Consider the following 72,089-nt stretch of genomic DNA (forward strand, 5'->3'; position numbering starts at 1 on the left):
CAGAAGTAGATGTTTTTCTGGAATTCCCTTGCTTTTTCTATGATCCAAAGGATGTTGGCATGTGCCTATATTATAAAGTATGCACCTATATATTTTTTCTAATTGCATGAATTCATACATTCTTTGGATCTAATATTGACATTTTACTCCAAAGATGACTACGTTTTTGACTCTCAGCTCATATTCATAAGTCAGAAATCATGGACTGAATACACACACACACAAGGTTTACAGGAAATAAGTTTTCTAAGTGACATGGAGGTAAATGGCTTTATTTTGGGATTTCTTAGGTCATTTAAATATGCTCATTTGCTTCATGACTCTTGAATAAGAGATGTGGTATGCAGTGTTTCTAAACATATCTGAGAGGAGCTTCTTATATGCCAAATGGTCAAAAATAAATTTGAGAAAAGCAAACAAGGATAGGGAGACCAACTGTCCCAAAATTGGATGATTACAGAATTCTCTCATTTCTATGCCTCACAGAAACTGCACTTGTAAGGCTATATGTTATGTTCTCATTTTTAAATCCAATGACTATTACTCAGTTTCTATTTTTCGTCTTGTAGCATTTCACTCTATTGATCACTCCTTCTTCAAACTATTTGGCAACCAGGTCACAACAGTCTTATTTTATCCTACTTCCTCATTTGTTGCTGTTTCTGTTAACTCGATTGGAATTCTTTAACCTCTAAATTAAGTTGAAAAGGTTTGGAGCTCAAGTCTCAGATCTGTTCTTTTCTCTATATTTTTGTTTACTCTCTAGGCAATCTCACTTAATCTAACTTGAAATGCTCATCTATATCTAAGGATCCTCTAAGATGCATGTGATTGCATCTTCACCATGCAACAAGAATAGGATAAGGATTAAGAAATGTCAAGCTTTACATTTCAAAATGTTGTATCTTTTGAAATGAATGTGGCAAATTGTATTTCTTATTACATACTATTTGTGCATACTATCTGTGATGGATAATTTTGTGTGTCAATTTCAAGGGTGGTTTTGGATGAGATTAAACTTTGAGCAAACAGATTGCCTTCTGAAATGTAAATGAGTCTCATCCATTTGGTTGAAGGCCTGAATAGAGGGAAAGACTGGCCTCCCTGAGCAAGAGAGAGTTCTTCAGCTGACTTCAGACTTCACCTGCACCACTGGCTCTGCTGAATTTCATTCCTTCTGACCCTGGTACAGATGTGGACTTACCATATTCACATGAGCCAGTTTCCTACAACTAATCTCTTTCTATACATATACATATCCAATAGATTGTTTCCCTGGAGAACCCTTACGAATACACCATCCAAAGATTCAAAACAGAGTGAACAAACATAAAAGAAGGAAGCTTAAATTTACTTAATATTTTCTACTTAATTTTCAAAGCTCTGATGATGTGCTTTGAAGTAAGCTGTCTTCTATGCAGCTGTGAGATCCCAGACAAACATCAAGGACAAAACATGAGCTCTTTTCTTTTACTAAAAACAGGCCTCACTTAGGGGTAAAAATATATTTTCTACCATGAAAAGGAAAAAAAGAAGATGCAAAACATCAACAGTGGAAGTGCTTATTCTGAAGAACAAAGCCCTTTGAGTTCTATAATACATAAGTGAGGAAAGAGTAATTTTAATCCATTTTGAGAATTTTGAACCTGATAAGGAAGTCTATTACTGCCTTGGAATCTCTAATTTCTAGCCTTGACTGACAGCAAGTATAGAAACAAGAACACATAGGTATATTATCTTGGGGGAAAAAAAAAAAAACAGTTACTGCTGCTGCTTCTTCGGAGAAGTGAAGTGAAGTGAAGTGAAGTCACTCAGTCGTGTCCGACTCTTTGTGACCCATGGACTGTAGCCCACCAAGCTCCTCCGTCCATGGGATTCTCCAGGCAAGAATACTGGAGTGGGTTGTCATTTCCTTCTCCAGGGGATCTTCCCGACCCAGGAATCGAACCCAGGTCTCCCACATTGCAGGCAGATGCTTTAACCTCTGTGTCACCAGGGCCAGTTTTAGTATGTAATATTTACTCCTGGGCATATTTGAGATATTAAGTATCTTTTGCAGAACTATAATATAAATAACAGACAACAAGAAAACATAGTTATTTGACTCTTACTATGTGAGATGCTCCTTGTTAAACACAATTGCTCATTATTTCACCCGTAACTCATACCACTGTGAGACAAGTACCATTAATTCTCCCATTAATAAATGATCATAGTTAGAAAATTTATTAATGGCCACTTGTTAATTTCACTGATATTTCACTTGCAGAAATAGGTTAAAAGTGGTTAGATTGAGTTGTCTAATGATATAAGGACAGCTAATAGTTGGTTAGATTGAGTTGTCTAATGATATAAGGACAGCTAATAGTAAAGCTGAGGTCAAAATGCTGGCCAGTAACTACTGTTAGGTTAAATTATGGTAAATCATTAGTGTGCCATTTATTTTGCATTAAAGCAGCCTTCTCAACCAGGGTTTTGTAAAAGAATTAAGCCATATAGTCCTAAGACATCCAGTGTATTTAATGGATAAAATTATCTTCTCTATACCTAGAATCCATCCATTAACATTTAGCTAACTCCCATTTGTCTTTTATATCTGTTTCAGTGTCACTTCCTTAAGGAAATCCTCCCATCCCCCAAAACATGCTAGATTCCCCTGATATTCCTTCTCACAGCCCATACTTTTTGTTCCTAGCTCTTATGACATTTAGGCTACTATGACCTGTGCCAGTCTCTCCCTCCACCACCATCCATAAACTACACTGAAAGCTTTGGGAGGACAGTGGCTAAGTTTGTTCACCACTAAGTCCCAGCACCTATTCCCTGGCACCCAAGTATACAGAGTGTTGGATTCATGAATGAAATAATGAATGGACTGACAGAATCAGGACAGCACAATGCAGGCAAACAGCAGCCCATTCTCATTTTGCCTCATTTGGCTAATCTGTCCCGGGTATGCTGGGAGACTGACATTCCATTTCCTGTACTCTGAGAGGGAGTCCAGTGGTTTCCCAAAGATCCATGTTGTCGTTGTTCTAGCCTCATCATGAACAACAGTTCTTTCTTCTCAAGAATAAAGTCATCTCGTTGGAATCAACATAAAACCCAAAAGAACGGCAACTAACATTACATATCTACTATTTGCCAATCAATTTGTATCTTACTTGATTTTCACATCAGATCTCAAAAATGAATATAATTCCTATTTTTAAAGGTCATGCAACTGAGACTCAGAGAACTTAAATGCCTTCTCATGATCACAAAAAAGGCTAATCTGACAGAAATCTAAAAAACAGTGGCTATGTGTATACGTATAACTGATTCACTTTGCTGTATAGTAGAAACCAACACAACATTAAAAAGCAACTATATTCCAGTAATGGAGAAGGCAATGGCACCCCACTCAAGTACTCTTGCCTGGAAAATCCCATGGGCAGAGGAGCCTGGTAGGCTGCAGTCCATGGGATCGCTAAGAGTCAGACACAACTGAGCGACTTCACTTTCACTTTTCACTTTCATGCATTGGAGAAGGAAATGGCAACCCACTCCAGTGTTCTTGCCTGGAGAATCCCAGGGACGGGGGAGCCTGGTGGGCTGCTGTCTGTGGGGTCGCACAGAGTCGGACATGACTGAAGAGACTTAGCAGCAGCAGCATACTCCAATAAAATTTTTTTAAAAAGGTTAATCTGAAATATGGACCCATGTATGTGCGGTTCTAAAGCACATGCTATTTCTAATATACCAAACTTCGGCAGAGAAGGGTGTCATGTTGAGACATCCTTAGTTTGAGTGCTACTGGGAGTCCATGACCACCTTTCTGTTTGCTGCAAAAAGCTAATTAGGGGTATAGGAAGGGAGAACCTCTTATAAAGAGAGGAAAGAGAAGAGTATATATAAACAAATGGGACCAGGGGTACTTCTATCTATTCTCCAAATCTTTATTAAGTACCTCTATCAGGCACCATGGGCTGGGGACAAGATATGACTGTTCTTTTTTTCTTTTTTATGCATAACTTTAAATTTACAGAAAAGTTGTAAAGATAGTCCACTGTCCCCTGTATAACTTTCACCCAGTTATTCTGAATGTAAGTACCTTATATAACTATGATACATTTATTAAAAACTAGAAAGTTAACATTAGTGCAAGTGCAACTGCAAGTTGCTCAGTCATGTCTGACTCTTTGCAACCCCATGGACTATACAGTCCGTGGAATTCTCCAGGCCAGAATACTGGAGTGGGTAGCCTTTCCCTTCTCCAGGGGATCAAACCCAGGTCTCCCTCATTGCAGGTGGATTCTTTACCAGCTGAGCCACAAGGGAAGCCCAAGAATACTGGAGTAGGTAGCCTATCCCTTCTCCAGGGGATCTTCCTGACCCAGGGATTGAACCGGGGTCTTTTGCATTGCAGGCGGATTCTTTATCAACTGAGGTATCAGGAAAGTTAACATTGGTATATCACTACTAACTAAGCTATAAAATTTTGATATTTTTTCCCACTAATTCTCACAAAGCAATTAATAACTTCAATACTCTTTCAACTCGAAGATATAAACCATATGTGATCTCATGTATTACTTTTTTCATTCCAAATTGCTCTACTAAGATTCATTAATATTCTTGCATGTAGCTGTTGTCTAGACATTTTAATCACTATATAACATTCATTTTATGAGTATTTTATTTATTTACTCTCCTTTTGAAATTATTTCTAGAATGTTCTTACTTATAGAAAATGTTATTTCTAATAGACTTTAGTTATATCTCTTTATTTTTTTAATTTAATTTTATTTTTAAACTTTACAATATTGTATTGGTTTTGCCAAATATCGAAATGAATCCGCCACAGGTATACACATGTTCCCCATCCTGAACCCTCCTCCCTCCTCCCTCCCCATACCATCCCTCTGGGTCGTCCCAGTGCACCAACCCCAAGCATCCAGTATCGTGCATCGAACCTAGACTGGCGACTCGTTCCATATATGATATTATACGTATTTCAATGCCATTCTCCCAAATCATCCCACCCTCTCCCTCTCCCACAGAGTCCAAAAGACTATCCTATACATCAGTGTCTCTTTTGCTGTCTCGTACTGTTTATAATAGCCAGGACATGGAAGCAACCTAGATGTCCATCAACAGATGAATGAATAAGAAAGCTGTGGTACATATACACAATGGAGTATTACTCAGCCATTAAAAAGAATACATTTGAATCAGTTCTAATGAGGTAGTTACATCTCTTTAAAAAGACCTTTGTTTCATGACTGAGCAAATGGAAACATCTTTTGTTTCAGTGAGAGATAAATAAAGGTTAATTACATATACAAGTGTCATGGGATATGACTCTACTGAGTTGTGAAATTGACACTATGTAGTATCACTGATTTATATAATGCATTTAAAAAAAGGTGAGATTCACAAAGGCAAAGGAGAAAAGGAAAGATATACCCATTTGAATGCAAAGACCAAAAGAATAGCAAGGAGAGATAAGAAAGCTTTCCTCAGTGATCAATGCAAAGAAATAGAGGAAAACAATAGAATGGGAAAGACTAGAGATATCTTCAAGAAAATTAGAGATACCAAGGGAACTTTTCATGTAAAGATGGGCACAATAAAGGACAGAAATGGTAGGGACATAACAGAAGCAGAAGATATTAAGAAGAGGTGGCAAGAATACACAGAAGAACTGTACAAAAAAGATCTTCATGACCCAGATAACCACGGTGGTGTGATCACTCACATAGAGCCAGGCATCCTGGAATGTGAAGTCAAGTGGGCCTTAGAAAGCATCACTACAAACAAAGCTAGTGGAGGTCATGGAATTCCAGTTGAGCTATTTTAAACCCTAAAAGATGATACTGTGAAAGTGCTGCACTCAATATGCCAGCAAATTTGGAAAATTATGCAGTGGCCACAGGATTGGAAAAGGTCAGTTTTCATTCCAATCCCCAATAAAGGTAATGCCAAGAATGTTCAAACTATTGCACAATTGCACTCATCTCACACGCTAGCAAAGTAATGCTCAAAATTCTTCAAGCCAGCCTTCAACAGTACGTGACAGTGAAATTCCAGATGTTAAAAATGGATTTAGAAAAGGCAGAGGAACCAGAGGTCAAATTGCCAACATCTGCTGGATCATCGAAAAAGCAAGGTGTTTCAGAGAAACATCTACTTCTGCTTTACTGACTATGCCATTGACTGTGTGGATCACAACAAAGTGTGGAAAATTCTTCAAAGATGGAAATACCAGGCCATCTGACCTGCCTCCTGAGAAATCTGTATGCAGGTCAAGAAGCAACATTTAGAACCGGACATGGAACAAAAGATTGGTTTCCAAATTGGGAAAGGAGTACCTCAAGGCTGTATATTGTCACCCTGCTTATTTAACTTTTATGCAGCATACAACATGAGAAATGCCAGGCTGGATGAAGCACAAGCTGGAATCAAGACTGCTGGAAGAAATATCAATAACCTTAGATACGCAGATGACACCACCCTTATGGCAGAAAGTGAAGAAGAACTAAAGAGCCTCTTGGTGAAAATGAAAGAGGAGAGTGAAAAAGTTGGCTTAAAGCTCAACATTCAGAAAACTAAGATCATGGCATCTGGTCCCATCAGTTCAGTTCAGTTTAGTTTAGTCGCTCAGTCGTGTCCGACTCTTTGCGACCCCATGAATCACAGCATGCCAGGCCTCCCTGTTCATCACCAAATCCCGGAGTTCACTCAGACTTACGTCCATCGAGTCAGTGATGCCATCCAGCCATCTCATCCTCTGTTGTCCCCTTCTCCTCCTGCCCCCAATCCCTCTCAGCATCAGAGTCTTTTCCAATGAGTCAACTCTTCACATGAGGTGGCCAAAGTATTGGAGTTTCAGCTTCAGCATCATTCCCTCCAAAGAAATCCCAAGGCTGATCTCCTTCAGAATGGACTGGTTGGATCTCCTTGCAGTCCAAGGGACTCTCAAGAGTCTTCTCCAACACCACAGTTCAAAAGCATCAATTCTTCGGTGCTCAGCTTTCTTCACGGTCCAACTCTCACATCCATACATGACCACTGGAAAAACCATAGCCTTGACTAGATGGACCTTTGTTGGCAAAGTAATGTCTCTACTTTTCAATATGCTATCTAGGTTGGTCATAACTTTTCTTCCAAGGAGTAAGCGTCTTTTAATTTCATGGCTGCAATCACCATCTGCAGTGATTTTGGAGCCCCCCAAAATTAAGTCTGACACTTTTCCCACTGTTTCCCCATCTATTTCCCATGAAGTGATGGGACCAGAGGCCATGATCTTTGTTTTCTGAATGTTGAGCTTTAAGCCAACTTTTTCACTCTCCACTTTCACTTTCAGCAAGAGGCTTTTTAGTTCCTTTTCACTTTCTGCCATAATGGCAAATAGATGGGGAAACAATGGAAACAGTGAAAGACTTTATTTTCTTGGGCTCCAAAATCACTGCAGATGGTGATTGCAGCCATGAAATTAAAAGATGCTCGGTCCTTGGAAGAAAAGCTATGACCAACCTAGACAGCGTATTAAAAAGCAGAGGCATTACTTTGCTAACAAATGTCCATCTAGTCAAAGCTATGGTTTTTTCAGTAGTCATGTATGGATGTGAGAGTTGGACTCTAAAGAAAGCTGAGCACAGAAGAATTGATGCTTTTGAACTGTGGTGTTGGAGAAGACTCTAGAGAGTTCCTTGGACTGCAAGGAGATTCAACCAGTTCATCCTAAAGAAAATTAGTCCTGAATATTCATTGGAAGGACTGATGCTGAAGCTGAAACTCCAATACTTTGGCCACCTGATGTGAAGAATGGGCTCATTTGAAAAGACCCTGATGCTGGGAAAGATTGAAGGCACGAGAAGAAGGGGATGACAGAGGATGAGATTGTTGGATGGCATCACTGACTTGATGGACATGAGTTTGAGCAAGCTCTGGGAGTTGATGATATACAGGGAAGCCTGGTGTGCTGCAGTCCTTGGGGTCGCAAAGAGTTGGACACGACTAAGTGACTGAACTGAACTGATGCTGTGAAATAATTATCACACTCAAGTTCATTATGATCTTATGATTTGTAACAAGATATATGTATTTGGTCTTAAATGCCTTTCCTGGCACAGAGATAAAACCCTTGGAATTTTCTGTAATAAGAGCAATAAAGGTGTCATTTGTTACGTTAATGAAGTGACTTTTAGAAAGCCTTTGAATAACCTAGGAGTTGGGGCTGGTCGCCAGAGTGAAAATCAAAGTGTTAGTCACTCAGTCCTGTCTGACTCTTTGTGACCGCATGGTTGTAGCCCACCAGGTTCCTCTGTTCATGGGATTCTCCAGGTAAGAATACAGGAATGGGTGACCATTCCCTTCTCCAGGGGATCCTCCCGACCCAGGGACGGAACCTGGTCTCCTGCATTGCAGCCAGATTCTTTACTTTCTAAGCCAGTAGGGAAGCCCAGTTGCCAGGGAACCAACCCAAAACAGAAGGTTAGAACTTTTAGTCCCACCCTCCATGACCTCCGGGAAGGGGTGGCTGGATGTAGAATCAACTGTCAGTGGCTAATGATTTCATCAAGCATGCCCTTGTAACAAAGCCTCCCTAAAACCCTAAAAGGGCAAGTTTTGGCCAGCTTCCCGAAGGGTCAGAAAATCATCACTTAGTCCACACACAATGACAGTAAAATCATTAACTTGAGATATGGTGGCATGGTCCCAGAGAGCTATGGAAGCTCCACGCCCCTCCACACATACCTTGCCTTAAGAATGTTTTCTGTCCAGATGATCATTGTCCTGTATTGTATCTTTTTTAGGTAAAGCAGTAAACAGCAAAGTTTTCCTTAATTCTGTGAGCCTCTCTAGGTAGATAGTGACAGAACTGAGCTAAACTGTAGGGCACACAGCTAGCCTGTGAGAATTCCTTGGGGTGGGGAAAATAACCCACATTTAGTGACCAAAAGTGCCATAAGAAGTAGTCTGTGTGAGTGCGGTAGAAGTATAAATTAAAGGAGAGAGACATAGGAGGGAAGAACTGGAGTTTCTGCTAATATTCAATTGGTGATAGTGGTGTGTTTTTCCATTTCACAAATTAAACATATCTATCACCTGACAGTTACTATTTGTGTGTGTGTGGTGAAAACACTTAAGATTTGCTCTCTTAGCAAACTTTAAAGTATATAATATTGTTATAAATAAAGGAATACGAAGAGTTTCGCTCAGGACCCAGTTCTATAAGGACTTAAGTCATAACCCACTACAGTTGCCCACTGACAGCACACTCTGAGAGGAATTCAGGATGTAAAACAGGATGAGGCACTCTGTGCTTTGAAAAAAAAAAACAAGCTCCCTAGACAGTTCAAGGTGTTTCTCAAAAAGAATTTTAATAAACCTAGACTCTTACACCTTCCCATACATAGAAAAGCACTAAAATCATTATGTTATCTTGGCTTTTTGTGTGTGTGTGTGAATACTAGTAATCTTTTACCAAGATGGATGCTTAACTGTATAGATTTCCTACCCCAAAATCATAGATTAGCTGTTTTCTCTCTTACCTCGTACAAGCAATTGCCTCAGAGCTACTGAGAGGATGTCTCCCAAGATATAGTCCTCAGTAAGACTCTGAATAAAACTTAAAGCTCTTATGTCATACATTTTTCTTGCAATTTACACATAACTATAATAATCATGCTGTTCATTAGGTCACCAAAATTTATTCATCTTATAAAAGAAACCTTATACACTTTGACCAACATCTCCCCATTTCCCCCATATTCCAACCCATGGCAATCAACATTCCACTCTCTGGTTCTATGCTGCCGCTAAGTCACTTCAGTCGTGTCCGACTCTGTGCAACCCCATAGACGGCAGCCCACCAGGCTCCCCCGTCTCTGGGATTCTCCAGGCAAGAACACTGGAGTGGGTTGCCATTTCCTTCTCCAATGCGTGAAAGTGAAAAGTGAAAGTGAAGACACTCAGTCATATCCGACTTTGAGCGACCCCATGGACTGCAGCCTACCAGGCTCCTCCGTCCATGAGATTCTCTAGGCAAAAGTACTGGAGTGGGGTTCCATTGCCTTCTCTGTCTGGTTCTATGATTTCAACTATTTTACACTGTGGAATCTAAAGTGAGATCATATAGTCTTTATCTTCCTGTGTCCATCTTATTTTGTCACCTACTGTTCTAAGTGTTTTATGTCTTAATTTATCTCAAAACATCTATCTATACAAATTAACATTAATATTGAAAATAAACTGAAGTGTTTAAAAAATGTTGAAAATATTCAAAAGGAAATGGCAACTGCTGAGTTGAAGGCAAGATAAATATTTTGCTGTGTTCAATGAGTTATGATGTCAGTTAGAATGAGAGAGAAGGGAACTATTCAAGAAACATCTTTGTCTCCTAATATACAGGTTAGTGAACTGATGCCTAGAGGTAATAGGTAAATCACATGGTAACATAACAATTCTGAAACATAGGGTTCAATTCTGGTATGTTGCTAACTTTTACATAATTCATAGTTTGTCTCATCTCATCTATACAATAAAAAAAAAAAAATTAGTTAGTCATGTCTGACTCTTCCAACTTCATGGTCTGAAGCCACCAGGCTCCTCTGTCCATGGGATTTCCCAGGCAAGAATACTGGAGTGGGCTGCCATTCCCTTCTCCAGGGGTTCTTCCTGATCCAGGGATCGAACCCAGATCTCCTACATTGCAGGCAGATTTTTTACCATCCGAGCCATCAGGGAAGTTCTATACAACCAAAAGTCAAGAAATAAATAGACCAATGGAATAGAAAGGAAAGCTTAGAACCAGACCTGTGTGTCAAAATGTAAGATATGCTAAGTGGAGATAGAATTGATTGCTTAGCTCAGTGACTCTTAAGGTTGGTCCCTAGAAAAATGGGGTTGTCTGATACTTCTTCAGAAGGTCTGAAAAGTCAGAAACATTTCTAAATGAATAATTTTCAGTTTTAAAGTATAACTGCTATAACTCATGTGGAAAAACATAGCTTTTAGTTACCTCAATTAAAAAGTATAGAGGCTTGCTATGACCAAAGATTTTGGTCTGGCTTAGTGATGGACTACGTAGTAGTCTACTCTACTCTATGTAGAGTAGAACTGGTTCAGTCTTTAGGGAGATACAAAGCTAAAGTGAAAGTAAAGTCGCTCAGTCATGTCTGACTCTTTGCGACCCCATGGACTGTAGCCTACCAGGCTTCTCGGTCCATGGGATTTTCCAGGCAAGAATACTGGAGTGGGTTGCCATTTCCTTCTCCAGGGGTTCTTCCTGATCCAGGGATCGAACCTGGGTCTCCCTCATTATAGGTAGTTGCTTTACCGTCTGAGCCACCAGGAAGTCCGATATAAAGCTAGACTTTATATAAAAAAGAAAAGTCATACAAACATAAATCACCACTATGTATTTTATAAGCATATTCAGGATGTCAAAGTGATTATTTGTTTAATGGAAGAAAACAGGAAATATATTTTGGAGTTTAAGATAGAAAAACAAGAGGAAAATGCTGCTAAAGTGGACAAATGAGAGTGTAGTGCACCAAAACTTATATTATTAAATCTACCTTCTTCAACTGAAGTTATGAAAAAAAATCAAAGAAGTCAAGTTTTTATTGTATTGAATAATAAGCAAATGTAAGAGATTAGAAGATAAAAATCTAGTATAAAAATTGTTAGGATTTTATCTATGAAAATGTCCAATATATCAAGTGCTTAAACATTTAGAGGTAAATATTTATGACTTAAAGGTTAGTAATTCACTCAAACTTGAAAAACCTCATTCAGCCCTCTCAATTTAACCCCAAGCTGATGATAAGTTCCTATTCAAGAACTTTTATTTTACTTTTGTACATGATATTATTGTCAAAACTCTCTTATCTTTCAATAAAAATATCATTTTATCAAGATCAAACAAATGTTATTTTGTATTCACACTATTAAATATTAATCAAGAATAATACAAAGCAGTTAAAAATGGAAGTGTAGAGGTAAAACAAGACTAGGTCATGGTAAGTATTAGAAGTAAAAAAAGTTTGTCTTGTATGTATTTTTAATATCCTTGGAATACCAATAAAATGGTTTCCTTAAAATTTATACATGTATTTTTCTTTACAAAGAAAGGAGTTAGCCTTGTTCAGGTCTTTCCATCTGTGTCTAACCACTGTGCTCTCAGAAACAGACCACCTTAGAGTAATGGTATCCAAATTAGAGACTGCAAGAGAAGATCTATTGGAGTATGTACAGAAGTAGAACAATAAAACTTCAGTTTTTACCTCATTCTTTTACAATGCTATTAGGTTGGCCAAAAAATTAGTTTAGAAAAAACCCAAACATACTTTTTGGCCAACACAATATATGAATTTTTTTTTAATGCTTTCTATGCTTTTACGTGTGTGTGTGTGTGTGTGTGTGTGTGTGTGTGTGTAAATGTATATATAACTAAAATACATTACAGGGAATGGTCAAACGTTTTTAACTAATGAGATAAATTATCTTTAAAGTTTTCAGGGCACTTAGCAGTATACTTAGATTCTTATTATTGTCAAATTTCATTTAGGAGATGGCTGGGTATGATTGGATCAGCAATTTCAATTCCCCTGCCTAGTGACCTTAGCTATGCTTCAGCATATGAGAATATATCAGAACAGTAGTCCCAGGTGAAAAAATTTGTCCTAATCCTTGAAGCAAATATAATAAGTGTAGTTTCAAGGTCTGATAGCACTCAGTTTTCCTTATTGCCTTAAAGTGGTTCTGTAGAAATCTATTTCCATCATCTCATCTATGTTATACCTCTGTTTCTACCCCATCTGAGATTCATTTTTTCTGATATTTCCATTGGCATCACTGCCTTTATGTATCATTTTTATCATCTTCTATTGTGTTTGCTTCTTTTTAACACTGATATACAAAAGAACTCCACATTTAATGTGTACAGTTTGATGGATTTGGATACATGCAAACACCTGCGACATACCACAATCAAGGTCTTAGAAATGTCTTCTGTTTTTAATTTCAAATAAATTCTGTATTTGTGGCAAGTATGGAAATTGAGAGAAGAGAGGGCAAAAATTAGTAAACAATAAAATTAGAAAGCACTGATTATGGAAAAAACACAGTTGTCCATTTATGACCTAAATAAATAATCTCAACATTTAAATAATTATGGAATATAGCCTCAGTAAAAATCCAAGGCTAATTTCTTTTTAATAGAACATGACAAATGTACAATTTCTGACTAAGAGGAGTCTACATCTACTCATGAAAATCTTGAGATACCACTAAATTCTTTCTTAAAACCACAATACAGAGTCCCAAGCTTTCCTTTTGTTATAGTTGAAAATTTTTCTTCTTTGTCAAGAATTAACATGAATTCAGGTTAAAAATAAGAGAATGACAATCAAGATATAATACAAATAAGAAACAGAGTACAAAAGCTTAGTTATCCTGACAAAATGTTAGTAGCAGATTTGTTGTTTTTGATGGTATGCTTCAATATTTATAGTGACTTAAGATAAAACTTTGAACCATATCTGTTCATTTCTAAGAACTTTAGATGGTGAGCACATCAGGGACAAAGAGTAGGGCTTGTTCAGATTTCATTTCCCCAAATGCCTAGCACAGTGACTGGCATAAACAACAGCAGCAAAACACATAATAAATATTCATTGAAAGAAAAAAAGGAACGGTAGGAGAGAACAAATACCATTACTATTGGAGAAAAAGGACGCACAGCCTCAAAGCATGCAGCAAAAGGTCAGCACTCAAATTAGTACTAATTGCCCATAGGTGCTTTCTGTCAGAACCACAGGGATACTGAACTGACTGCTCAGTGGTTCTTAAAGCTGGTGGAATTTTCGGGTCATTCAAGGAGGTAATACTGACACCTGGGCCCTAAAGTAACCACTCATATCAGGATTCTGGGATTGGAGATCAGACACTGGTAGTTTTCAAATGTCCTTGAGTGACTCTATGGTGCAGCCTGGGTTGTACCTCCTAGAAACGTTTTGCTGCATTCCACTCTTCCTTTCTCATCTGATGCAACTCCCCTCTCAGCAATCAGCAGTGCTGGTGTTATTTTACTCAATTTTTTGATATATCATTTCAGAAGATCTTGTTCATCTCCATGTTCATGTTTCAATGCTGTCTGATTTTTCTTAATCATCTGTTTCAGAACAAGAATTTCCTATGCTCCATCCTGTGGCGGAGGTACGTGTTGGCACTACAAAGCACTGATCTGAAGTGTAATAAATATGCACAAAGAAAGAAACCAAGTCGTTTCCATCAGGACTTGAAAACATTAAGTAAATCCTCCTTTTGCTTCTGATGCTGGGGAAGAGGGTATTCTGACAAGGCCCATCAGACAATTATACCCAAGTCACAGTTTCAGGATTTGAAGATCTAAAGGGTGGAGTTCTCCTACACACATTATAATTTGTCTTTCACCATACAAGGATTACTTTGATTTCACTTTGCTAAATGGAGGCCTGCAGAAAAATGGAAACCTCTATGTTTTGGAAGCATGCACATGGTAATTCTGAGAATGTAAATTGATATGTTTCATGTAAAGCTCTTAGTCTGAGGTACTGGTGGGTTGCCAGATGAAAATTTTCTTTGATTATCAACAAAATATCCATGGACTGAATCTGAAATATAGGAAAAATAATTTTAATCCTCACAAATATTAACTTCAATTATAAAGTGAACTTTTGACCAACATATATTAGATTGTCTAACTTTATATCATTATATAGACATATCTTTTTCTTCTTTAAGAGTTGCTTTTTTCCTTTTAAATATTATGTGTTTAAAGTTATGATTGAACAATCACAATTATGTAAAGATGTTTGCTAGATGTTATGATTTTTACTAGAGTATCTTGGAGAGAAATTTTCAATCCCATCACAACTAATTCCTCAATTTTAAAACACGCATTTTATCACTGTAAAATAAAATTCTTAGGTAATATAATCTAGCTGCAACATAGCTGTATATGTATGTTAATACTATAATGTAATATAAAAAAATTAATTCGTAGTATTTTTTTTTCCTCAGCACAACCAGACTGGGGAGCCTAATGACTGCAGCCAGATGCTTATTCATGAACTGAGAATCACTGTGTATACACTGTCTGAAAACGTTGTGGGGTTGGGTGAGTTAATTATGATTGGTATATTCATAGATAATATATTCAAAAATGGTGAACCACTGCACACATTCTTCCTTTGAAGAAGGCTACATTAGATTCTAGGCTCAGATAGTCAAAGATTGGATTTTTACCTGCAAGAATGTCCAGAAAGATCACTAAAATTTGTGTAGAGAATGTGGGAAGGTTTTGGTGTGTGAGGCTGTCCAGTGTACAACACTGTTGATTCCTCCGACTAATTGCCAACTCTGCCGTTTGATCTTTCTAGCAACAAAAATGTCATTTAACACATCCCAGGCACCTCCTCGAGGTCACACCAGTACAGTTGGAAATCATTGATAGAATCTTCCTGATTTTTTCAAATGAACAAACTTTAGCCAACTCAAGAGCAAATCAAGTTTAAAAACTGAACAAGAAAATATTTTATCTTGATATGGTCCACTTTAAATATATTAGGTTGGCCAAAAAGTTCATTTGGGTTTTTCCATAAGAGGTAACAGAAAAACCTGAAAGAAGTTTTTGGCCAACCAACAGCAACTCTTCAATATGCAGGCTCCTCTTGCTTTCATGTTGTCTTTAATTGCTTTAAGTTCCTATCACACCTTCCTTAATCCATTGGCATTTCTAACCTAGTATTCCTTCTTGCTACTTACATTTCCACTTCATTCATGAACCCCATTCCCTTCTAGGCTCATGTTCAAGTCCAGGGTCTCCAACTTATCTGCTTTGTACCTAGGTTATATTACTTCTTTGATTCCCAGTTTCTTCATATACAGAGATAATAGTAATACTTATAAGATTGTTATGAAGATGAACATGATACAAAGGCTTCTAAGAGTACAACTCAAAAGAATAGTGAGAACAAACTTCCATTTGCCCAATCTAGGCAAAGGAAACTGACACCTGAGAGATGGTTCCTCCAGTACATAAACATGCATGAGAAGATAAATAAAAAATTAGCAGAACAGAAGATTATCAGAACCCCAAAAGACAGGTATACACTATGAATAGTTGATGGTATGCATTGGTTGGAGAAAGTCCACAAAAGTAATAGACTTGCCAATGGGACTTTAATGGTTCAAGTTCACTGGCCAAAATGGTACCTTCCCTAAATAGAGTTTTGATAATCATTGCCAAGTTTCTCTCTCCTCCTTTACACTGTTGACCTTCTCCACCTTTAATTGCTACATATTGTCTTTGTTGTATGTCTTTGAATAACACTGTTTATTATGCGTCTTTTAAAAACAGAGGACCGTTATTATTTCTCTTATGTCCTAGGAGTACTCTCTCTGCTTCTTCCCATATACTGGCTACAGCCCAGTTATGTACTGGAGTAAAGAGGGACTTAATATTCTAATATTGAACCTCATTCCTTTATTCATTCAACTAAACTGTATTACTCTTCTAACAATAGTTCATCTCTTCAGGTGATGCTGTTGTTATTGGTCTGGGGACCACACTTCAAAAACCATTGCATTGGGTTGACCAATAAGTTTGTTTGGGTTTTTCCATAAGATGTAATGGAAAATACTGAACAAACTTTCTGGCAAACACCTGACTGGTGGGGAGGACACTACCAGAGACCTAAGTAGTGGATGTGAAGTTGGGGAAGGGTAAAAAGCTTAAGAATGACATAACCTGACACATAATGCAATGTGTATAATAAAGGCACTCCTTTGGGAACAACTAACTTATATGAGAAATTAAACCAAGTGCAGCAGAAATTAGGTCTGAGCAGGTGGGAAGCAAAAACTAGAGTTTGAGGATAAAATAAAATGAGTTGCCAGAAATTTAAAAGGAAGAAAAGTAACCAAATAACAAGCCAATAATGTGGATCCAGGTGAGTTTATGTGAATGTTATTTGCTAAGGCATATTTAGGTATTTGCTTGACACATTCTAAGCTTTTAACATGTGATAACTTCAATTGGGAATGTTTGCCTTATGGAATCTCTGGGGTGGATAAAAAACAAGATAAAAATGCAAACATTATGCCGAGCTTTGACATTTTGTTACTTGGTCTTTTGAATGCCTGACAAATGTAAGATTCTAACCTGTTTTGGCAAACACAAGCAACTTTGTATTTCTGTTTAGATTCTTTGGATTAATCATGAGGCTAGTCAGAAAGAAAAAAGAAAAAAAGGTCTCATATGTTATCGATTAGAAAGTACTCCAAACCAAGATAACAAAAATAAATCATAAATCATTCTCTACAATATACCACCACCGCTGGGTATTAAACGGGAACTATAATTGTACTGAAACATGAGTCAAAAACTGAAATGTACCACAATAATTTGCTGAACTTTGGAAATTTTTTGGAACTGTGGAATAAACCTGCTAATTTAAAAATCCAAGGCCAACCACTTAGATGACCCTGTTTGAACTAAATTTGAACCTATATTTTGTCTATACTTGTACAAACAGAATATTCTAATATTTTCCAAACTATTGATGAACCTAAAAGGAGCTGACCTATATTGTGTTTGAGTCCCTAGTTTTAGAGTCGCCAGTCCAGGTTCAATTCACGATACTGGATGCTTGGGGCTGGTGCACTGGGACGACCCAGAGGGATGGTATGGGGAGGGAAGAGGGAGGAGGGTTCAGGATGGGGAACATGTGTATACCTGTGGCGGATTCATGTTGATATATAGCAAAACCAATACAATATTGTAAAGTTAAAAAATAAAATAAAATTTTTAAAAAAAGAATATTTTAAACTAAAAAAAAAAAACTTTCAGGAAAACCCCCCCAAAATAAATAAATAAATAAATGGATCTTGTCTAGATGAGGCAATCTTCGGTAGATTTAAGTTCACTCAGGTAGCAACTACTGACATTTTAACATCCTTGCTGGAAAATGACTTCTGGTTTCTGAATGGCCCACTACAAGGCACTGTCTTCAAAAGGAATACGCCGGGGAAGGTTCAGTGTTCATGATAATGAATAGCCCATCTCTGATCAACTGATGGGCTTTGAATAAATGACCACACAGAAACAGATAATCAGATGGCTAACTCGGTCTCTCTGTATAGGACTTCTTTTTCTTTTATACATAGCTGGAATCAGTTTTCATTCTGCTGTATCTGAGGAGGTTCCCATCTCCTTTCTCACAGGTCCAGCTTTTTATTATACCCCAGGATTGGCCCAGGGTGATAGCTACAGGGTGACATCTAATAATAGTGAAGCGAAATGGAAGCAATGAGAGAAACGGGCAATTCTATTTTGCAGGTACCTCCTTACTTCCCACACCCATTTCTTATTCCAAATACTCTTCTCCAAATGTTTTCTGTGCCGTTAGTTTTATAACTAAATGCCAGGAACTAATTAATCCAGCTGTTCTTCTAAATGTAAGTAAATTATATTTCCGTATTTTCATTCACAGAATCCTACCTATAACATCCAAGTATTTACACTGTCCTTTTCAAATTTAACTTTGGGAGGGAGGAAGGCAAGGAGGGAAAGATGGAGAGAAGGAGAAAGACAGAAAGGAAAAGGGAATGGAAGATGAAAAGTGAAGAAGAAAGAAAAGGGCAGTTGAAGTAACTTATTTATTATATTTTTGCATTAGAGCTAATACTATAGCCTTTCAGAAAAACTTCCAAGTGCTAAATGATTTCTTTAGGGACAAGAAGAAGGGAAACAATTTATAAAATAATATTATATTCATAGAGGTCCAAGGAGAAAAAAAATGTAGTAATCTGCAACTACTGGTGGCTGAGGGACTTGGAAAAACACATCATTAACTGGAAATGGTTGACAGAACGAAAGAAACCAGATATTTAGGAAGCCAGTTAGAAAAGAGGGGAAGTAGGTTTAAGTGGATTGGGCTCTACTTCTATACTAGTGTTTCCCAAACTTTAATCTTGTTAAAGTACAGATTCAGATTCAGTAAATCTGGGGTAGGGACTGAGATTCTTCATTTCTTTCCTTTCTTTTTTTTTTAAATGACCATATAACTTTTTAATAAGAGAGCAATCCAAAGTCATTTCTGATGTTTAGTTCAGGGCTCTGGAGAATTTTCCCCCCACTGAATAAATTTAACAGGGAGACAAAACCTCCAATTTGTTTAGTATCATCCATTTCAGCACAAATTGTTTCATTATTATTATATAAGTTTCAGGTGCAGAACATTATAACATGATATCTGTATACACTACAAGGTGATCACCACCACAAGCTTAGTTATCATCCATCACCATACATCTGACTCCCTCATGTACTTCACCTTCCCCCCAACCCCCCTCCCTTCTGATAACCACTAATTTGTTCTCTGTTTTATTTTTGCTTTCTCATTTATTTTTTTTAAAAATCCACATATAAGTAAAATCATACTGTATATGTCTATCTCCATTTGACATATCACTTAGAATAATAACTTCAGATCAGATCAGTCGCTCAGTCGTGTCCGACTCTTGGCGACCCCATGAATCGCAGCACGCCAGGCCTCCTTGTCCGTCACCAACTCCCAGAGTTCACCCAGACTCACGTCCATTGAGTCAGTGCTGCCATCCAGCCATCTCATCCTCTGTCGTCCCCTTCTCCTCCTGCCCCCAATCCCTCCCAGCATCAGGGTCTTTTCCAATGAGTCAACTCTTCACATGAGGTGGCCAAAGTACTGGAGTTTCAGCTTTAGCATCATTTCTTCCAAAGAACACCCAGGGCTGATCTCCTTCAGAATGGACTGGTTGGATCTTCTTGCAGTCCAAGGGACTCTCAAGAGTCTTCTCCAACACCACAGTTGAAAAGCATCAATTCTTCGGTGCTCAGCCTTCTTCACAGTCCAACTCTCACATCCATACATGACCACAGGAAAAACCATAGCCTTGACTAGACAAACCTTTGTTGGCAAAGTAATGTCTCTGCTTTTGAATATGCTATCTAGGTTGGTCATAACTTTCCTTCCAAGGAGTAAGCATCTTTTAATTTCGTGGCTGCAGTCACCATCTGCAGTGATTTTGGAGCCCAGAAAAATAAAGTCTGACACTGTTTCCACTGTTTCCCCATCTATTTCCCATGAAGTGATGGGACCGGATGCCATGGTCTTCGTTTTCTGAATGTTGAGCTTTAAGCCAACTTTTTCACTCTCCACTTTCACTTTCATCAAGAGGCTTTTGAGTTCCTCTTCACTTTCTGCCATAAGGGTGGTGTCATCTGCATATCTGAGGTTATTGATATTTCTCCAGGCAATCTTGATTCCAGTTTGTGCTTCTTCCAGTCCAGCGTTTCTCATGATGTACTCTGCACATAAGGTAAATAAACAGGGTGACAATATACAGCCTTGACGAACTCCTTTTCCTATTTGGAACCAGTCTGTTGTTCCATGTCCAGTTCTAACTGTTGCTTCCTGACCTGCATACAAATTTCTCAAGAGGCAGATCAGGTGGTCTGGTATTCCCATCTCTTTCAGAATTTTCCACAAGGTCCACATATATTGTCACAATGTATAATGTTACCTATAGGTTTCTTGTAAATGTTCTTTTTAAAAAAACTTACTAGATTACCAGTGTATTATGAAATTCTATATATAAAACTCAGAAATAGCTAGATTAAAAAGATATATAGGGCAAAGTCTGGGAAAAGGGTGATCACATTCCATGATCTCTCTAGGCATGCCACTATTCCAGGACCTGTTCACTAACCCAGAAGTCCTAATTTTGTTTCTTAAGTTGACATAATTTCTTTCTATTCTTAATGTTCCAGGAGCTTTTAGAATCAAAGATAAAAATGCTTTATTTATTCATACTTTTTTTTTTTACTGTTGAATACTTCATCAACTGATAGGATATCATAATTATAATTATTATTATTTTTTAGTCTGTATGTTCAAATGATGAACTAACCTTGCATACTCAAAATAAGCCACATTAGGCCTTGGTGTATGATTATTTTTATACATTTTGGTTCAATTTAATAGTACTTTGTTGAGGATTTTTTGGCATCCATGATCATCAGAGAGATTAGTCTGTAGTTTTCTTTTCATGTACTCTCTTTTTTTTCAGGTTTTGGTATGAGAATGATACTGTTCTGTGTTGAGAAGCATCTCCCATTGTTCTATAATCTGGAACAGATAATATAAAGTTTGTGTTTATCATACTTTGAATGTCTGGAAAAATTCTTCAGTGAAGGCTTCTGGACATAGAAACTTCCTTTTTCAGAAGCTTTTATATTAAAAATTCAAATCCTTTAGTGGTTATGAGATTGGCTGATTTTCTGTCTAGTCCTAGCAGGTGTTGATAGGCAGGTGTTGAATTCTTAACTATAAAGGTAGATTTATTTCTTCTTTTACAACTATCATCTTTGCTTTTTTGAGGGTCTCTGGCAATACTTAGGATTGTTATGTTTCATTTTCTGGTAGGTTACTTGCATATTTTTTAGGATTTCATCTTGATGATTTAATTGTGGTTTTGAATACATTTCTTTATAAGTTTTTCATAGTTGTTTTGGGTGTTACAATATCTCTGACTTATAACAGTCTATTAGTATCAACATTTTACCATTTTGTGTGAAGTGTGCAAACCTTACTTCCATTTGGATCGTATTACCTTCTCTACTTTCAATTATCATTGTTTTGAGTATCATATCTTTGTTATAATTCTTTTTCAGTCATCAAATATGATTTATAAATCCCATGAGGAGGATAATCAATTGGATATAGTCATATTTCTCCTCTTTTCATTTTTTTAATCCTGTCCAATGCTAAGGTTCCTTATTTTATTATTTCCATTTTGTTAAAAATCTTTCCTTTAGACATTAGAATAGGTCTGATAGAAATATTTTCTTTTAGTTTTTCTTAGCCTGAGAAAGTCCTTCCTTCTCCTTCATTCTTAAAAGAGAGTTTCATCTGCTCTAAAATTTAGGGTTGACAGTTATTTTCTTAAAAGATGATACAATGTTAGAGGAGACTATTGAGAGGCTGGGACCACTGGTAGACCCATGACCTGGACCCAGGGAATCACAGGCTCCTCACCCTCTTCCCCTGTCCTTGGATTGTGGCTTCACCTTGCCTTCCCCACACTAGAACCTGCCCCAAGAACCACCTTGAGAAACTAATGTGTTGTTGCCACCATCTGGATAGTAGATGTGACTGAAGCCTGTGAAGGCCTCTGTATAGACTTTTTTTAAGATTCTGGCGATCAGGGATGGAGAGCTGCTCATTTTGTGGCCACTCAAAATAAGCATCATAAGTAAGCTCCCTTCCTTATTAAAGAAAGAAAGAAAAGAAAGTGAAGTCGTTCAATCATGTCTGACTCTTTGCTACCCCATGGACTCTAGCCTACCAGGCTCCTTCATCCATGGAATTCTCCAGGCAAGAGTACTGGAGTGGGTTGCCATTTCCTTCCCCAGGGGATCTTCCTGACCCAGGGATAGAACCCAGGTTTCCTGCATTGCAGGTAGACGCTTTACCGTCTGAGCCACCAGGGAAGCCCTTGCTTATTAAACCTGACACCTAATCTGGAGGCAGCTGCCTCTTTCTTCAGTCTCTCTTTGCCCTCCGTGCATGGAGGCCAGTTTGTGAATCAGCAATTGGCAAGCCAACCAGGAATCTTAACAAATGGCTCTTGGGAAAGACGTATCTGCAGATAAAGTCCTGAGTTGCTCATCTATCTCTATGTGTGTGTGTGTGTGGGGGGGGGTCTGAATGCCAGATGCTTGTAGACTGTCACGTGAATACAGGACATGCTGAAAACACCAGCTGGTCTGATACGCTTGTTTGAGCAAATGCACACTGCGTATTGTGGCACTGAAGGGAAATGAATGGTTGCCGTGGTGGACTGGCCACTCCTGAGGGCAGTTTGCCTGAACACTGATGCCTGTCTAGAGGCTGAAGTTTGAGTTAGAAAATCAGAAGAAGAGCTAAAATTAGAGAAGGACATGCAGTTGTCTACTCTTCTGCTAGCTTCAGGGCTAGGAGACAAGGTAGGAAAGCAGCCTATTAAGTTGGAGACCTTAATGTGCCATTTTGCAAAGCCAGGAGGCCACAAACTGCCAGGAATTAAGGTTCAAATGCTCATGACAACACCTGACTGGGACTCTGAGAGGCGGAACCCTGGGAAAGTGAGGAGAGTGAAGGGGATGAGGGGTGGGGGGGTTGTGGTGATTGACCTTGAAACAGATGGGAAGAACCCTAACATAAAAGAAAGCGAAAACACAGCAACAACTCCCCAGCCAGCAAGGCAGCCCCCAGCTCAGGAAATTTTCATGATGAGACAGTATCTTCCCATTAGGCTTATAGATATAGTTGCCAAGTTCCAGCAAAAGGCCAGGGAAAGTATTGAGGTGTGGTTAGTGGTGGAGGAAGGGGTGGCATTTCTCTGACTGGGCAGGAGGCAGAGAAAATGAGCAATACCACCACACACCCTGCCCTTCAGCAGTACCTACGTAGTGCTCAGGAGGATTCATAGGACACACTTCCTTACAGATCAGATTATTGCAGCCTGCAGGAAGGTTTAGTCCAATGAGGGAGTTCTCCCTGAGCATGTGGAACCCAGGAATCTATAAAGGAAGTACAGCAAATTCTTGGAGAGTGTGCATTAAGACAGGCCATTTCTGCCTCTGTCTCTGAAGGCCCCAAGAATGAAAGCCAAGATATTTCAGTCTGCCTCAGCACCTGGTATGAACACTGATTATCTATGTTGAACCCAGTCATGGCACAAAACATGGATGATGTTGGGCAATCCTTGCTGATATGGAGGGGAGGGAGTGACAAATCTCAATAAAGGTATCGACTGTGGGGAAGACTCAAGATAGAGTGGGGAGCTGGGGAAATTCCCACTGATGCCCTGCAATACAGATGGATCCATTTGGGGCAATCTGTCCACATGGACGGCAGTCACTCCCCAGCCCAACACTGACACTATCTGGATGTAAACATGAAGGAACCACAGCAGCCAGTGGGCTGAACTCAGAGTGGTTTGGCTGGTGATCACTTGTAAGCCTTGGGGGTTAACTCTTTACACTGACAGCTGGGCTGTTCTAAAGGAATTAACCCTGTGGCTTGGATCAGGGGAAGCCAATGGGTGGATGATCATGAATAAGCCCTTGTGCCCTCCAGTCAACCTCCTGATGTTTCTGAGTGGGGGAGGAAAATGTTAGGCCTAAGGGAATGGGAAGGCTTCTCGATCTGTTCTGCCCCTTTGCTAGTACATCGTCACTATGCAGTATCTCACCTTGGAAGAGAACAATCATAGGTCAAATAATGAAGGAGAAGCCTTTTGGTAGCCAACTGCTGTTAGTGGGGGCCTTCCACTAAACCCCTTGCCAGGGCTGCCATTTTCCCATGGTGTTTTTGGTGGCACTTGGGTTCATTGAAGAATATTTGGGCATTGTGTTAACCTGGGATGCTTTCAGTTATTAGTTTAATTTAGGCGGTCAGGATACACTAGGCCTCAGTAAGGTCTTTCTTCTGGATAGGAGGGTCATAAGATTGTGACAGTTGTGCTTTTCCTCCATTTCTGGAGTCCCAAATGAGTTTGACTTTTTTCACATTTTAGAGTTATGTTTTGATTTTCTCTGCATTAGTATCAAAAGTTATAGTTACCTACTGTAGAGGAACAGGGAGATACAAATTTAAGGCATTTTCTTTGGACCAGAAATCTGGTTAATCAAAACAGTCACTTTGTAAGGCCACTCAGTTTTGACGCAGTTTGTCACAGAGCAATTTATAACTTCAATACTCTTTCAATTTGAAGATATAAACCATATGTGATCTCATGTATTACTTTTTTCATTCCAAATTGCTCTACTAAGATTCGTTAATATTCTTGCATGTAGCTGTTGTCTAGGCATTTCAATCACTATGTAACATTCCATTTTATGAGCATTTTATTTATTTACTCTCCTTTTGATGGTTGTTTTTAGATTTTCACTGTTATAAAAGAGCTACAATGAAAATTCCTGTGTATTTCTCACTGTGCAAGAGTTTCTGCTGGGTATATAATTGGTAGGCAAATTGCCAGGTGTGTAAAAGGTCATCTTCACAAGATACTGTCAACTTTTTCAAAGTGGCTATACCCTCCCACAATCTAAGTAATGACGGCAATTCAGATCTTTTCCAAGACTTGGTATTATCCATTTGGTATGATCAGATTTCTTTCTTTCACCAATAAAATGGGTGCAAAATGACATCATGCCCTGGCATCGATTTGCATTTCACTGGTTACCAATGCAGCTGAACCACCATTTCACACGATTTTCCCCTACATATGTTTCCTCTACCATGAAAGGCCTATCTATGTCTTTATATTTTCTATTTGTCCTTTTCCTCACATAAGAAAAATTGGGATTGAAAAGTCAAAGGCACTTCAGAGAAAGAGGACAGCTGTTAAGGTCAAGTAAAGAGACCTCCATTTCAAAGAACAAACAGCCTCCTTAGTGTTAGGAGCTAATGGCCAGTTGGTGTTAAGCTGAACTGCTGTGTGAGAAATATCTGGTTTAGAGTGATCTTTTTTGTTTTCTGTAAGAATTTCCCGTTACCTATTTGTTTCTATCTAGGTCCAAATCAGAGACTTCTGCTTGGTGTTAAGAAAAGAGAGACAGAAATGACTAGAAATTAATTTTGCATTGAGATGGAGAGTAAGGGCCAGGGGCTGGACAAAACTGGATGGCAGGCTACATGCTAAACGTTTAAATGTTCCCTAGTGATCTCTACTTTACAGTTCTCTTATTTTCAGTTATCCAGCGTACCTAGGGCTTCTCAAGCCTTCCCAAGGGTTGTACAATGATATTCTACCAAGACCTCTCCTCAGTGGGCACTGGCTTAGGCTCTAGTAACTCCTCTGTCCCTTTCCTTTGTTATTCACTTTCCCTTCTCCAGCCCCGTAATCATCAGAAGCTTTTCTTACTCAAGAGGTAATAAGAAGAACGCACATGTCTTGAGGACGACCTCTTTACCAAACGCTATTCTAGAAATTTCACCTAAACTCATGTATTTTATCCTCAAACCAGTTCTTTGAAGTCTCAGTTTGCCTTTATCATTGCAAATCATGGTCTTTTTTGGAGAAAGAAGGAAGTTGGTTAAGTAACTAGCTCAAAGTTGCACAACAAATAAGTAGCAGACTTTAGATTCAACAAATACACATGATCTTAATTATACACTAAAAAGAAAACTAAGATCCATCTCCAGGCTAATCTAACCACTTTACTAAAACAATGTGTTCTTACAAAGAAATCTGCATATCAAAATACTTCTTAATATAAAAGCAATTTTCAACGATGAATATTATCACAGATATTGCAGGCCAGGTAGTGGCTTCCTGAGGCATCACAATTTCAGAGTAACTATTTCCCAATGGGCAAGACTAGCTGAGAGAGAATCTTAGGGGACCGAATGGCTTAAAGAAGATGATAGAAAATCAGGCTAAAGGTGAGACTTTCAACATCTGAGTTGTTATGGCACACATATTAGTGCATTCATTTGCAAAGTGGGGACAATTCAGTATTTATCTTATATAGTTACTGGATGAACTAAATGATCTAATAAAAAAAGTCATTTAACACAGTCACTAAAACAATTGACTTACACAATAAACAGTAGGTGTCATTATTATAATTTTGCAAGAAGTGTCTACATACATGTTTATTTAGACTTCCCAGTTCCAAACAAATGAGGATGAGATAGAGATGGAGAGAACAGCTTTTTCCTGTTATCTGTCTAAGGCAAACCTTCTAAGTTACCATTCCCTCTCCAAGCACGTATGTAATAATAAGATGTCTGACCCCTTGATGAAGACCCTGCCATATTCTCAAAGAGGTGTGACTTACCTTCTGGCCTCCACACTAAAATACATCATAAGCCAAACATCCTTGAGAAAGACATGGGGGAGTGTGTTTCACAGAAGAAAGTCCACTGTTAAATTTCCTTTATGACCAGACTTAACTCACAAAGCAAGGCTTTATACATCCCATAGAAAAGTTCTTATTATATTACACAGTGATATACACGGTGATATGAGTCTATACAAAATAGACTGATCTACTAGATTTATTTCACTAAAACTCATACAGACTATAAGATGTTCTCACATTGAACATGTATAGAAGAAAAAAAGATGCTATCACAATGAAGACACATAGAAGAAACCCACTACTGTGTATAACTTTAAAGGAACTGTGCATGTCAATCTAAAATGTTCATCCATGGCAATCTCCTGACATCTTTCACTGGCACAAATGTGCCTCCTTATTCCTTTTCTTGCTCTATCATTACCACAGAGCCTTAATGCTGAGATCAGGGGCTCTGGCACATCAGTAAGTAGGGGAAAGTCAATATGTACCTTTTTTTGTGACTACATGTCATTTTTCTTTACTGTATCTAATTTCATTATTAGAAACTCAGATAAAGTATCTAAAACAAATAGCCACAAAATTATCATTACTTTTTCTTTTTTTTTACTATATTACACTGTTACCTCTGTGAATCACATGCATGTGTGGGTGCTAAGTTGCTTCAGTCGTGTTCAACTCTGTGCGATCCCATGAACGGTAGCCCACCATGCTCCTCTGTCCATGGGATTCTCCAGGAAAGAACACTGAAGTGGGTTGCCAGGCCCTCCTCCAGGGGATCTTTCCGACCCAGGGACTGAACCCATGTCTGTTATGTCTCCTGTATTGGCAGATGGAACCCATCTTTCCACTAGCGCCACCTGGGAAGCCCCTGTGAATCACACGTGTTTCCAATTCAAATTTAGTTAATAATTAGAGAACGTCCTTGGGGAGAATTAAAAATCTAAACTGAATGGGGAGCAAAGTCTGCATCCTAATGTTCAGAGGATTTTCTATTTAAACATAATTATTTATTTTTTAAAATTGAGATATAATCCACATACTATAAAATTCAATATTTTAAACTGCACAGTTTAGTGTTTTTTGGCATATTTTTAAGGCTATAGAGCCGTTATCATTTTTTTATTACCATTATTTAATTCCAGAATATTTTAATCTCCCCCAAATAGCAATCACTTCCTATTCAATCCTCCTCCTGCCCTTTGCAATCTGACCTACAGTTCGTCTGTCTGGCAAGTTCTTAGCCATTATTTCTTTAAATAAGATTGCTGCTTTCTCCCTCTCTTTTCCTATTGGGCCTCCAACAATACATTTCTTGGTTTCCTTAATGGTGTCTCATAATTCCTATACGCTTTATTTCTTTTCATTGTTATTTTGCTCCTCTGATCAGATAATTTCAGTAGTTCCTTCTTCGAGCTCACTGATTCTCTACTATTTTTTCAAATCTGTTACTGAAGCTGTCTATTAAAGTCTTCAATTGAGTCATTATATTCTTCACCTCCAAATTTCTTCTTCGTTCTTATGTTTTCTATCTTATTGTTGAACTTATTCTTTTACTGTTTTTCTAACATTGTTAATTTGTCTACCTTTGCCCTCTTTTAGCCCTCTCTGAGCATCTTATTTATTTTGAATTCTTTGTCAGGCAGTTTTTGATCTCCATTTCTTTGGGGTCAGTTACTGAAGCTTTCCAGGGTTCATCTGGTAGATTACTGTTCCCCTGATTCTTCATGTTCCCTGTAGCCTTGCATAGGTGTCTGCATAACTGAAGAGGCAACCACCTCTTCCACACTCCATGGATTGACTTTAGTAAAGGAAGAATTTCACCTTTGGGTTGAGCCAAGCTGGAATATGCTGTGACCCTGGTTGTAGCGGTACAGGGCACAGAGTCCAGTGTTGTATGGCAGCACCAGTTCTTGGGAGGGGTATGGGGTAGTCTGTGTCCTTTTGTCTCTGGCTGTGGGGTCCACACACAGTATTGACAACTGTGTGGCCCTTGGCAAATATCTGAAGTTGCCTGAAGTAGCTTCAAGGACTATTGTCATCCTCAGCAACACCTCCAGATTTAGTGGCTAGGGACCAGGGAAGGCAGCAGCAGTGGCCGGAACTGGTGGTGTCCCCACACTTGGTGTGGGGACCAGCAGCAGATGCTGTGTAGTGACAAGGGCTAAGGCCAACTACAGGTACCCTGTCAGCATACTCTTATGTGGGCTACACAGTCTCCCCATGGGCACATGCTCTAGTGGCTGGTGTCAAGCTGGTGGTGTGCAACTGCACAACTGGAGAGGCTAGCGCTGAGTGTGTACATGGCAGTGGGGGTCAGACGTAGAGGTCTAGGCTGGCATTTTTCACACATGCAGCTGCAGAGGCCTGGGGTGGCTGCCAGTACTGTTCTGGGCTGAGGAGTGAGGTGTGGGGAGGAATTCAGGTGGCTGGCATCATCAAAGATGAATGCTTGATGGGGGAAACACTGGTGAAATTCGTAGAGGGCTGGCTGTGCTGGCTGTGAATTTCTTCACTGGCAAAACCTGCTTGGTTTGTCCACAGAGCGGGTCACAATCAACCGCAATCACTGCTGCTATGTGGCTGCTCCCTGTAGACTCTGCTTTACTTCCTTGTTCTTTTCCATCTCTACATGTCTCAGTTTTGCTAATGTGGGTGGAGTAAAACCAAATTGGGACCCTCATGCAGTGTCCTAAAGGCTGGGGGAGCTGGTTGCTCACCCCACTCTTCCCTTCTTGATGAAGGGCTCTATTTCTATTTGGGAAGTTTCCTTCTTGTGCTTAGCAATGCCAGCTTGGGGGACTGGATGATGCAGGAAAAATGAAGCTTTCTTCTCTTTTTGTGCTGTTATTCTCAGGATTGTTTGAACTACTGTATTGCTGAAGTTTCTTAACAGGACTTTAGAGCTGTTTTGATTTGTGTATAGCTATCTAACTGTTTATCTTTTCAGGGGAGGTGGGGAGAAATGGAGGCTGGGGTCTTCTATGTGGCTATCTTGGTGATGTCCTTAGACTGTTCTTACTTATTTTTGCCCACTTGATGTATCTTGTGCTGAGAATGGTATGTTAATGACTCTATTATTTTTTTTCTTTTTCTGTTTCCTTGTATCTTTTAATGTTTTGCTTACCATGCTTAACTTGCTTAGTATTTTGTTTCTCTACTAACTGGTGAAAGACATTTTTGATTATCTCATCTTAATCATGATTTCTGCCTTTTAGCTATAAAATTACTTATTTTGAATTCTACTTTGACTGATACCAGTATCACTATGCCCATTTTCTTATATTCTATTTTCCTGGAATATTTTCTTTACCTATCCTTTATAGCGTTCTAAAACATTTCCATTTTTGCATGTCCCTTTATACAACATAAAGGTTTTTCTTGCTTTGTAAGCCAAATTAAAAATCTTTTCCATTTAATTAGTAGGGTGAAGCTCATTTATCTCATTTACATTCATTGATAAGACTTCTATTTGCTCTCAACTATGTTATTTATGTTATTATTATTTGTGTTATATAACATTTACTGTGGCTATTACTCTACATTATGTGTCTCTTTGTCCCTTTAGTTTTTAAATTTCTTTTGGTATTTAAATGTTTTGTGGTTACATTTGCATTTATACCTTTTTAATGCCTTTGTTCTCTTGTTTGGAGAAGGCAATGGCACACCACTCCAGTACTCCTGCCTGGAAAATCCCATGGATGGAGGAGCCTGGTAGGCTGCAGTCCATGGGGTCGCTAAGAGTCGGACAAGACTCAGCGACTTCCCTTTCACTTTTCACTTTCCTGCATTGGAGAAGGAAATGGCAACCCACTCCAGTGTTCTTGCCTGGAGAATCCCAGGGACGGGGGAGCCTGGTGGACTGCCGTCTATGGGGTCACACAGAGTCGGACACGACTGAAGTGACTTAGTAGTAGTAGTAGTAGTTCTCTTGTTCCTTATTCAGTCCTTACTATATCATTGGCTACTTTTAAATCATATCCCTTAACCTCCCAGTTAAAACATTAAATAAGCAATGAGCTTATTCTATTTTTTTATTTCCTCTCTGAAATCTCCCATTTTATTTGTATTCTTTTTACTTTGTCAGATCACACAACACACAATATGTATACTGGTAGAATAATAATATTTTGTATATTGTCTTTTATTTTTATATCAAGTCTATTATAAAATATACTTAGAATATTTCTTAAGTATACTTAGAAGTATACTTAGAAAACTAAGATCATGGTATCCAGTCCCATCACTTCATGGCAAACAGATGGGGAAACAATGGAAACAGTGACAGATTTTATTTGGGGGGGCTCCAAAATCACTGCAGATGGTGACTGCAGCCATGAAATTAAAAGACTCTTGCTCCTTGGAAGAAAAGCTATGAACAACCCAGAAAGCATATTAAAAAGCAGAGATGTTACTTTGCCAAAAACGGTCTGTCTAGTCAAAGCTATAGTTTTTCCAGTAGTCGTGTATGGATGTGAGAGTTGGCCTATAAAGAAAGCTGAGTGCTGAAGAATTGATGCTTTTGAACTGTGGTATTGGAGAAGACTCTTGAGAGTCCCTTGGATTGCAAGGTTGGATCTCAATTCCTTTCCATCCCAAAGGACATCAGTCCTGAATATTCATTGGAAGGACTGATGCTGAAGCTGAAACTCCAATATTTTGGCCACCTGATGCAAAGAACTGACTTATTTGAAAAGACCCTGATGTTGACAAAGATTGAAGGTGGGAGGAGAAGGGGACAACAGAGGATGAGATGGTTGGATGCCATCACCGACTCAATGGACATGAGTTTGAGTAAGCCCCGGGAGTCGGTGATAGACAAGGAAGCCTGGGGTGCTGCAGTCCATGGGGTTGCCAAGAGTTGGACATGACTGAGCGACTGAACCGAACTGATATTATGAAATGCTCTACATTAAGTATTTGGCCCTAATTATCTCTGGTTTGGATCAATTTTACCTTGCACAATCATAGGGTTTTCATGAAAGGATGATAAATACATAAGCCTCTGAACCCTTCAATGTTTAAAAATATTTTCTTGTAGCTTTGATACTGAGGAGCACTCAACTGGATAGAAAACCCTTGATTCATACTTTCTACCCAGGACTATTTTGAAAGTGGTGCTCTATTGTCAGTCTGTATGTGTTTCCTAAGAAGTATGATTCCACTCTGTCTTGCTTTGGAAAGTTATTGGATCTGTTTCACTGGATATTCTGAGGATCTTTGTTTTAAAAGTCTAATAGTTTAATGGAAAACAGCATTGTTCTTAAAAAACTAAAAATATGACTAAAAAATGATCAAGGAATCCTACTCCTGAGCATATATCTGAAAAAGACAAAAACTGTTTCAAAAAGATACATTCACTCCAAGTTTCATAGTGGCACTATTTACAACAGCTAAGCGAAGCAAAGTCGCTCAGTGGTGTCCGACTCTTTGCGACCCCATGGACTGTAACCTACCAGGCTCCTCTGTCCATGGGATTCTTCAGTTTTGACTAGAGGAAGAATGTTAATCCATATTTCCATGAACCACGTTGGTGATTTAATACGTTTTATAAAATTCACAGTTCGAATAGACCATTTTCTGTAGTATAGAAAAGGACAGTTTCCTTACTGAGTCATGTATTATTTTAAGGGTGAGAAAGGTGAACATGGGATTTGAGTGTCCTTAATTTCTTCTTTTTTTTTTTTCCTGGTCTTAAGAGATCATACATTTCTCGCTTTGCTTTTCCCTTTTACTATGCAATTTTCATAGGGCAACTCCCCCATTGAATCATCTTCTCTTCTTCCCCTATTAAAACATTGCCTTTCCAGGACTGCCTGCTTGACTCATACATTTTTAAATCTCTATCCTTTAGTTAGTATTCTAATCTAACATGTGTTTTTCTTTTCCTTTTTTGTTTTTCACATTAGTAGAAACTCTTTCTGGAAGCTGTTTTACTTTCCTCTTTATTTTTTCACATGGTTTTCCCAAATTGTTCCTGTTCTCTGACAAGGCTTACAGTAAATGTAAGCTCACTGGAATTTGTGGTTTTGTTTTCTTTTTACAGGTAGGTTAAAGTTTGACCATTTATTTATAATCATTTCAAGTACAACAGATGTATGTGATTTTACTTGTTGCTCTAGTTTCTCTTCAGAGTTTTAGTCGTGTCCAACTCTGCGACCCCATGGACTGTAGCGTACCAGGCTCCTCCGTCCCTGGGATTCTTCAGGCAGGAATACTGGAGTGGGTTGCCATTTCCTTTTCCAGGAGATCTTCCCAACCCAGGGATCGAACCTGGGTCTCCTGTATTGCAGGCAGACACTTTACCATCTGAGCCACCAGGGAAGTCCTTTAGAGGATATACTGGGAGTCTTATAGTTATGCTGATGCTATAGTTTTATAGTTACACAAAACTACCCATATTACCTTCTAAATTACATCTTATTGAAATAAAAATTTACAGAAAAAAGTAAACAAAGCATAATTTAAGAGTTCAGTTGTTTTTAAAGTCACCACAGAGACCAAGGAATAGAACAGTGCCAGAATCCTAGAAGCCTCACTTCGCTCCTCTCCCAATCCCTATTCCCTTCCACCCAAAGGTGAACACTATTACCATTTACATAAGCATACATAATGTCATTTGTTTTTAACCTTTACATCACTTCAGTGTTATTGTAAGCATAATTATGTGACTGGTTTATTTCTCTCAAAATTATGTAGTCAGATTCATCTCTGCAGCTGGGACAAAGCAATGTTCAGTTCTCTTCATTGCTGTCTACATTTGTTTCAGCTTGAATTGAATTCTCAGTTTGGATCCTTGATCCTTTGTAGGTCCTTGCTAATACTGATTTCATCCCATTTTTTGTGTGTATGAAAATGGAAATTAAAGTGCAAAGATTAATGATTTCATCAATGCAATCTTATAGACAAGTTATTAAATGAGACTAGAATTCAAATTTCCTAAGTCCTTGTTGAGATAACATTTTTCCACTGCATAATGATTTATGAAATAAAACAAGCAATTAGTCATTTTCATTTTTTCCCCTGAAGTTATCACATGGAGGCTCTTCTTCACCTTATTTTTCAAAATTCCCATATCCTTTTTCCCCCCTATCTATACATTGGTACTTTTGCCAAGACTTGCCTTTTTAAAAAAAAAAAAAAAAGAACTTTAATCCATTTACCCTTTCATTTTAGCTACAGAATGAATCTACTTGTGATGAAACATATCCTTAAAAAATCAGATGCCCTGTAAAAGATTTAAGCAATAAACTCTGATTTACGTATTCAAATCAAGTTAAAATCATATTTGGAAAAGTTGCATTTGTAATCTTCCATCTCCATATGCCACACTCTAGGCAACAGCAAGGTATTTTTTAGGAAGGAACTACTTTGCCCCCAAAACATATTAGAAAGACAGAGAAAGAGTAATATCAACAATTTTCCTTCTGAATTTTAGAATTTGTGTTGTTCGTGCTAAGTTGCTTCAGTTGTGTCCAGCTCTGTGCAATCCTATGGATTGTAGCCTGCCAGGCTTCTCTGTCCATGGGATTCTCCAGGCAAGAATACTGGAGTGGGTTGCCACGCCCTCCTCCAGGGGATCTTCCTGACCCAGTGATCGAACCCAAGTCTCTTACGTCTCCTGCATTGGCAGGTGGGTTCTTTACCATTAGCACCACCTGGGGATTCTAAAAATGTTTCATTCAATTTTAAAGTTTACTATAATATTAAACTACTTTTAAATGGTAAAACATACCCATTCTAATGTATTATAATGAAAATTGTAACATAGTAGAGACTTACAGATCAATATCTTGAGCTGATAGATTAACCAATTTTGTTTACAGATTTTAGAATGATGTTTTCTTTTAACTATGCACTGATGATGAACTTTGTAGCTTGTCACTACTCTTTAATAGAGATAAAGGAAGGAAGTAAAGGAAAGAAGGAGGAAGGAAAGAAAGGTGAAAAAAGGAAGTAATCAGTTGTTTTCCTGTCTTTTAAGCCCAATTTAACTCTTGCATATTATACTGGGTTAGCCAAAAAGCTCATTCAGGTTTTTCTGTAATATCTTATGAACCTTTTGGCCAACTGAATACACGCACTATTATATACATTTCAGAGAACGTTCAGACATATCAATTTCTTTCTTTGTGATAAAACAATTCTGTGTTTATAATAACAAATAAGGACACAGATTTCTTTCTGTTTTCAAGTGTTAACCATAGTCACCATGCTTGCACGTTTGGTCTAAAGAACTCTCTCATTTTATAACTGACGTTTGTATATTTTGATAAATCTCTCTCTTTTTTCCCCACCCCCAGTCTCTGGTAACCATCATTCTACTGTCTCTTACTAAGAGTTATATGATTATTATTTTTTAAGATTCCACATACAAGTGAGATCATGGTGTATTATTCTTTGTGTGTCTGACTTATTTCACTTAATGTAATGTCCTCCAGGTTCATCCATGTTGATGCAAATGGCAGGATTTCCTTTTAAGAATGAATAATATTTGTGTGTGTGTGTATCACATTTTCTTGGTTACTGTGAATAATGCTGTAATGAAAATGGAATTGAAGTTGTCTCTTCAAGATAATGATTTATTTTCTTTGAATACAAGACATGGGATTCTTATACTTTTAGTATAATATAGATAGTTTTGGCAACTATTGTAAGACAGTTGTTTTATGCTTTAAATTTTGATATTTATGAAAAAGAAACCTATTCATTATTAAATATTTAAGCTTCATCTATTTATTTAGCAGATTTATTTAATCCTGTGGTGCCTGATACTTCTTAGGTGCCTGGGGGAAGGCTCTGACAAACACACGGTGAGCATATAATATGGCATCATGTAATGAAAGCTGTGAAGAAATACCAAGCAGTGAAGGGGAATAAAGAAGGACAAACATGGGAATATATTCTCTAGATGATGGCAATCTCCACCTGAGATTTCTTCTGAGCAGAGACCAGAAGGAAGTTGGAAAGGCTAAGTCAATATATGAGGGAGGCCATTATAGAAAGTAAGCTCTGAGTGTTTTTTAAACACTCAGAAAGTCAATGATACTGAAATAAAACAATGGAGAGGGAGGAGTAAGGAAAGAGAGCTGAGGCCTGTCAGGGTAGGTCCATTATAATTGATGTGATTATCACCCTTTCCCCACTGAAAGGACTCAGAGCTGTGGAATCAATGCTGATTCCTGGCCTGGCCAGGGAAAATACTGATACATCTTATTGAGCCAGAAAGAAAGGAAGTCCAATTATAAACTATAACCCATTAAACTGATTTTATACTGAAACTAAACTAATATAAGAGAGGAGAAATAGCTCTGCTTCATAAAAGAATTTCAACTAATCTAGAAAGGAGGACAAATTTGGAAAGTTATTATTTTAGCAAGATCATAGTAATAATTGCTTCAGCCAGAAATGGATGCTACAGCCATTGGGTAAGAGCTTCCTAGGGAACCAGATATTTACTAGTTTTGTTCTATTAGTTTCATTTTGTGGTTAAAAAAATTACATGAAGTCTTCCTTCTTAACAAATTTTTAAGTGTACAGGACCGTATTGTTAACTCGATGCACATGGTTATAGATCAAATCTCTAGAACTTTTCCATTTTGTATAACTAGAACTCCATACCCACTGAAGAGCAACTCTCCATTTCTCCCCACCCCCGGTCCCTGACAACCACCATTCTACTTCTGGCTTTTATAAGTCTGACTACTTTAGATCCATCATACAAGTAGAATCAAGTAGTACTTGTCCATCTGTGATTGGATTATCTCTTTTAGCAAGTTCAGTCCATGTTACAGGACTTTTTTCTTTTTAAAGGCTAAATAATATTCCATTGCATGTATGTACCATATTTTCTGTATCCCAGAAGTGGGACTGCTGGATCATATACTACTTTTATTTTTAATTTTTAAAAAACCCTATACTGTTTTCCATAGCAGACACACCACACCATTTTACATTCCCACCAAACATACACAAGGGTTCAAATTTCTCCTCATTCTAGCCAACACTTACTTTTTTTTTTTTTTTTTTGTAATGGCTATCTAACAGGTGTGAGGTGATATCTCATTGTGGTTTTGCTTTGCCTTTCCCTGGTGATTAGTGATGTTGAGCATGTATTCATGTGCTTGTTGGTCATTTGTATATCTTCTTTGGAAAACTGTTTAAGTCCTTTCCCCCAGCTTTATTGAGAAACAAGTGTAATTGTATATATTTTAAGTGTACAAAATGATTACTTGATACACTTAAATACTGCTGAATAATTTCAAAGATCAAGATAACCGACACATCCATTATCTTACAGAGTTAACTTTTTTTTTTGTATGTGGTAAGGATGCTTAAGATATACTCTTAGAAACTCTGAAATACATATACAATAGGTAAAAAAAATACATGTGTGTTTATTATTTTTGCAACTTTTCCATGTGACATTTTTCCAAAATAAGCTGAGGGAAAAAGTTTTGTTTTGTATATGTGGCTTCTGCAGGCTAGGCAAAAACTCTCCAGTTTTAAAATTTATTTCGTTATTTTCATCAAGGCTGAGAATGCTACAGACTCTTTGGGCCACGTTTCAGTGAAATCTCTAAACACTGAGTATGGGTATCCCCCGCTTTTCAAAAGGCCGCTTTATGGCGCTCTGCTTATACAAAAGACCTATTAATACAACAGTACCTGTTTTTACTAACCCAAAGATATCCAAAGAGGATTTTCACTTTAATGAAAAAAGGCCAAAGCAAAAACAGCATTTACCATTACTTTTTCAGGGATCCATTACAGAGGCTGCGCATGGGCAGAGGAGCAAGAGTAGCACCACCAAGCTCCTTTCTGAGAACTGCACTCAGCATCAAGCCTCCACACCTTTCAACTGTGTCTGTGAGCATCTGTGCTTCATTTCTATTTCTTTTGTGCATCTTTAGCAAGATATGTCCTATTGTAACTGCTTCTTCACTTAACACTTTTTGGTTTATGAAAGTTTTCATGGGAGCCCTCTACTTTTGGATAGCATGAGAAATCTGCACTTCTTCATTAGCATCTTGAATAAATCCATCTCTTACATTTCTACTTCTTTCATTCCTCCTTGCTCTTCCTGAAATCTTCTCAGATCAAAGAGAAAAGGTGGGTGAATCCTACTTTATACACACAGTTTTATTCATTTTTTTATTGGTTTTGAGCTTTTTTTTTCTTTTGCTTTGCCTTAATTATTCCCATCACCACGCCCCAAATTTTAATACCACATCTTGATCCATTCATTGAACAAATATCTGTGTGTTCACTATGCCTGAGGTACTGTTCTAGGGGCTAATGCTTACTCTTTACCTCTCCCATAACTCAGTTTCTATACAAACAGCTCAGACATAACCACCTACATGTTATAAACTTTCCTTCCTCCCTTACTCAAAATATAGAATCTAGTATTTGAAATTTCTACCATGAGAATTCCTCCTCCGAGTTGTCTTATTGTGTCTAGAAGGCTGCCTAGCATGTAACAGAAGTTCAATGACAATGAATGAATAAATGAAAATGCAAAGAAGTTACCTGAGACTATTTATCAATTCAAGTGTTAACAGATTCAACCAAACGAATATGACACTGGCTAGCTTCAATGCAAAGGATATTTGGAGGAAGAATGTGATATATCTAAAAATATTGAATAAATTGTACCAGACTTGGACTCAGAAAAGCAAAACTGGGCAGCTGTAGAGAGGGAAGGAACAGGAGCAACGTCTTTAAGGGTAAATACAGCATTGCTACCTTCTATCCGTTTCTTTGATTAAGTTTTAAATTGTAGGGAGAGGAGTTCTGATTGGCTTGTGTTAAGTGACATGTTCTCACTTGGCCACAGGAAGTCATGGTGGGAAGGGCGGCCAGGATAGTACTTCACATTAAAATACACAAACCTTACCCAGAGCCTGTGAGAATAGATGCTGTTATACTTTCTGTTGCTACTGTAATGAACTATTATAAACTTACTGTCTCAAACCAACTAGATTTATTTATCTTGCAGTTCTGTAGGCTGAAAGTTCAATAAACATCTCACTGGATGGAAATTAGAGTATTAGCATGGGTGCATTCCTTTCTGGAGTTTCTAGGGTGAATCTATTTCCTTGTGTCTTCCTGTTTCTAGAGGCCACTGCATTCCTTGGCTTATCATTTCCTTCCTCCAGCTTCAGGGCCAGCAAGGATCAGCCAAGTCTTTTTCTCATCACATAACTGACCTCTTCTTTTCTGCTGTCTTCTTCCGCTTTTAGGGACACTTGTGATTACTCTGGGATCACCAGGATAACCTCCTTATTTTAAAGTCAGCCAATTAGCAATTGTAATTCCATCTTCAGCTCTAATTACTTCATCAACAGTCACTTTGGTCAACAATGAATCTTGAACAATAAGAATTCTTGGAAGAGATAACACATTTTGAGCAGTAGATGTAAAGAGGGAGGGATTTAGGGCCATCACAGAAGCTTAGAATCACACAAAAAGCATTAAAGCAAAACTTGCATAGATCTGCCTAGGCTCCCCCTGGGTATAATGATTTTTCATGTATGATGAAAGAAGCTGAATGCAATCTAGCTACAAAAATACTTAGCTCCTGATGCAGCCCTTATGTTATCATTTATTTTAATCAATGATATAAAACAATATAGTGTTCCACTCTCTGAGGAAATACTTCATAACCAAATAAATATCTTGCATCATCTATTAAAGGTAATCAGATAATTCAGGAAAGTGCTTAAAGATTAGAATCTAATCCGTGATGAAGCTAGGGAAATCCTATATCATACATGAGTCTATGGCTACTTTTCAGAATCTTTTGCTTTGGGTTATCATCTTCATTATCTGTTCATTGCCAATGGGAAGATTTAAACCAGATGTGACTTAGAATCCTGTTTCTGAAGAATTCTCAATATATATAAATATATTTAGCAACAAAGGTAAATATTATAGTTTCATATACTTTCAGAGTTTCTGTCAAAATAGTTTAATTCAACCTGTTCATGTGAGCAGGCAGAGGCCCTACAAGAAAGGAACAAGGTCTTCCAAACTTTCTGTGTTAAAGTTAATGGGAGCACCCACCTCTTGTCTGATGTATATGGTATATTAGGTTTCTATCTAAGATGTTTCAAGTTCCTTTACACACACTCATGTGTGAACATACACACACACATCCACAAATCAGTAACAAAGGAACTAGGAAAATAACAACATGTCTATATAATTGAAATCATCTATTTAAAATAATAGAATCATTCTCCTCAGCTGTGACACAGACCTATTGTGTGATATGGGAGGACTCAGAGAATGCTGTACACACAATAGGTCTGTGTCACAGCTGAGGAGCCAGAATCTTCTGCAGAGCACTGCCAACAAACATCTTTAGGTCGTAGAGAGCTAACAAATCTGTCTTCTGACCAAGGAATGAGACACTTTCTCTGTCATCCAAGGCCACTATTAATATAAACATCCTTGAAAAAAAGAGTCCAAAGCAAAACTCTCAGTGCCTCTACTCAAAAGAAAGTGAAATTGTTGATCAGTCATGTCCAACTCTTTATGACCCCATGGACTATAGTCCACCAGGCTCCTCTGTCCATGGAATTCTCCAGGCAAGAATACTGGAGTGGGTTGCCATACCCTTCTCCAGGGAATCTTCCCAATCCGGGGATCAAACCCAGGTCTTCTGCATTACAGGCAGATTTTTTGCCATCTGAGCCACCAGGGTAGCCACTGTCTTATAAGACATGCAGAAATGTGAGTGGTCCACGGAAAATTGCTTCCTAGCAAGAATCCTGCCATCAGTCACTCAGGAATGTGCCCAGATTGCTCCAAATGAACTTTCCCTCTAATCAGGCACCTTTTCAACTTTGCTGGACCAGAGGACGGGAGGTGACAGCTGGCACCTGCCTTTAGGAGCACCCATATAAAAACAATAAGCCTTGAATCCTAACAGTGCCTCACAATCTATAATGCACTGAATGCACAGGCCCTTCATTTCTACAAATTCCGCATTCAGCACTGATGAGAACAAGAAAAGGAAGAAAAGAGGAAAGAAGTTATGATGTAATTATTTTACTGTCCAGTAGCTTTATGAATTTCCTCCCAGGATATTTTTCTGGCTTCCAAGGTGAAGCTGGGGTGTACCACGTGTAGTCACACATCAGCCACTTTCCAGAGGAAGGGAGGGAAATTAACCCACTTCTCTGTCTGAGGGGTCTGGGGCGACAGGGTCGGAGACCATGAGGTCAAATAACCACCAAGTCAAACTCTGTCATTTTTTACTGAATTGAATTTAGGGTTTACCCAGTTAGTGCCTTTAACAGGTTCATCATCTGTGCAAGGAGGTAGTAGAGGCAACAACATAATGAGCACAGAGCCTCCCCACATAGCTAGGGAACCGGCCCCACCACCATCACAAGAGCTAGATCTGCCTTGGTAAGACATACAATAAATTCAGAGTTGGAGGAAATTCAGAGTGAGAAATAAATGTACCATCCTTAAAACAGTTGTTTATTAAGAAGTTTGCAATCTATTTTCTGCTGCAAGGGTGAGAATTCTTAATTATTTGCCCCTTGAATATGGTTCAGTTGGCACATTTAACACCTTCTCACTCCAATGGCACCCCACTCCAGTACTCTTGCCTGGAAAATCCCATGGACGGAGGAGCCTGGTGGGCCGCAGTCCATGGGGTCGCTAAGAGTCGGACAAGACTCAGCGACTTCCCTTTCACTTTTCACTTTCATGCATTGGAGAAGGAAATGGCAATCCACTCCAGTGTTCTTGCCTGGAGAATCCCAGGGACGGGGGAGCCTCGTGGGCTGCCGTCTATGGGGTTGCACAGAGTCGGACACGACTGAAGTGACTCAGCAGCAGCAGCAGCACTCTGCTACATAGTTATAGAGGATTCACATACAAGAAAGCAGCCCCAAAAAGCCCACTTGGTCCCTGATAATATTTTTAGTTCTTAATAACTCTGTGCATATTATTATAAAGTATTAACAAACAGTAAAATACTTTCTTTATACTTTTTAATAGAGTATAACATCAAGTGAAGATTTAGCTGTAAGGTCTTTACTTTTCATTGTCACTTTCCTCCACAAGGACATGATTCAACTTTCCTTGTAACATAAAGGGCAAATACACTGCTTCATTATCAACTCAGAGAGCACATTCTGAATATATAGAAACTTTTGCATCTGTTGGCATCAGTCTTTCATTTAAATTAGATCTTATGTTTCAAATACAAACTAGGTAATTTCTAATGTGGCCAATTTCTGGAAGATTTTACTTTTAAATGGCAAGTAGGATGGTTAACGTATTTTTCATTAACAGATGCATGCCCTGACTTCATATTTGTACATTCTGCTTTCAGAAGGACAGGACCTCTTTTTGGAAGATGAATGATCTTCATAATAAATCAGTTAATCTTGTTTAAAATCTGTTTTACTTGTTCAGATGGAATATATATCTCAGTTACCAAACAGAGCCTGGAGCTGAACCTTCATTGAATTTACATTATGAGCATACTGCATTCATGTGAATTCTCAGAAGTCTACATCCCATAGTATCTGAAAGTATTCATCTCTGCCAATCAGTACTCACCTCTGTCTATGCTATACTACATGTTATCACTGTGTTGGAGGAGACAGAAAAGGAGAAAGCTGGGTAGAATTTAGGTTCCTTTTTTTTTTTTTTTGCCAAATAACAAATTCAGGAATCGATTATTGCACTGAAACAGATTTCCTGTGTGGTTCTGAACAACCTCTTGATTATTTATTGCCCCATCTACTAACATAAACCAAGCAACAAATTGGATTTTGGGCAGAAGGCTGGGATTTAGCAATATCTTGTGGCCATCACTAGATCTCAATAATCTGCCTAGCTGGTAAAATTAATGGATTTCTTTCATGTTAAAAAAAGGTAGGGAAGTTTTTACCCCAAAGGCACAGAGTAGTGATTAATAGGCTCCTCAAAGTCTATGTAAGAAACCCTACTTTACAGCTACTCAAAATTTATTGAAATGTTGACCTGGTTTCCAAATGACATAATAGTGTGATAAATGCAAATTAAACTTCAATTCAAAATGAAATCACAAAGTACCTATTTTAAAATCTCTTGTGTAATAAATATTTTTTCCTTGTTTCTTCTGTTCTGCTTTTTGTTTTAACACATATAAGAACTTTAATAAATGAACTAGTTTCAACTGAGGCAGGGATCTGTTTACTTTGCTTGGCTGAAATCAGTGTTAATGGACCATATTAGCTGTATTTTCTGTGCCAATATACAAGTTTACAACTCATGATATCTGTCCTATATTATTCCTTTCCTAAAGATTCATCGGACATCGCTTCAGAGAAGAGGGAGGAAACTTGGCTTGACAAGTCTTTTGCATATTTATTCCGACAAATCTTTTTTAAAAAACCCTTCAGGGACATTTCGCTATTGTTCAAGAGGTTGGTGACTTGCCCAGTATCATGTGGTCATTTTGTGGAAGAATCTGGATGTTTTCCTGGGTTTAGTTGCCTTTAAAATCTGCTCTCTTTCCACTTTCCCCATCTTGCAAACTGTCTTTGCTCTTTTCTTCTTATCTGAGCAGTTTTCAGCTCACTATAGACAGCCACAGTTCCTTATCAAAAAAGACATGCAGAGAGATTTTCAAAGAGGATATTTTCACACCACATTTCTTTTGTATTTCCTTTCTTCAAACCTACTTAACATATTTTAATCCATCTTTAATCATATATCTTTTTCGCAAATGATCTCATTTTTTTTTTCTGTTTCAAACCTCAGTTGACCATGCTGATAAAAATGAAAAAAAAAAAAAAGATGGTAATTAGATTTTTATTCAATGTCAAAAAATTCAAAATAAATGTGTTTGCTTTAAAAGTGCACCTTTATTTAAAACCAAAATGCCACAGCAATTGTGAAGTTACCCACCTTGAAGTCAGCAGCCAAGAAAGAAATCAAAAGCTGTAATCTCTTTCAAGTGCAGTTCTGATCTCTGCTGATCAGCTCACATTGCTTTCTTCTCCTACTGTCCTTAGGGAGAGGTGTGGGGGTGGTGTGGTATGCAGAAGAGACATCAGGGAGCGAGAACCAAATGGTGTGCTGGGGTGATCTGCAAAGGTACTGACACTTGGTGCTTCATTTACTGAAGGGTAAAAAACGGACTGCAAGACCACAGGAGGACTGCAAGATGTGGTATAAATGAGACTCAAACACAGTCTAATCCCTCAGAATACTATTAACCAGACTAGTGTTGAGTAAATATTTATTGAGCACCTACTGGGGAGAGGCACCTACTGGGGACTGATTTGACAAGATTAGTCCCCACCCTTGATGATCTAATGATCTAGTGGAGGACTGGCCAGGGTAATAGGTATAAACCTTGACAAGTCTTGTGATAAAAGCTTATTCCATCAAGCTCAGGGCTCACACAGGTGAGCTTTCAAGACAAATCCAGCAGAGAAAGAAAATGGAAAAGCAAAACCCAGCAAATTCATGTTAGAAAGTGAAGTCACTCAGTCATGTCTGACTCTTTGAAGCCCCATGGACTGTAGCCTATCAGGCTCCTCTGTCCATGGGATTTTTCCAGGCAAGAATACTGGAGTGGGTTGCCATTTCCTTCTCCAGGGGATCTTCCCGACCCAGGGATCGAACCCGGGCCTCCTGCATTGCAGGCAGGTGCTTTACTCTCTAAGCCAGAGTAAACTCTTCATGTTAGAAAAGGAGTTACTAAATGGAGGAAAAAATAAAAGTGACTATTAATAATATATCACTCAGGTATTTTTCCCTGAGTGTGAAACTGGTCTGATGTCCCTGATTTGCAGTCTTATCATAAAGCTCTGTATTTCCTAAACTTTACTGCTAACCCCAGAATCACCTGTGGCCCCACCACACACCCACTAGATCCAGATCTGTGTGAAATGAGTCTGGGAAACTCCAATATTAACAGGTGCCTCTGGGTGCTGCAGTCCATGGGGTTGCAAAGAGTTGGACACGACTGAGCGACTGGACTGACTGGGTGATTTTAACAGGAAGTTTAGGAAACATTGGTTTCTAGTGTTGGTGCCTGAAATGTTGGACATGACTGAAGCAACTTAGCATGCACACACTCAAAGGTTAGAGGGCACTCATGCTAAGAAAGTTAAAGTTACTGCACCTTACCCTCTGGAGTTTAACTTTGTGAGCCTGCTGTGAAGATCATTAATCTTTGTTTGGACAAGCATGTTAAGAGTTTCTGATGGAGGTTTTCTGGAAAGCACTTTGAGAAATATTGATTTAATTAGAATTTATTCCTCCTGAGAATAAACACATTTCATTCTTTCATGTAAAATAAGGATTTGAGGATTAGACTTAATTTCAGATTATAAATCCACTAGAATATAAACTCTGAGAGGACAGGAGTTATCTTTTTTTTTTTTTTTTCTGTTTTGTTCAGTGATACATGCCCAGTATTTGGAAGAATGGCTTTTACATAGAATATGGTTGCAAACCATGTGTTGACTAAGTGAATGAACTAAAGGTGTAAAGATATCACGTCTCTTAGTCTTGCATTCCTCCCATACCTTCGAAGGGCATATTATAATTGGAAGATGTTCACAAATGAATTTGCAAACAGAACAGGAGGATGGTGGAAGGAGTAGAGAGAAAAAAAATCTAAATCCCTTTAGAACTTCAGGAGGAAGAAAAAATAGTCAACAACAAAAAAAATAGGAGGGATAAATGACCCCCCTGCACACACACACACAACTCTGGTGACCTCACAGAGCTACTGTGGTGACTTTAGTCTTGGACACCCATCACTATTTGACCCTGGAGGCTTTGAATTGCCTCCTCTGAGAGAGGGAATACCAGAGGACAAGGTGAGGTTTTGATGAGAAAATGTACAAGAAGCAAAATTGTAGCTTTCTCCTCCCCCATGTTCTCCCTTATTTTCTAAACTTTCCCTATGCATGTGGGGACCTACAATCTCATTTGGTGTGTCAGCAGGTGAGTTGGGCATGGCATCACATGATCTGAGTTCGCTATCCCACCTCAGTTCTTTTCAGCTTTGTATGGAGTCTTGTGTCCCTTGATTCAGCACCTGAGCATTCACTTGCTCCTATATTAGTGAAAGAAGAATCTTGAGTGTTAGGGACCTTACCAGCTGACAGGGAAAAAGAAAAAGGCAAGCCCCTGATATGCAGTGCTTATACCTTCTTCAAGGGTTGCTACCTGCAAGGAATGATTCCAAGGGGTTAGAATTGTCCCCTGCAGACACTGTTCATTCCTGTCTTAGCTCTGGGTGTGAGACTTGGTATGTGTGTTAGTTGCTCAGTCCTGTCCAACTCTTAGGGACCCCATGGACTATATATAGCCTGCCAGGCTCCTTTGTCCATGGGCTTCTCCAGGCCAGAATACTGGAGTGGGTAGCCATTCCCTTCTCCAGGGGATCTGCCTGACCCAGGGATCGAATCCAGGTCTCTCACACTGCAGGTAGACTCTTCACTGTCTGAACAACCAGGGAATGAGGCCACAATAATGGCTCCTCTCAGCTGTTCCTGAATCTGAGACTGTATCCTTTGAGAGCTGTGTATTTTCAGGGGCTGGGAGGGGCGGCATAAAGATTTTAAGAATGAGATTTGAGTCTAACAAATGGAATGCATAGCAAAGTGTGCTGTATTCACAGGAGATATTTCCCCCCTAATTATTATTTTTTGTGAAGGATGAGGAGTAAAAAATGGAATGGGATACATTCAATGAATCATGTTAATGCAGCTCTTTCCTGATGCTTTCCAAATACACTGACCCTAAGAAAGATTGTACAGGTGTTTTTCTTATGGATCTTCCGTAATGGTGACTAAGGCCCCTCCTGGAATATGTAGGATGCCAGAAAGTTTCTCTTTGTTCTATAAAGATCTGCATTGTGTAAGACTCTCCAGGGCATAAAAAGCCTTCTGTCAAAACCATATAGTGTTCCTTTTTGCCCATGACATAAAGGTTTTAAGGAACCCGGCTTTGTTGGTGACACAGAGAATACCCGTAGCTCCAGTGTTCAGAAAACAGGGTTTGGATCTCCATAATTTCATTTTGAATAGCTACCTCAGAGAAGCCATTTTCTGTATAACAATTGTACCATTCGTAGAGCACTTAATAGCCTACAAAGCACCTTCACACGTCTTGTGTTTTGAGCCCCACAATGAACTTGAAAGACTGAATTTATTGTTCTATTTCTTACAGTACAAAAGGGCAGCTTGGAGATTTTAAAGAAATTTCAAGTGAGTGGCAGTTCAGTTTAGTTCAGTTCAGTCGCTCAGTCGTGTCCAACTCTTTGCAACCCCATGAACTGCAGCACGCCAGGCCTCCCTGTCCATCACCAACTCCCGGAGTCCACCCAAACCCATGTCCATTGAGTCAGTGATGCCATCCAAACGTCTCATCTTCTGTCGTCCAGAGTGGACAACAAATGAATCTTATTCCAAATCCCATCTTTTACTCCTAATAGTATAGCTTATGACTCTCACAATGAATGAGAAAAAATATCTCAAATTTTGAGCAAGAAGTTTGGGTGGAATGTGCCAGCATCCTGCTCATGGCGGCATTTGGATGTCTAGACAAATTAGGAAGTGACTTAGACTTTAATGTTTAATGTAAAGCAGTGGTTCTCAAGGTGTGGTCCATGGATCAGCAGCAGCAACAGCAGCATGTGGGAGCTTGTTTCAAACACACAATCTCAGGCCCCAGGAGTCTAGAGGCAGAGCCCAGGACTTTGTTGTAAACCAGTCCCGCAGGTAATTCTGGTGCATGCTATTGAGAAATTTTGATTTGACACATACAACTTCATAAAGTCCTCTCCTCTTCATCCCCTTATCCCACAATTTAACCTTTAGTTTAAAAGCCTTTTTGATGCATAATAAACACTTTGTCATTTAGTACATTAGGAAGGTCTTCCCTATAAAAGTCAGTGAGAAACAGGCCCAAAATACTGAGAACTGGGATGGGTGAAGAGCGTGAAGGGAAAAATTATGAGTTGGGAGCATAGACGTTTTCTGGAAGATCAGTGGGAGACTCAGGTCTTGGGACTTCAGAGTTGAGAAGAGAAAGCAAGAAACAAAATGAAGAAAGGATTGAATTTACACTTTCTAAATTTATATTTTCCAGCTGTGTCTAAGACTACTTCTATCACAATCAGTTACTTTTCCTGCAATGCTATTGTCTTTTAAAATTGATAGTTCCAACCCATTGGTTCAACGAACCAAACATAATCTACTAAGTTTAAAAACACAAATAGTGAGTAACTCTCTCAGTAGAAGTATCAAGTATCAAGGAAAGGGACATCCTTATTTTAACTTTGGAAAAGACCTGGGTATGCTGAAGTAAAAGGCTTGTGTTCAGTGGAGTATCTCCAGGCCAGCTTCTAAGTCTACAAATGTAGCACTCAGGAAGACTCTGTGGCTTTGGGGGAACTAATGAAAGAGTACAAAGTTATGGCTAAGATTGCTTGCTTCTCATAAAGCCCACCTTACACAGGGTGAATCCTCTTCATGAATAAAGTTTTCCAGTCTTCAGCTTATTTCATGAGTATTTGTCATACAATTTAATAGTAAGAACCAAAAGATTTGTTACTGGGTAGAAATCACAATGATGCTATCTTTTTATCCATTTAAAAAATTAAAAAAGAAATGCCATGTGTCTACATAGTGGTAAAAGCCCTTTTCCCATTCACTTTGATCCATATTTGGGCCAGAGGAGGAGACTAACTTTCATGAAACTTTCCCCTGTGTCAGGAAGTAGCTCTATTCCTCAATCATAAGACAGAAGATATGTTCCTTGCTAAACCTTTTGAGTCCCTAATGATAAACATGGGTCACTTATATATGTAAATTTTATCTGATAATATAGACATTTTCATTTTATATGTCCAAAAGAAAACTTTTTCTCTCCATCCCAACTCCTCCATCATTCTTGATGATGCTAATATCCTTGTAAATAACTGCTTCATGGCTCCTGCCTCCTACTCACTTCACAGGGCGGGGCAGGCAGGGACTGACTGTTGCCCCAAGAGGTTCACCGGGGACCGAACTCCAGTGTAAAGATGGAGTAATCCTTATGCAAACTCAGCCTAAACTCACATAAGCAGCTTGCTTATTTGTTTTGTTTCATCTTGGAGCTGTCATGTCTCCTAGTTGATTGATTTTGAGAATGTGTTTCTTAGTGAAATTCCCAAAAATCAATCGCTTGTCAGAAAATCTACTCTGTGGTCTTACAACCAACTGGACTGTGCTGTGAATTACATGAAACAGGGTCAAGTTGGTGACATGAATATTCTATCCAGGTTTTTCTGGTTCTGTTCCAGTCAGGATACACCTTATCATTTCTTTAGGGAATGCGAGAGCTCCCTGGTGGGGAGGTTGTGTACATTCTGGTCAAAGTAATCTCATAACCTATGCTAGCTATTAACTGAATACTTACAGATGCCAGGCATAACTTATCAAAACAAATTTTCATTCTTCCATCTATAATGTATGTGATCTTGTTTTGTCCATTTGTCAAATAGGATAGAAATGGGCAGAACTAAAAGAGAAGGAAAATAGCCTGCCTGAAATGTTGGGGCCAAGACTCAAATCTAGGTCTGCCTGAGTCCAAAACTTGGAGAAGGCAATGGCACCCCACTCCAGTACTCTTGCCTGGAAAATCCCATGGGCGGAGAAGCCTGGTAGGCTGCAGTCCATGGGGTCTCTAAGAGTTGGACACGACTGAGCGATTTCCCTTTCACTTTTCACTTCCATGCATTGGAGAAGGAAATGGCAACCTACTCCAGTGTTCTTGCCTGGAGAATCCCAGGGACGGGGGAGCCTGGTGGGCTCCGTCTATGGGGTCACACAGAGTCGGACACAACTGAAGTGACTTAGCAGCAGCAGCAGCAGCAGAGTCCAAAACTAATTGCTTTCACCACCCTATTCTATTTTAGTACTTGATGCTACTCCAACCCCAAGCTTTCTTCCTGAAGCTCCAAACCCCTAAGATCATTGAGAAAGAATCGGAGAAAGAATCTATCTGAAACCTCTTTGTATTTGTCACATTGCTTCACTTAATAATCTGTATCTAGTAGGCGCTCAATATTTGATAAGCGAATGAATGGATACATGTTTATAAAATGGATATACATCAGGTACTATTTGCAGGAGGCTTGTACACAAAAAGTATATAAAGCAAAATATCTTCCTTCTTTGTCAATAATGTTTTAATAAGTAAAATTAAAAGGGGGAAATATTTAATTCAGTGAAAGGTAGGAGGAGTATGTTTTGGTTCATGGGGAGACTGTGGCAGCTGAAGGAAGGACTCAAATGTTGCTGCTCTCCTTATACCTACTGCCTGACAGTAGCCTCATCATGGGTAGAGTGCCCCTCCCTGACCCTTGACTTTCAGCTTGGTCTGCAGACTTACTCTGGCTTATGGCATGCAGGTGGGGATGACCCTACAAGGCCTCTTGTGTTTCTCCTGCCCTTCTTGCACCTCAAGTTTCTGCATGAGAAGAGTTTTCATCAGGTGTTGTATCTTGAACCTGGACCCCAAATGAGACATGAACAGAGCTGAGTCAGCCCAGACTAGACTGCCTGACTCTCATTTGACTTATTCCATCCAAGTGCAGATCCAGTGAAATAAAAACTTCTGTTAAAGTCACTGAGTGTTGTGGCAGAGCTAATAAATATAGTAGATGTTCCTACTATTTACAGAGTTAAATGTCAGGGGCTCTAATTTAACAATATGCTATAATAATAAATAACAATTTGCTCACTAAGGGAAATAAACCCTGAATACTCATTGGAAGGACTGATACTGAAGCTGAAACTCCAATACTTTGGCCACCTGATGCGAAGAGCTGACTCATTGGAAAAGACCCTGATGCTGGTATAGATTGAAGGCAAAAGGAGAAAAGGGCGGCAGAGGATGAGATGCTTGCATAGATAGCATCACTGATTCAATGGACATGAACTTGGGAGAACTCCTGGAAATGGTGAGGGACAGGGAGGCCTCGTGTGCTGCAGTCCACAGGGTCACAAAGAGTCGGACATGACTTAGTGACTGAAAAACAACAACACTAGGTCTCACTCTTAAATATTTTTAAGGAGAGTTAAACCTTAGAGGTGATTGCAGCCATGAAATTAAAAGACGCTTACTCCTTGGAAGGAAAGTTATGACCAACCTAGACAGCATATTAAAAAGCAGAGACATTACTTTGCCAACAAAGGTCCGTCTAGTCAAGGCTATGGTTTTTCCAGTGGTCATGTATGGATGTGAGAGTTGGACTGTGAAGAAGGCTGAGCACCGAAGAATTGATGCTTTTGAACTATGGTGTTGGAGAAGACTCTTCAGAGTCCCTTGGACTGCAGGGAGATCCAACCAGTCCATTCTAAAGGAGATCAGTCCTGGGTGTTCATTGGAAGGACTGATGCTAAAACTGAAACTTCAATACTTTGGCCACCTCACGTAAAGAGTTGACTCATTGGAAAAGACCCTGATGCTGGGAGGGATTGGGGGCAGGAGGAGAAGGGGACAACAGAGGATGAGATGGCTGGATGGCATCACCAACTCGATGGACATGAGTTTGAGTGAACTCCGGGAGTCGGTGATGGACAGGGAGGCATGGCGTGCTGCAATTCATGGGGTCTCAAAGAGTCGGACATGACTGAGCGACTGAGGCTGAGAAGCTAGGACAGAGGCAAACAATTGAATAGCCAGAAATTGTTAGTTGCTCTGCTGTGTCCAACTTTTTGCGACCCCATGAACTGTAGCCCACCAGACTCCTCTGTCCATGGGATTTTCCAGGCAAGTGTATTGGAGTGGGTTGCCATTTCCTTCTCCAGAGGATCTTCCCAATCCAGGGACTGAACCCACGTCTCCTGCATTGGCAGGCAGATTCTTTAACATCTGAGCCACCAGGGAAGCCATTCACCACTCTGTCAAGAAGAGAAGCCTCCCTTCTTCATGTAGAGATAAGATCTGTTTAACAAGTTAGACTTGGTTGTTCATAAGAAAATTTCTGATATTGTCTGCAGTTTTCTTAAAAATGTTTTAAATGTGGTTTGTGGAACATATATGTGTGTGTTGGCTTTCAATCTGTATCTTGGAGATCATCAGTGAGCATTTGAAGCCCCTAATCAAGAGCATTCGCTACTGGGCCTTGTTACTTTGGATTTCACAGTCTGTATTCAGAAATTTTAGGCTGTGCCAGTGCCCTTCAACTATGTTTATCTCTGATCAGCACCAGATGGTTTGTTAATTAGTATAATGTAAGGAATGATCTTAATTGCTGACTTGAGTGGTGTCAACATACGTGGATTGGCTAGAAATATTATCTATATTTCTGCCTTTGCATGAATTCGTATAAGAGATCTAGAGAAGCCACGACCTTTACAAGTGAAGCCCCAGGGCTATGATTACATCTGAATCTTGTGTGAAGCCACTTTGGAGAATTCTGAATAGTGTCATGTCTGCCATGTATAAAGATTTGAAACAAAACATTTAGTGAAATGTCTAAAAAGACAAAGTGATGACTACCTGCTCATAAATGTGGCATGACTTAGACCAGGGGCCCCCAGTCTACAAGGTCTAATGTCTGATCAGCTGAGGTGGAGCCGATGTAATAATAATAGAAATAAAGTGCACAGTAAATATAATGCACTTGAATCATCCCCAAAGTATCCCCTCCTCCCAGTCCATGGAAAAACTGTCTTCCACAAGGCCAGTCCCTAGTGCCAAAAAGGTTGGGGACTGCTGACTTAGACCATCAGTGGCAAGATCCTGAGAGCAGAGCCCTAGAGACCTTTTCTTGTCTCTGTTGGAAATTACCCAGCTCTACCACAACAACCTAATATTTCGGTATAACCAGACTGCCTTATCTCAGCTACAATTGCTTCTTTAAAAGTTTTAGTTAAAAGGTAATGAGACGTGGAATGAATAAACAGTGGCATATTTCTTTAATGAAATTCTATTCAGCAACGTAAAAAATATTGCTATATGCAACAATAAGGGTGAATCTCAAAGATGTTATGTTGAGTTGTACATTTCACATTAGAGGATACGGCTGTACATGAATTCTACCCCAAGTAAAAAAATAATTGGCCATAAGAAAGATATCTAGATAATTAGCAGATCCACGTCAGGACAAGAATTGTCTTACCTAATGAGAACTATAATCCCTGTCCAGAAATTCTCCTTCTTACTAACTCTAGAATCCCTGCTGCCACCTTCTCATTTTTCCATCCATTTCTGAAGCTCACAGAAACTTGATTTATTCATCTGAAAGGACAAATAATTGCACTCCAGGAACTCTTTTGTACAACTCCAAGAGTCCTATTCCACGGACTCTGAAGTGAATCTGTGAACAGCCCTTGCTGGAATTGTACAATGACAGGTGTCAGGTCCCTATGTGACCATCATGGAGCTGTCTTGGCTGAAGTGACTTAGCTAAAGGCATGCATACAGCTAATCACAGGAGCCAACTAAAAGCTAAAACTTTTCTACCTATTAAAGTATAAAATTTTCTTACAGTTTCAGATTTTACATTAAAGTCATTCCTTCAGTATCTGTTATGGAAATTCAGTTTTAAATGAGTAATATCTTTTAAAATAAGTATTAATATCTTTATTGATATTTTTTCAAATAGTTGGGTATTAGATATAAAATTCTCCTAATTTATTTTTGACTTCAAATTAAACTTTACAAAATTTAAAAAATAACTTGCAACAAATAATTTATAAACTAAAATTTTCATTATAATTTATACATTTAACAGCTGAGTCTACTCTTTTCAGGCTTAACTTTTATTTTTTACAACTTTTCCAGTACTGTTTACGTTTATGTGAACTTTAGAACTCTGAGACTTTTTCCTTCAACATCCCTCTCATTAGTATTTCAAGACAGGCTTACATAGCTGCAGTCTGGGTCAAAATGTAGTGAATATTGATGCTAATATGGCATGCTTTGGCCTGTGTCAATCAGGATGTTGCTTCACCAAAGCTTAAGATAGATGAAGAGCTCTGAAAAGAATGCAGACCAGAAAAACAAAGATGAATTGTATATTGAAAGTGAAGAAAATTTAAATAAATTAAATGATTTACACTGAAGAAAAGAGGATGAAATCAGAATTCTCAGATTTGGCTTCATTTGAATAGAATTTTTTAAGAGGTATATTGAAATCTCATAGATTATAAATGCTACTTGTTTAGGTTTTAGCTGCAATAATTTTAGGCTTATAGAGAAGTTGGAAAAATAGTACAGAGAACTCTCATACACCCTTCAACCAGTTACACCAATGATAACATCCCACACAACCATAACCTGATTGTAAAGAAGTAAAAAAATCAACAAAAGAAATTAAATTACATCTAAATAAACAATACCTTGTGCGTATTTTACCAGTCTTTCCACAATGTGCTTTTTTCTGATTCATTATCTGACGTTGAATACCACACTTACATTTAGTTGTTTTTCCCAAGCTTCTTTTAATGTGTGATGATAGTTCCTCAGTCTTTCCTTGTCTTTCAAGACTTTGACATATAAAGCTAACCATCACAGAGTTAGAGTCTAACATTCATTATTTATTTTGTGACAGACTGTTCTAGATTTGGCCACTGGGAGCTCTAACTGATTTCTCTTGTCCTTTTGCCATGCTCCCAATCAACTTGTTTAACACTTTCCATCTCTCTAATATTCCCAGAAGTTCTATGCTCGACTTGTGTATTCCATTCCCCAGCCTGAGAGCAGCCCTAGATCAGGGTTCCAAGGAGCCTTCATTTCGGTTATTAAAGAACAGCATTGTGTACGAGACAGCAAAAGAGACACTGATGTATAGAACAGTCTTATGGACTCTGTGGGAGAGGGAGAGGGTGGGAAGATTTGGGAAAATGGCATTGAAACATGTAAAATATCATGTAAGAAATGAGTTGCCAGTCCAGGTTTGATGCACGATACTGGATGCTTGGGGCTAGTGCACTGGGACGACCCAGAGGGATGGTATGGGGAGGGAGGAGGGAGGAGGGTTCAGGATGGGGAACACATGTATACCTGTGGCGGATTCATTTTGATATTTGGCAAAACTAATACAATTATGTAAAGTTTAAAAATAAAATAAAGTTAGGAAAAAAAATTAAAAAAAAAATAAAGAACAGCATTTAGGAATTTGGGATTAACATATGCATACTACTTACTCCTTGGAAGAAAAGTTATGACCAACCTAGATAGCATATTGAAAAGCAGAGACATTACTTTGCCAACAAAGGTCCGTCTAGTCAAGGCTATGGTTTTTCCAGTGGTCATGTATGGATGTGAGAGTTGGACTGTGAAGAAAGCTGAGCACCAAAGAATTGATGCTTTTGAACTGTGATGTTGGAGAAGACTCTTGAAAGTCCCTTGGACTGCAAGGAGATCCAACCAGTCCATTCTGAAGGAGATCAGACCTGGGATTTCTTTGGAAGGAATGATGCTAAGGCTGAAACTCCAGTACTTTGGCCACCTCATGCAAAGAGTTGACTCATTGGAAAAGACTCTGATGCTGGGAGGGATTGGGGGCAGGAGGAGAAGGGGATGACAGAGGATGACATGGCTGGATGGCAGCACTGACTCGATGGACGTGAGTCTGAGTGAACTCCGGTAGTTGGTGATGGACAGGGAGGCCTGGCGTGCTGCGATTCATGGGGTCGCAAAGAGTCAGACACGACTGAGCGACTGAACTGAACTGATATATAAAATAGGTGAACAACAAGGACCTGCTGTGCAGCATAGGGAAATATCTAATAATAACCTATAATGGAAGAGAATATGAAAATAAATGTGTATATATATATATATGTATATATATATAACTGAATCACTTTGCTGTACACTTGAAACTAACACAACATTGTAAATCAACTGTAGTTCGATTTTAAAAGAAAGGATGTCATTTACAAACAAAGACTTGGGAACTAGGTATGCTCATTGCTACCAAGATGTCAATGCCTCTATGTTCTCTTGGGGGATAAAGCTGGGCCATATTTGTTTGCATGTGCTGTGCTGTTCTTAATCACTCAGTTGGCGTCTGACTCTTTGCAACCCCTTGGACTGTAGCCCGCCAGGCTCCTCTGTCCATGGGGATTCTCTAGGCAGGAATACAGGAGTGGGTTGCCATTCCCTTCTCCAGGGGATCTTCCCAACCCAGGGATCGAACCCAGGTCTTCTGCATTGCAGGCAGGTTCTTTACCATCTGAGCCACCAGAAAAGTCCAAGAATACTGAAGTGGGTAGCCTATCCCTTCTCCAGGGGATCTTCCCACCCCAAGAATAAAACTGGAGTCTCCTGCACCACAGGCAGATTCTTTACCAGCTGAGCTACTAGGAGAGCTCCATGGGTTTGCATAGAAACCCAAAAAATGCACATATCTGTATTAATTTCCATAGCTCTATCATCTATCTACTTATCTATCTACATATATGTGAGTTCAAAATTATACCTTTACCTCTAATGGTATGAACCACATGGTTCATTCTACCATCATCTCCCCATTTTATGACTAAGAAACTGCCTCTGTAACATATTTACTTATTTGTTCAAATCTGGTATACATGAAAGGCCATTTCAGAATTGCTAACCTACATACTTAAACTTATAAACTCGAGTGCAGTATTTGTGTACCAATATTTTTGTCTTTAGACTTACAACTTAGCGACTAAACCATCATCACCAACAACCAGTTGAAACAATGTTTTTTAAAGTTACGTGCTGCAGCTTATTTCTTCACCATTTCATTCACTATGATCAGAGCACTCATTTACAATACAAAGAGATTCAATTGTCATAGTCTGTACCCCATTTTGGTTTCCCATAATATCCTAATTATTTTAACTTACATATGAAAATTCACCCTTTGTGCTATATCGATTTTTGAGTTTGGACAAATGCCTAGAGTTTTGTATTCACAATATAGAACAGTTCCATGACCTCAAAATTTCACTTACGCTCATTTGTAGTCAAGCTCTCTTCCTATGCCACAAAACAAGCAACTACCATTTTTAATCCCCTTAGCTTTTTCTTTTCTAGCATGTCATGTAAATTGAAAACAACATTATGCAGCATTTTAGGTTGAGCTTTCTAGACTATTTGTTTCTTCATTAAGACACCTGCCCATTCTATTTCATAGAAGATTCACCCTCCTGCATATATTTTGAAACAAAAAGTCTGAATCCTTATTTTTGCTTCTTTAGAAAAACATCTTCAGAGGTACCCTATTTTTCAAAAATTTCTATGCATTGTTTCTGATTCCTTAAGTTACAGCATCTTTTGTATTGGATTCACTGTAATGGTTTTACATTTGTTGTGTTTTCTTAACCTTGAATCAGTAGTGAACCATTCATGCCCTGATTTTCTCAACTGAGACAAAAACCTTTGGCTCACTGATTCCACACGTCAGCAATCACAGTTTCTAAGATTCAAACCTGAAGATCAGGATGATATACATGCCATATGGGTCAGTGTGAAATGTCCAGAAGTGGGATATTCGGTGAGGAAATCAGACACTTAGTGAGATTATGCTTGAGAGAAGCTGGATCTTCTACTGCTTTGATTTTCAAGTTCCACACCTTAGCAAGTGATTCAGACGCAATTTGCAATTTTTTGGGAAAAAGATGGAGGTATTTGAAATATTACACTCTGTATCTTATAGGACTCCCAAACTTTCCCTAAGTCTTTCCTTGCTTATAGTGCTGCTTCTAAGGGAACTAAACATATTTATATGCAAAAGATCACTTTTACTTACTTGATATTTTCTTCTGAACTGCATGCTAGGCTGTGTAATTTCTGAATAAACAAAGAACAGGTCCTTACAGGGCAAACTTAGGTCACTGATTTTAGGTCTTTTTTTTTTCTTTTTTACTGTAGGTGTTTGCAGCTATGAATTTCTCTTTGATCACTGCTTTTACTGTAAGCCATATGTTTTAGTATGCTGTGTTTTTATTTTTAGTTATCTCAAAGTATTTTCTAGTTTCACTTGTAAGTTTTTTGATCCTTTGATTGTTTAAATGAATTGCTTGATTTCCACACATTTATGGATTAAGTGAAGTAAGTCAGGTCAAGAAGCAACAGTTAGAACTGGACATGGAACAACAGAATGGTTCCAAATTAGGAAAGGAGTATGTCAAGGCTGTATATTGTCACCCTGCATATTTAACTTATATGCAGAGTACATCATGAGAAATGCTGGGCTGGAAGAAGCACAAGCTGGAATCAAGACTGCTGGAGAAATATCAATAACCTCAGATATGCAGATGACACCACCCTTATGGCAGAAAGTGAAGAGGAACTAAAAAGCCTCTTGATGAAAGTGAAAGAGGAGAGTGAAAAAGTTGGCTTAAAACTCAACATTCAAAAAAATAATATCATGGTATCCAGTCCATTCACTTCATGGCAAATAAATGGGGAAACAATGGAAACAGTGGGGGACTTTAACTTTGGGGGCTTCAAAATCACTGCAGGTGGTGACTGTATCCATGAAATTAAAAGACGCTTACTCCTTGGAAGAAAAGCTATGACCAACCTAGATAGCATATTCAAAAGCAGAGACATTACTTTGCCAACTAAGGCCCGTCTAGTCAAAGCTATGGTTTTTATAGTAGTCCTGTATGGATGTGAGAGTTCGATTATAAAAAAAGGTGAGCACTGAAGAATTGATTCTTTTGAACTGTGGTGTTGGAGAAGACTCTTGAGAGTCCCTTGGACTGCAAGGAGATTCAACCAGTCCATCCTAAAGGAGATCAGTCCTAGGTGTTCATTGGAAAGACTGATATTTAAAGTGAAACTGCAATACTTTGGCCACCTGATGGGAAGAACTGACTCACTGGGAATGACCCTGATGCTGGGAAAAATTAAAGGCAGGAGAAGGGGACAACAGAGGATGAGATGGTTGGATGGCATTACTGACTCTATGGACATGAGTTTGAGCAAGCTCTGGGAGTTGGTGATGGACAGGGAAGCCTGGTGTGCTGCAGTCCATGGGGTCGCAATGCGTTGGACATGACTGAGTGACTGAACTGAACTGAAGTAAGTCAGACAGAGAAAGACAAATACCATATGATATCACTTATATGTGGAGTCATTTTCTGTGATTTTGATTTTTTTTTAATTTACTGAGACTTGTTTTGTGACCTAACATATGATCTATACTACATAATGTTCCACTTTCTTTCCTTAAAAAAAAAAGTTTACTTTCCTGCTCTAGAAGGAATGTTCTGTGAGTGTCTGTTAGGATGCAGGTTGCAGTAGTAGCACACCCTGGGGATGGTGAGTCTAAGTCGTTATTCTGGTCTCAGAGGGGTATTTGCAGAATGGCAACAGTTCAGTTCCAGTACCACTGGGAGAAAGCCACAATTTAGACCCTGGGGTTGGGATGTGTGCAGACCAGCAACAGAGTGGACAGTAACAGTGGACAGTAACAGCAGGTAAAGCCTTGCATTAGCACCTAGGGGCAGGGGGCAGAACAGTAATCACACAGCCCCAGTGATAAGTCAAAGTCATGGCTTAGGACCCAGGGGCAGGGTGTGGAGCAGAAGCAGTGCAGCTGTAGCAATCACAGGTCAAATCTATGACTTGGGATTTGGGGGTGGTGTGCAGAGCAGTGGCAGCTTTGGTTCCTTCAATGGGGATGCACTGTGGCATCCAAATGCTGGAAAGCAGAGACACTGAGGCAACTGGAGCCCTGGGGAACAGGATCACCACAGGGATCACTCCCGCCCTGGGGAAGAAATGTAGAAGCCATACCCTAAGCAGCTCCATCAGCTGGAATCAGTACTTGTGAAGTCTATGGGGTCCTTGGTAGCAAAGGCCACAAGTATTCTGGTGGTGAGGCTTTCTGGGTTACTCCTACTCTTCTTTTCCTTGTAGAATGAAATCCCTCCAAAGGGATCCCTCTTGCCATCGAGCTGTTCTGGCCTGGGGGGTAGAGTGGCAGAGGTAAAATATTTCCCATGCTTTTCTATATGGTCATTCTTGGGTTTTAGCCTTGCAGTGTTACTGCTTGCTTCTTCGTTGAAGTCCAGAGCCTTCCCCCAGAGCTATTTTTGTTAGTTTGTAATTAGTTATTCACTGTTTTTGTGGGTTTTGCAGAGGAGACAAGTATTGGGGCCTCCATCTTGCTGATATCACCTTAACTGACCCTTTTCTATTGTTCCATTGTGATTAAATTCAAAATAAGTGACAGATGAAAGGAGGGAGAGGAGGAGCTATGATTGTTTCAGGATTTCGTTTCCTTGTAGTAGGGAAACAGGCGTATTATTCTGGCCACTGCAGCCTGAAATCCTGGAATTAGGTTAATACCATCTTAGGGTCATCTCTTTTGTTCTATTTTTTAAGTAAATTTCTTAACTCATCCCCCTTGGAGAATCAGTTATTGAAACTGTACTTTTATCTTATTTCAATGAGATATTTCAATGAGAGTCTGTACTCTTCTGCATGACTCCACTATTAAAGGAACACTGCCCTAAGGTGAAGGATATTTCCTCAGAGCACAGAGAGGTTGGGACTACCTCAAAGAAGATAAACACACAATCCTAGTAGTCAGAGAGCCTTGATTTCAGACTGAGAGCCTCCTGGAGTCCTGAGGGTGAGCCATCATACAGGGTTTTCATCTTCAGGGAGGAAAGTGAGCAGTGGCATCTAGCAGTACACAAAATGCTCATATTGGCTACAGCCCATGAAAGAATTAGCCTCAGGAGCTTGGCTGTCTTTGCATAAAACACCATTCAAGGAAATACTGACAAGTGTAATCACACTCCTCTTTCCTCACACAATTATCAGAGGGGAAACAAAGTTTTAGCAAGAACATGACAACCGTAATATATATTGTTTATTAAACATGCAATCACTCATCAAGAATTTTCATAGGGAGAATCCAAAAATATGATAGGAAATTTCATTAGAGATGAATCTTGATGCATCTTTCTGAAAGATATTAGTGATTGTCTTTTATTATTGCAAAAAAACCTGTATTATTTATTTTTTAGAAAGCTGTATAATTTATATGTATGAACTTCAAGTTATCTGAACCCTTGAAGTAGGTTTCTCGCTTCTTGTAGGAAGTGAAAGATCCTTTGACAGAATTTTCAAATAGAATGGACCTTCCACTGCAATTCTACACAGTTAACTGATTGCTATAACTCTTGAGTGTTCAGGCATTTCACTATTAGATTCTAATTTGTTGCACTACAAATCACTTTCAGGGAGACGTATTTAATAGGTTAAAAACTAATAATTCTGCCAAATATTTGTCAGGATTCTACTACCTGATACCTATAGCCTCCAGCTTGTTGAGCATCACTACATTATCAAGGACAGCATCATCAAATGAAGGGGGAGATGAGGTATCTAGGGCAAAAGTGTTGATCTGATACAAGCTCCTGAGTTTGATGCCTTCAATAGTCTACATCAAGGGAAACTTGTAAGCCTAGTATTTCACTACATTAAACAAATCAGGAGTCTTTTATCAATCTTGAAAGACAACTTTACATGATATACCAGAAAATAAAGCAAAACTGCAGTAAAAAAGTGTGTGCTAGCAAACTGTTAAAACAATAGATATTGATCAAATTTAAAAAATATTTTTAGTCTACCTTTTTTTGGTGAAATTTGGTTTATTTAAGGTGAAAAAGTGCAAGCCATCTTAAGACTTTCGTCAAATGAAACAAAAATCACTCTATTAGACAAACCTATAATTTCAGGGTACAGATGCTTCTTTTAGAAATTTTCCTTGAATCAATACTGCAAAGCCTGTCTCCTAAAAGAGTTGAAAAAAAATCATTCTATGTCTTTATAGACTTTAGGGCACCAGAAAACCTGAAATACCATAGGGATCCATGTCATCACATTTTTAAGGTTGGAAAAAGTTATATAAAATTAAATTATTTGGTCAATGTCATATCAGATGGCAAAACCAAGATCAACAACTGAGAACAGCAAACATTCACTGAGCACTTACTTTGTGCTGAATACTGTCTTATGTAGTTGGCAAAGTTAAATGGCAGTCCCTGGTGGCTCAGCTGGTAAAGAATCCACCTGCAGTGCGGGAGACCTGGGTTCCATCCTTGGGTTGGGAAGATCCCCTGGAGAAGGGAAAGGCTACCCACTCCAGTATTCTGGCCTGGAGAATTCCATGGACTGTATAGTCCAAGGGGTAGCAAAGAGTCGGACATGACTGAATGACTTTCACTTTCCTTTTCAACCCTAGAAGGCAGATCTCAAGGGTATATAACTTCTCCAAAGTTACACAAATAGATACTGGGCAATTCATGGTTGAAATTGAAACCCAGAGTTTGGCTCCAAAGTTTTCTTTAATCTTATTTTTTGGGAGAGAAGAAGATATGTCTATAAATCTGCCTAATCATTACAGTTTACATACAATTTCACCAAGTTTAAATGCACAAATAAATGTATTTTGACAAATGTAATACATTTATGTAAGTACTAGGACAATAATGATGTAGAACATTTCCAGCACCCCAAAAAGATCCTTCGCACTCCTTTGTAGTCAATCTCCTTAACCGACTCTTTGGTCCTTGGCAACTACTTTCTTTCTTTCACTGTAGCGACACTTCAATTATTAACTAAGTTTTGGCTATTGCGAATAGAAGCGTTATATATATTCACATATAAGTTCTTAAAAAAAAAAAAAAAAAACAGACACGAGTTTTCATTTCTCTTGGGTAAATACCTAGGAGTGGCTGATACAAGTAATGGGTAGCAGTGGCCTCTCATTATGGTTTAAATTTGTGTTTTCAGAATGCCTAACGACATTGAGTATCTTTTCATGGGCTCATTGGAATTTTGTATAGTGTCTACACTGCAATATTTGTTCAAAATTTTTGTCCAACTGGTTTCATTGTCTTCTTATTAATGAACTATAAAGGTTCCTTTAAATGCTCTAAATACACAAATCCTTAATGACAAATATCTTTTCAGATATTATCTGAGTCTATGGAGACAACAGAGTCTTTCCTTTTTCCTTTCCCCACCAAAGTTAATAATATTTTTTGAAGAGCAAAACTTTTTCTTTTATGTTTTTTTTTGTTTGTGTCATCTCAAGAAATTGCTACCTAACTCAGGCCACAAATGTTTCCTCCTAGAAGTTTTATAGTTTTCACTCTTACACATAGGTGTATGATCAATTACAAGTTTGTGTACGGGGAGAAGTAAGAGTGACAGTGTATATTTTTTCCACTCGATATCTAATAATTATAGAACAATTTGTTGAAGAGACTGATTATACTTTTTCCACTGAATTAATGGGCATCTTAAATTCACCATATAAATGAGGTTAATTTCTGGGTCTTATATTCTGTCCCATTCTTCTAAATGCCCACAACACAGTCTTGATTATTTAGCTTTATAATAAATCTTGAAAGAAGGTAATTCATGAGACAGGGTGCTCAGGGCTGGTACACTGGGATGACCCTGAGGGATGGGATGGGGAGGGATGTGGGAGGGGGGTTCAGGATGGGGAACACATGTATACCCATGGCTGATTCATGTCAATGTATGGCAAAAACCACTACAATATTGTAAAGTAATTAGTCTCCAATTAAAATAAATAAATATAATTTTTTAAAAAAGAAAGTAATTCACCAACTTTGTTTTTCTTTTAAAAAGAATTTGAATTGCTCAGTCAGGTTCATTGTATTTCCATATAAATTTTTGTTTTGTGACTTTGGGTAGTCGCTCAGTTGTGTCTGACTCTTTGCGACCCTATGGACTGAAGCCTACCAGGCTCCTCTGTCCATGGGATTTTCCAGGCAAGAGTACTGGAGTGGGTTGCCATTTCCTTCTCCAGGGGATCTTCCTGACCCAGGGATTGAACCCAGGTCTCCCACATTGTAGACAGACTCTTTACCATCTGAGCCATGAGGGAAAGTATAAATTTTACAGTTTGTCAATTTTTACTGAAAGAAATTCTACTATAATTTTGACTGGGATCACACTGAATTTGGGGCTTCCCTCGTGGCTCAGTGGTAAAGAATCTGCCTGCCAATGTAGGAGATGCAGATTCAATCCCTGGGTCAGGAAGATCCCCTGGAGAAGGAAATGGCAACCCAATCCAGTACTCTTGTCTGGAAAATAAATAATAAATTTATTTATTTATTTTAATTGGAGACTAATTACTTTACAATATTGTATTGGTTCTGCCACATACCAACATAAATCCGCCACGGGTATACACGTGTTCCCCATCCTGAACCCCGCTCCCACCTCTCTCCCAGTACCATCCCTCCGGGTCATCCCAGTGCACCAGCCCCAAGCATCCTGTATCGAACCTGGACTGGCGATTTTAAAAAATCTTGTTTCAAGTGGTTGTATTCTAGTACTACATAGAAATGCTACTTATTATATATTGACCTTAACCAGTAATGATAGTAAAATTCATTATTAATTCTTACAGTATTTTCTAGATTCGTTAGAAATTTCTGCACAGGTCATATTGACTATGACTAAACACAGTTTTACTTCTTTCCTTTCAATCAGTATGTCTTTAATATTTTTCTGCTTGCCTTACTGCACTGCTTAGAACTTCCAAAACAGTCAGGAGTGTTGAGAATGGACATTCTTGCCTTGGTTATAATCTTAGGAAGAAAGCACTCAGTTATTCATCATTAAGTATAATAAGATAAAAGGTTTTTAAAAGATTTCCTTTATCAGTTTGAGAAAACGTCTCTTAGTTTTAAGAGAATTTTTATGATGAGTGTTTTAATTTTGGCAAACACTTTCTGCATCAAATTATTAGGTTTATTTTAATGATATTAATTACTTTCAGTGTCAAGCCAACTATTCATTCTTATTATAAAGCTCATTTAGTCACAAAATAATATCATGTGTATATCTTGCTATATTCTCCAATACTTGGTCTAGTATTTCTCCATTTATGTTCTTGAGGAAAATTAGTTTACCTTTTTTTTCTTTCTTTCTTTCTTTTTTTTTTTTTTTTCGCTGTTTTTGTCTGGTTTCAGTATCAGGGTAATGATGTCCTCAAATGATGAGTTGGAAGTATTTGCTCCACCTCTATTTTTTGAAAGAATATGTACAGAATAAATAATAATGTTTATTAAATATCTGACAGAATTCACCAGTGAAGACATTTGGGCCTTAGAGCAGCTGAATAGTGACCCCCAAACATACCTAGATTCAAATATTAGGACACTGCGAATGTTACCCTACATGAGAAAAGGTACTTCACAGACATGATCAAGGATCCTGAGACGCAGAAGTTCTTCAGAATTATACAAGTAGATAGTAAATGTTAATACAAGTGTCCTTGTAAGAGGGAGGGAGAGGTTAGATTAGAATACATGTGTGATGGGGAGGGAGAGAGAGATTTGACGATGTTATTCTGCTAGCGTTGAAGATGGTGGAAGAGGCCGTGAACAAAGGAATGCAGCTCTAGAAGCTAAAAAAGACATGGAAACAGATTCTCCCCTAGAGCCTCTGAAAGGAACACAGCCCTGCAACACCCTATTTTCAGACCAGTGAAACCCATTCCAGATTTCTCACCTTCAGAACTATAAGATAATAAATGTGTGTTGCTTTGGGTATATGTTCAGGCAAAACTATAAATCAAAAAGATACACGTACCCCTATGTTCACAGCAGCACTATTCACAATAGCCAACACATGGAAATTCTTAAATGTCCACCAACGGATGAATGGGTAAAGAAGATGTGGTACACACAAACACACACAAAATGGAATATTTCTCAACCATATAAAAGAATGAAATAATTCCATTTGCACCAACATGAATGGACCTAGAGATTATCAAACAAAGTGAAGTAAGTCAGAAAGAGACAGATAACACACGATAGCACTTATATACAAAGTCTGAAATATGACACAAATGAATGGATCTACAAAACAGAAACAGACTCACAGACGTAGAAAACAGATTTGTGATAGCAAATCGGTTGGCAAGGGGAATGGGGGTGGGAAAATAATGCAGTGGGAGGTTTGGGGGTAGCAAATGCAAATTATTATATATAGAATGGATAAATAACAAGGTCCTACTGTACATCACAAGGAATATATTGAGTATCCTGTGATAAACCATAATGGAAAAGACTATAAAAAAGAATGTATATACATTCATAACTGAATCATTCTGCTGTAGAGCAGGAATTAACACATTGCAAATCAACTATATTTCAACAAAAATAAATAAGTAAATATGTGTTATAGTAATCTTCAGAAGCAATAGAGAACCAATGTAGGCCTGAAGTTTTCTTTGAAAAGATTTTACTGTCAGTGCTATTCTTTAATAGATACAGTGATATAAAACTTTTTTTCTTGAGAGATGGTAAATTGCATCATTTACTATTTGTTCATTTTATTACATTTTCCCATTTGATCTAAGCTGTCAAATTTATTAGCCTAAAGTTGTTGATAATGTTCCTTTGTAATCTTTTTGAGTATCTGTAGGGTCTGTAGTAATATAAGCCGCTGCATTCTTGATACCGCAAACTCTTGTTTTCCAGCATTTTCTTATTCATCTTGACTTACAGAGTGTCTGTGTCAATTTTATTAATTTTTTCAGTGAACCAACTATTGGTTTCACTAATTTTACTCTTTCTGCCAGTTTTCTATGTTATTGAGTTTTTTCTTAGCTTTACTATTTCCTTCATTCTGCTTCCTTTGAGATTAAACTGCTTCTTTGCCTGAGTTCCTAAGGTGGGAACTTGTATCATTAGTATTAGATTTTTCTTCTTTTCCAACAGTCATTTATACTATGCATTTCCTTCTAGACTACTTTAGATGAATCTTACAAATTTTGATACATCGTGCTTTTATTTTCATTTACAAAATATTTTCTAATTGAACTTGTGTTTTATTTGTCATCCATGTGCAATTTAAATTTGTTAAATTTCTAAATAGTTGGAGATCATCCAGATATCTTTCTGTCAATGACTTCTAATTCAGTTTGATTTTGGTTAGTGTACCATTGGGCTGCACTGCGTAGGCCTGTGCTTGTCCAGCCTCAAAACCAAGGTAAGAGCCCGGAGTCAGCAACAGACACGTGAATAGTTTAATGGATAGGGAGCTTACATGCCTGAATTAAGGTCCTGGAGTGACACAGCAACACCTCACTGTGTGCAGCAGACAGCAGGCAGGCATGACAAGGTGGGGGGTGGGGGGGGCAAGTGGGGAGGTTACCAGTTATCAAAGAATTGGCACTGATGTCAGGTTGGTTCACTGGTTACCAGGGACAGGGAAACCAGTAAAGGAGCACTGACCCTCACTGCCCCTTTGATAAGCCATCATGGAGACGTTCTAAAGATTAGAACACCCACTAGCTGGAGCTGGGGTCAGTATGTCTCTCTGATTAAGAGGGAAGGCCAGTCATGTGAGCAGGTAAGTGAGCAGGCATTGGTCAGGCACTGCCATGGGTGGCCTGATCATACAAGTGCATCCTTTATATGATCTTTTAAAGCTTGTTAAGAAATATTTTATAGCCTGTCATATGTTCTATTTTGGTAAATGTTCCAAGTACATTTGAAAATAATGTGTATTCTGCTGTGTTTTGAGTGGAGTGCTCTATAAATTTCAGTTAGATCAAGTTGGTATATAGCATTGCTGAAATCTCACCAATTTTCTGTTCATATGTTCTATCAATTATTTATCTCACTCAAGATGAATATTGATGCCTCCAATATTAATATCTCTGTAGAAGTACCTATTTCTTTTTTAATTTTAATCTTATTTTGCTTTGTATTTTTTAAATTCTATTTGTGTACTACATTTAAATTTATATCCTCTTGATAATTAGATGGAACTTCCCTGGTGGCTCAGACAGTAAAGCGTCTGCCTGCAAGGCGGAAGACCTGTGTTCAATCCCTGGGTCAGGAAGATCCCCTGGAGAAGGAAATGGCAACCCACTCCAGTACTCTTGCCTGGAAAATCACATGGACAGAGGAGCCTGGTAGGCTACAGTCCATGGGGGTCGTAAAGAGTCGGACACTACTGAGTGACTTCACTTGATAATTAGAACTCTTTTCACTATGACACTTTTTAAAATTTATTATAGCTTTCCTTGTTTTGAAGAAAATTTTGTATAATAATAACATAGCCACTCCTCCATTCATTTGACTAGCATTTGTATAGTATTTCTATCTCTTTACTTATAACCTACCTGTGTCTTCATGTCTAATGTTGGTTTTCATGGACAGACTATAAGTAATCTTTTTCTTTTAAAGGGGATTCTATTTTTCTCTATTGATATACATCCACATATTTAGATACTATATTTTAGTCTCTATAGTTCCACTTTTGCATTGTTTATATCATCTTGCTAACATATGGGGTTATCTATTGATCAATGGATCACATTTATTTCCTTCTTTATATGTCAGGCAATTTTTTATTGGATGTCTGAAACTGTGAATTTTACTTTGTTGCATAATGGATTCTGTTACATTTCTTTTAAGAATATTTGACTTTCTGCTGGTATAGAGTTAAATTACTTCTAACAAGTATAATTTTTTCAGAAATTAATTTTAAACTTTGGTAAGGAAGGTCCTGAATAGTCATTATCCTGAATTTAATTGAATCTCACTAAAATCATGACATCCCTCTGAGGTCTCTCCCCTTTGGCTGATGAAAATACAAACTATCCTCATACCTTTATGAGCTCTAGTAACTTTTAGGTAACTCTTCCTGGTAGTTCTTTCCCCAGTCCTTTGTAGCCCTCTATAGGTTCTTTCCTCTTTATATTCTACCCTTCAAATTCTAGTGCCTCAATCTTTATGAACATTGCTATCTGTCTTATCAACTCAGTGAGATCACTGGCTCTGGTTTCACTCTTCCCACACTGTGGCCTGGAATCTGACTCCAGCCAATAAACTGGAGTAATCATAGAGTATCACTTATTTCTTTCATCTCATGGACCACAGTCCTGCAATGTGTGTTGACCAATGTCTGAAAATAATTGTTGGATGTATTTGTGTGGTTTTTTAGTAGTTTATGATGGGAGGGAAAGCCATTTTTTAAGCTGTGAAATCCTCTTATCAGGTCATTTTAGTTATAATATTCCATATATTATGTCAAAATCTAACTTGATTTCTGAGAGTACTAACTGAATGATTTGAGCATGTTGCTGAACTTTATTAAACTTTATCTAAGATAGCTACATGAATAATATGGAAGTGTATCCTAATTACAGTTTAGAATATTAGATAAGAAATCAAAGTCCTAATAAATGCCTGAGTATAAATCCTAGCTCCTCGGGAAATTAATGAATATTTTTTACCCTCAGTTCCACATTTTTTCACTTGTTATAAAAACAGTATCTATTTTAAAGATTTTTTGTGAAAAGTAAAAGGGTAATATATATTGAAAACTTGGTGCAACAAATACCCAGCACATTGTCATGCTCATTATATGGAGGCTGTTATTATTTTGAAATTAACTGTCTATTAATATGCTTTATAGAAAATGTGCTACAGAATGGCTTAATATACTTTCAGATAGCTGAAAGAGGAGCAACAGACTAATGTACTGAGTCACATTTTTTAGTCTAAGCTATTTCTTACAGGATTTTGAGTATAAATTACTGTACGGCTGAACAAGTTTACTATTTAATTTCCATACGGATCATTTTACTAACAACTTATTGAGTACTTATTATATATAAGACATTGTACTGGGCACATGAGGTAAGCAAATACTGATGAGTCACTGTCCATGCCATCAAATACCTTACATTCCAAGAGTCAGTTATTTGAAAGAGCTCCTCTATTCATACAAGGACATAGCCATCTTAAACTATTCCAGAATAAGACCTCTAATTATTTTTTTAACATTTCAACTTTTATGTTGTTTTGATTTTCACCTGAATTATCCCTGCCCATCTTCTGTTATCTGTGGATTCACTTTTTTCATGACTATTGTAGCTTCCAGGAAAAAGAGATCTCTCCTTCCTGCTCTATGTATCTTCATATCTGACCCAAGCTGCTACTGCTCTTAGATACTACATTTTGCCCTTCCTCAGCACGTTTCAATATATTTTATTATCATTTTAAACTATTTTTGTTCTCTTCATTCCAAGTCCTAACCCAAGTTTATCATCAGTTTTTCCTTAATTTCATTAGAGAAAGATATGTAAGGAACTCTATAACAGTCCAAATAGCATATAGGTAGATAGACCAAGCTTTTGGTCATAGCCCATCCTTCTATATTGGTGCCTAAAGCTCACGATGGAGAGAGAAGAGTTAGACAGACATCATGTGTCTATAGAGTAGAGGGAAGAGTCACTCAACTTGAAAGCTGGAAATACAGCAAACTAGTTTGAAAACAAACATGATGAACACATTAGGCTTCTAGCTAAACCCAAACCAAAACACCAATTCCCCAGAGGAACTTCTTACAAAAGACTGAGCCTGCTTTTGCCTACGTGCTGATTTTCTCTGCCATGCTTTCAAGTCTCATCCATACCCACTCCCAATACCCTGACATATTCAAGTTATTAAAGATCATTTCCTACAATTCTACTGCCAAAGAAGAACTTAATGCATAATAGCATGAATGTTTCTGTATGAAATGTTCTCTACATTATATATATATGTGTATATATATATGTGTGTGTATATATATATATATGTGTGTGTATATATATGTGTGTGTATATATATATATATATGTGTGTGTGTATATATATGTGTGTGTATATATATGTGTGTGTATATGTGTGTATATGTATATGTGTGTGTATATATATGTGTATATATATATATGTGTGCATATATATATGTGTGTGTGTATATATATATGTGTGTGTGTATATATATAAATATGTGTGTGTATATATATATGTGTGTATATATATATGTGTGTATATATGTATATGTGTGTGTATATATATGTGTGTGTGTGTGTATATGTGTGTGTGTGTGTGTGTGTGTATATATGTATGGAAGAGTGGGTTAACTCAATATAACACATTTTGAGAAACAGTGTGGCTCTTTAAATGTTTAACTGCACTTTGGAAGCAATCACATATACGCTGGTATCATTTTACTGAACTTGGTCTCATCTTTTATTTGTCATGCTCTCCTGTACATGGAGTTTGTTGTTCACAAGGCATGCTTTGCCTCTTTCCACCCTTATGACATAATATTATTCACATGATACTTAAAACTCCACATCCTGAAATTCCTCACATCATATTCTGTCTTCTTCACAGACTCCTGACATTCTGATGCTGCCTTGCATTTATCTGTGCCTTCGGCTTTCATGGGCTTGAAATTGCACTGATACTGGCCTGATAGGAGTATCTCTCAATATCTGTACATATACAGGATGGTATGTTTCTGGTTTAGGTTGCTGTGTCCAACTATCACTATTGTGATATCACTATACCACTTATACTACAATGTGCTTCAAACTGGATAATTATATCAACTTCATTTTCATTTCTGCAGCCACCATATTCTGATTCACAGCACACTATGATTTTTGAAGTCAGAAAGACACATATTATACAGGAAAATAAGGGATAGAGACTGAGGGAAAAAGGATTTATCAGTGTCCTTTACTCCCTTCTTAGTTTTAATGCATAAAAATACCTAAATATTTCCCACATGAGGTGCAACTTTTATCCCCAGGAGGAGGTATTTTATTATTCAGATCATTCCTGGGTTCTTAACCTGTCAGGGCATAGTCAGACATCAGTGACAAGACATAGGCATACCCTCTCTTACAGCATGTACTGTTTCTACAAAGACATGGTGGGAGACAGAGGTACTCACTTTATAAACTCAGCACAGGACAGAAATTATAGACTAACAGTGACTTCAAATTGTCTTACATGTGGAACAACAGGACAAGAAAGAGTTTTATAATTTTTCTACTTTTCTAAGGATAGAGCACATGTTCCCAAGAGAAGGAAAAGGGGCATTGATCAGTCCAAGCATGCCAACAGGTCTCTGATCCACAGTCTGTGCAGCAACCTGAGTGGGAAGCCAAACCTTAAGCTCTACTGCAATTAGGCCATACTGGTCATAACTTGGTCGGTCCCTGGAAGCTTCCCTATATTTTTCACCTACTTCCAACACAGGACCAACCAGAGAAGGCTAAACATGCTTCCCAAATAAGCACACAAGATGCCCTGCTTCTAGTTAGCCTGCCTTCAGCTTCT

Source organism: Bos indicus, chromosome X (genome assembly GCF_029378745.1).
Source record: "Bos indicus isolate NIAB-ARS_2022 breed Sahiwal x Tharparkar chromosome X, NIAB-ARS_B.indTharparkar_mat_pri_1.0, whole genome shotgun sequence".
Classification (NCBI taxonomy): domain Eukaryota; kingdom Metazoa; phylum Chordata; class Mammalia; order Artiodactyla; family Bovidae; genus Bos; species Bos indicus.